General features: G+C 44.3%; 2 protein-coding genes across 4 annotated transcripts; one reads left to right on the top strand and one right to left on the bottom strand.

Annotated features, from left to right (window-relative positions):
- The first annotated feature begins 36,226 nt into the window (after positions 1 to 36,226).
- On the top strand, positions 36,227 to 60,039 carry LOC141166583 (uncharacterized protein HI_0077-like). Of its 3 annotated transcripts, none has more exons than XM_073653412.1 (12): positions 36,227 to 36,483; positions 40,824 to 40,870; positions 42,242 to 42,360; positions 43,430 to 43,532; positions 44,318 to 44,421; positions 44,918 to 45,067; positions 53,446 to 53,613; positions 53,684 to 53,753; positions 54,173 to 54,251; positions 54,766 to 54,919; positions 58,309 to 58,413; positions 59,637 to 60,039. In XM_073653412.1, exons 1-12 carry the CDS (start codon positions 36,377 to 36,379, stop codon positions 59,664 to 59,666), a joined length of 1,236 nt encoding a protein of 411 aa, XP_073509513.1. In that variant the 5' UTR covers positions 36,227 to 36,376; the 3' UTR covers positions 59,667 to 60,039. The 3 variants fall into 3 exon arrangements, with proteins under 3 accessions (XP_073509513.1, XP_073509512.1, XP_073509514.1); XM_073653411.1 differs by having other exon boundaries at positions 40,824 to 40,909; XM_073653413.1 differs by having other exon boundaries at positions 36,244 to 36,400; positions 40,824 to 40,909.
- Positions 60,040 to 61,854: 1,815 nt separating this feature from the next.
- MTFMT (mitochondrial methionyl-tRNA formyltransferase) lies at positions 61,855 to 71,807 on the bottom strand. Its single transcript, XM_073650861.1, has 9 exons — positions 71,256 to 71,807; positions 66,370 to 66,588; positions 66,173 to 66,295; positions 64,924 to 65,026; positions 64,759 to 64,834; positions 64,513 to 64,604; positions 63,796 to 63,877; positions 62,530 to 62,597; positions 61,855 to 62,225 (listed from the first exon to the last, which is right to left on the bottom strand). Exons 1-9 carry the CDS (start codon positions 71,648 to 71,650, stop codon positions 62,028 to 62,030), a joined length of 1,356 nt encoding a protein of 451 aa, XP_073506962.1. The 5' UTR covers positions 71,651 to 71,807; the 3' UTR covers positions 61,855 to 62,027.
- Between the last annotated feature and the right edge of the window lie 282 nt (positions 71,808 to 72,089).

The following is a 72,089-nucleotide window of genomic DNA, read 5'->3' as shown; positions in this document are numbered from 1 at the left end:
GTATGAGACTTATTGTTATGAATTCCTGGATGGCATGACTCTATAATGAGAGCTGATATTATCATAGGCATGAGAGTATTATATCTATACACTATTAAATATATGGGTCATGAATATTGACAGTAACCCTCTCTTTGTCTCTCTCAGTTACAAACAATTTCCTATATATTGCTAATCTGGCTAACTGTGTGTCGCTGCTGTTTCTTATGTTTTTATAGTTGTATTATTGTCTTCAGCATTCTGTTCCCTTGCTGTGGACTGCTTGTGTATGTGTATGAAATTTATATTTATGTATCAATAAAAATATTTTGTACAATTTTCAAATGGACTTTAGTGACCGCCACTTTCATCTGCAATGCAGAGATTTCCCAGTATCATGTATATGATGGTACGTCCGAGTCTTAGGTCACTTTGGCAGTAGTATGGATTTATCTAGACTATATACCGTTACTCTTTGTTTACTGCTTTGTTTTCTCAGTCATTTATTTTTAGCCTAGGAAGGTGCCATTAACATGTTCCCTGGCTATTATTAACCGCTCACTACTGTTTCTTTAGCTGCTACGTCCCCACGAACAGCAACAAGCAGTGTATATTTGCTGCATCCAAAACACGGTGTTCTAATGCCGCACTCTTGTTGTCGGTACATGTGAATCCACAGCATATAATGACACTTCATTCTGTCAAAATCTGCAGCGGAGACTAGCGTGTCCGCTACAGAAATTGACATGCTGCGGGTAAGTTTGGGTACGTGGCCACGGCCAGGAGCCACTGTAGGTTTGACGCTGCGTGCTTATGCAGCATCAAACCCGCAGCGTCCAGATGTTACAGCATAGTGGATGGGATCTCTAGAAATCCCATGTCAACTATGCGTGCATCAGAGGCTGCGAATCACCTGCGGACATGGACATGCGGTGTGTCTTTCAGGACTGCAGGATGTCACATTCTCTTGCGGAGTCGCTAGTCTCCGCAACAGATATTTGACCACTAGAATGTATTGAATGCGGTAAATACGCATGGTTCAGTGAACACATGTGGATTTACCTGTGTTCAATAGAATGCAACGTTTTGGACTCAGTAAACAATATGCGTCTAAAGCGCTGCTACATCTGGATCGTGGGCACAGAGCCTAAAATTTTTTTAAAAAATGGCGTGGGCTCCCGCCATTAGCCAACAATGTTCCATGGCTATCAGCCCACAGCTGTTTGTTTAGCCTTTACTGGCTAGATTACAGGGGACCCCAGAAAAAAATTAGGGTAACCCTATATAATCTAACCAGAAATGGCTAAACAGACAGCTATAGGCTGATATTAATAGCCAGGGAAGGGGCCATGAATACTAGCCCCGTCCGCGGCTATTAATATCACCACTCAGCAGTCCTAGAAATGGTGCATCCATAAGATGCACCAAATATGACGCTTAGCCTCCGCTTTTCCCACTGCCGTGTAGCGGTGGCGAGTACGGTAATGGGGTTGGGGTTCAAGTCAGCCTTGTATTGGCGGCTGATGTGAAGCCCAGGTTAGTAATGGAGGGTCTCTCTAAGACACCCCCATTACTAACTGAGTAGTAAAGTGGTTGCCGCTTTTTCAATAAAAGACACGGCCAGAATAAATTTTATTGCGCTGTCAGTCCCCAAAGCTTTAGATCTTCTGAAAAGAAAAAGTAAAAAAACAAACAACAATATCCCTCACCTGTCCGCCGTCACGACGTAGTCGACGATTACCACCAACGATTGTCCCTCGGCGATCCGGGTCACTTCTACAGCAGTGACATCAGCAATCACTGATGTCACTGCTGTAGAAGACAGCAATGTATACTGACAGGGGTGTAAAATCACTCCTGTCAGTATACATTGCTGCTGCAGGAGTGAGGTCACTGGGGTTCATCAGCTGAAGATCAGCTGATCAGCCCCGGTGAGCTCACCACCATGCGAACATTCTTCAGAATGTTCCCACGGTGAAGTCACGTGAGCGATCAGCTGATCGCTCACCTGACCGCAGGTCCTGGCAGTGCAGTACACTGCTGGGAGCGAGCGTACTCCCCGCAGTGTGCCACCGTACTCCCCGCAGTGTGCCACCGGCCGCCGGGAGCATAGCATCACCGGGGACATCGCGAGGACCAGGAGGACACCGGGGGGCGCTGGACAGGTGAGTATAGTGTTTTTTTTTTTCTTTTTTTTACCGCGGGCACACCAGCTCCGCTGAGGAGACGACTGATCCCCCCAGACGCGCTTCTCTCGCTGTTATCAACAGGAGAAGCAGTCGGATGAGAGGAGTAGTAGTCCCCCTCTGCCAACCGGGGTACAACCCGCAGTGAGTTTCTGCCGCAAATTTGCGCCCATTGGCTTTAATTAAAACGCAGCAAATCCGCAGGTTTATATATTATAACTGCGGATTTGCTGCGGTTCAATTCAAGTCAATGGGCGTGAATTCCCTGCGGAAACGCACAAAGAATGGACATGCTGCGTTTTTTTCCGCAATGGTAATCCTGAGCGAAAATTTCCGTATCATGTGTACAGCACATCAGGATTTCCATTGCAATAGCTGGCAGACCTATTAACAAGTGTTTTCACAGCATTTCTGCGGCTTTTTTTCCACGGCAAAAACGCTTCGTGTGCACATACCCTTAAGAAGAATTCCAACCCCTTCCAATATAATAGGAAGGACTCTACACTCAATGATAACTTGCTAATGAGAAGAGTTTAATGTTGCACAATCCAAAGATATAACATGTGATGTTTTGGTCATCTCATGTGAATTTCATCAAATATTGGATTGCAGATGGATTGATGGTTTGCTGGTCTTAGGGAATGTGTAATGTTGGCAGTGGCAGATTACCAATTAGGCATAGCAGGCACCACTATATGGGCCCTGTGTCTTTTGGGGACCCCATGTAACAGATAAAAAATAATATTGATTTGATATTAAAAGAAATTTACAATCAGTGTGCCGGCCCGGTCAGCTGACATTGAAGGCCAGATGGAGCAACAGAATTCCAATGTGAACATTACAGCAAGCAGCAGTAAAATTATGTTTTGACTGTTGTTGGGTATATTCGAGAATTTCCGAGTAGACGAAGAGGGAAATTTTTGCGAACAGACGTGGTAACTGTGTGATTGGCCAGAACGAAAAGTGGGAGTGGAGGAGAGGTAAGTGTTTGCGAGTTCTTGACAACCCTAGATCATAATAGAACATTTATGAGTAGAAGCTTCGGGAACACAGACGAAAGTGTGCAGGCCGAAACCCACGGGCGATGTTAATTACCTTTTCTGGGTTAGGCCTCTATCACAGTTCCTGATATTTCCGGTACTGGAAAAAACAGTACCAGAGATATCCGTGTCCGTGTGTACCTATGTGGCATACGTATGGCAACCATGTGCTGCATCAGTATCACACGTACCGCCGGCGCCTGGGAATCAGCAGTACAGTTTGTGCTTTTCCTAGGCGCCATGTGCTCAAGGCATATGTGATCATAATACCCTGCTTGCGCTGAGAATCTGTGTGAGCAAGGGACAATGTGGAGAATTGTATTTAGCCCCCGCTGTCTACAACAAGTGTAAAAGTAAGAATAAAAACCACAATATTCCTCACCTGTCCGAAGTTGAAATAATCCAGTGTCCCATGCCGTAATCCATCTGTGCAACATTTCTGCATCAGATCATTTCTCACATCAGTGACATTTCTCACTGAGCTCAGCACAGTTCAGGGGCCCGCTCGTTGCAGTGAGTCATTCTCCTCTGCTCCTCAGCGTGAGCAGTCGCCTCAAGCCACCGTGCACGCTGATGCAGAAATGTCGCACAGATGCATTACGGCGTGGGACACTGGATTATTTCAACTTCAGACAGGTAAAGGGATATTGTTGTTTTTTATTTTTGGTTTGTTTATATGGGACAATGGCTTCAGGGAATTAGGTGTAAAGGTGAGTATAATGTGTTTTTTATTTTATTCTTACTTTTACACTTGTTGTAGACCACGGGGGCGGAATACAACTTTCAATATTGTCCCTTGCTTGTGCTGATCTCAGTGCCAGCAGGGGACAGTGATGAGAGATTCTTTCATTACCCGGCGCTTGGGAACAGCGCTAACTGTACCGCTGATTCCCAGGCGCCGGTACGTGTCACACTTATGATACACGGATGTCATCCATGTGCACATGTATGAGGCGTTTTGCAGAGTACAAAAAACAGACATGTCAGCGTTGCCGTGGAAACACACTGACATGTGCGCAGACCCATTCATTTGAATGGGTCTACCTGTGTCAGTGTCTCCAGTACGTGTGAAAACTGTCACCACTCGTACCGGAGACACTGACGTGTGAAAGAGCCCTTATAATGAGTTTGAATAACTTAGATTTGTTCTGTTTAATAAAATTTAATTGGTGTAATGAAACTGTTGTTAGTAAATTTAAAAACTTATTAGGCAATAATTTGCTTTAAAGGCCCTAAAATTTCATTTGCCTCTAAAAGGGTTCAAACCGGCACTGGATGGTGGGTAATACATAATAGAACTATTACTTCATAGCAACATAGCTATGAAGTCACATGCACTGAGAACGACATACCATTAATCTATCCACAAACTGTGGTTTGACGACGGTTACATGAGATGACCGAAACAACATCACATTATATCCCTTGATTGTTCAGTGATAATTGAGTTCATTGATCTTTACACTGATCCAGTGAACTAGTCTATTTGCAATATTTGGACTTGGGAAGTAATTATTTTTGGACAATAAGATGTGCCTTTTGTGGATTTTACCTTCCTCTGGATCAACACATTAGGTTGATAGGTTGAACTTGATGGACTTGTGCCTTTTATCAACCTTAACAGATATGAAACTATGTGGCCTCTGAGGTGTTTCCTGGAAGTGTTCCAAAAAATATATTTCTCAATCATAAAACAGCTACAAAAGTATTATCAGAGGTTTTAACCTTGGTGATTCCTAGGCATAGTGAGTAGAGATGAGCAGATCGATTCTCAGGACTCCGGTCCAATGCCCAGGTCAATAATACCTGGCAGCTAAATGAGAAGCCCATGAATCTCTTATCTTCTGGTGTCCCCAGTGTGGCTGTTGATTAGTAAGACCTGGCGCGACGTCATCTGTGCATTACACCACACAGATTACATTGCGCCAGCCCTGTCAAATCAAATGCTTTGTCGGGGACACTGGAAAGTTTCATGAGCCTCCCATTTAGCCATCTCATGCCAATGACCTGGCCGCTGGAGCAGAGTCCTGAGAATCAATCTGATGATAATTTAGCAATGAGTGACTTCTACCTTGCCCCCAAGCACAGTAAAAAACAGTTGTTTCGACAGATCAGATAGTCTTGATGACACCAATCCAGGGTGGAACTACTGTGTGATTGAGGTCCCTGTCTGACCCCAGTGAAGTCTGCTAATCCCGGAAATCATTCCATGGATTGCATAACATTTACATCGGAATTTAAATTAATGCGGCTTTCCATTGCACGCCTCCTCCTTCATCGCATGTTGACTTTGGGCACCCATGCTAACACCCTTCAGAGCTAAGGATACTCAGTGCACAGACACTTTAAGGGCAGTGTATTAGAAGTCCTCAAATCATTGAAGGGCTATTAGCATGATTTACGTAAGGATAGAGTCTCATGATGTGGCTGCCGTATGCAGGCGAAAAAAATACCCGTGAGCAGAAGCCTCAGTGTTACTGCAAACTTGTGCACTCATTCGCTTTTGTAGCTGGGTGCAGTTGTTGGCCGCACTATGGTCCATAGACTCAGGCTAGTAATATACTTATTTGAAACCTGTCTAAGGCTAGGGTCACACGACTATTCTTCTCTCATCCAAAAAAAAACTATCTGATTATGCAAGCCATACTCTGATCAGAGATTGAAATCAATACAGCACAGCCTTGTATGGTGTATCTAGGATTTCTGGTTTATTAGCACTTGTAGGCACTTTAAACAGGGTCACATAAAAAGGAAAAGTTCCTTCTGAACTATAAGTAAATATGAACTTTAGGGGCGTGAATCGAAATGTGTAACTTCCTCGCCCATCCATGCTACTTGATCATCATTACACAGAAGTTATAAGACAAAATGGATACCACAGTCACAAAAAAGAATCAGTTCTCTCACAGGATGAAAAACAAATGTCACACGGATGTGAAAAATAGCCATACAGGTCCAATATGGATGCTATTTTAGCACATATATAAAATCCGTTGTTTTTTTCAGGATTCAAAATGGACCCAGATTGGCGCATTATGAGGTAAGTAGACCAATTGAGGCAATCGCACCTTTTTGATTATATTGAAAATGCTAATTACAAGTATAGTTTTTTTGCCAAACCTCCAATTTTAGCAGTGGCAGACACAGATGGAAAATGGACACTGTACAAAAACATTATTTTTGACCTTTAGGCTAAGTTCCCACGATGAGTTTTTGGTGAGTTTTTTACGCTCATATTTTTATAAAAATGCAAATAACATGTTTTACTTAATGGATGCAGAATGGTGCAGAAAATCTGCAACATTAAAAGTTCATAGTGGGAACTATAGCCTTGCAGTCTAATAGTTCTGTCTATGAGAGAAGCAGCTTGATGATTTCTGGGTGGTAGGGGACCCCCTCACCTCTCGGGCCCCTGTGCGGCTGCACAGGCTGCACCATTGATATGGTTAAGGTTAAATTCTGGAAGTAAATGAGCCATATTTATTTTTTCATATTCATCTATTGGAATAAAAATAGACAGATTTGGAGATATAGCAATAATTACCTTATTGTGGCAAAACTACAATTACAGCTTCCCTCCTCTATCAGTAGCTGAGGTAACACAATCTTATCTAGTTGGTTATAAATGTCGGCTGTGGGGCTGTCAGATGCTTTTAATCTAGCTCTGATGCTGTAGGCATACCTCCCAAATCATGAATTTGGGGAGATGTATCACTTTATGGGAAGGTTATATAACTTACGTACTGATTTCGACTCTGCTCTCTGGACCAGTAGTCTGCAGTCTGCTCTTTGGGGAAGATAGTATGCGATGTCTCCATGTTTCCTGGAGTCCAAAATCCACCCCCCCAAGAAAAAAAAAATATATATATTCTGCCGAATAGGCTGGGTCAGGCACACAGGCGTAGTCACAGAAGAGCATTTCTCCCAACTTTTGAACACAGGGAGAGGGACATGTATTATGGCATGTGGTGTTCTCATTCACTACGATACCTCTTTCATAGCTCTGATACAATAGGATGTCCCCAAATATGCCCCCCACGCACTTTATGATACCTCACAGTGAATTCCCCCACACAATTTGCTTCCACATGACAGTTTTTGCAGAATTTAGATATTAGACCTCATTCAACCCACATTAATATATATTTTTTTTAAATAGATAATTTGTAGTGTTGAGCGAGCATGCTCGACACTGCTCGGTACTCGCCCGAGCATCACGCTACTAGGGATGTTCGGCGAGCACCGAGCATTTCCGGGTTACTCGGGCGGGAGCTCGGGTCTCCGCCCTGCATGTTTGGCGCTCTTTACAGAGCCAATGAACATGCAGGGATTGCCAGCCAGTCACTGTAATGCTGCAGCCATGTTGGTTGTGGGCATTACAGTGATTGGCTGGCCGCACAGCGTCACCTCGAGTATTTAAAACCAGGCGCCGCCATCTTGGACACAGTCACTCCGGATTAGACAGTGTAGGGACAGCGCTGCTGATTTAGGGAGAGATATAAACTGCGAAATAGTTAGTGTAGGGTCTGTAAAGGCTGCCAGAACAAACAAACAGTCCTTTTCAGGACTAATATCCATCCCAGATACCAGGCAGGCAGGCTGTATAGGAGACACAGTGGTTATACCAGCAAACGCTACATTACAGTCCTGTGTGCTCCTGTTGCTGAAATTGCTGGACTTAGCACCAGGTGTCAGGGGCCAGGAAAAATCCTTTTTTTTTCATCTAAATCGTCCTTTTTTTTTCCTCCTTCACACTGTACAAATACACATCTTATTAACCTTTTGGTGTGTCCCCCCCCCCTCCAAAAAAAAAGCGTGTCTCTGATTTTTCAGACACAAATATAACGATTGAAAATAGTCTGGTGTAGGCTAGAGAAACAGAAGTGTTGTTTTGCACTTCCACGGTTCAAACCTCTGTATTATCCATTTTGGGCCATTTGTATCTAAAAAAAAAAACAGTTTGAGTGTGTCGCTCACAGTTCAGCCGCAAATCTATATATTTAAAAAAGTGTGGTATACCCCAGTAAACAATAACTGTGGTTTTGCCATCCCACGGTAAAAAATCTCTATTATTCAGCTTTTGGTATATTTTCCGTAAAGAAAAACAGTAGAGTCTCCTGACTGTTGTGACACAAAAATATATCTGTTGAAAATAGTCTTGTGTAGGCCCGACATCCCAGTGTGGTTTCGCAGTTCCACGGGTCAAATCGCTGTACTATCCAGTTTTGGGCATTTGGTATCTAAAAGAAAAGCAGCTTGAGTGTGTCGCTCACTGTTCAGCCGCAAATATCTCTATTTAAAAAAGTGTGGTATACCCCAGTAAACAATAACTGTGGTTTTGACATCCCACGGTAAAAAATCTCTATTATTCAGCTTTTGGTAGTTTTTTCCATAAAGAAAAACAGTAGTGTCTCCTGACTGTTGTGACACAAAAATATATCTGTTGAAAATAGTCTTGTGTAGGCCCGACATCCCAGTGTGGTTTCGCAGTTCCATGGGTCAAATCGCTGTACTATCCAGTTTTGGGCCTTTGGTATCTAAAAAAAAAGCAGTTTGAGTGTGTTGCTCACTGTTCAGCCGCAAATATCTCTATTTAAAAAAGTGTGGTATACCCCAGTAAACAATAACTGTGGTTTTGCCATCCCATGGTAAAAAATCTCTATTATTCAGCTTTTGGTAGTTTTTTCCGTAAAGAAAAACAGTAGTGTCTCCTGACTTGTTGTGACACAAAAATATATCTGTAGAAAATAGTCTTGTGTAGGCCCGACATCCCAGTGTGGTTTCGCAGTTCCACGGGTTAAATCGCTGTACTATCCAGCTTTGGGCCTTTGGTATCTAAAAAAAAAGCAGTTTGAGTGTGTCGTTCACTGTTCAGCCGCAAATATCTCTATTTAAAAAGTGTGGTATACCCCAGTAAACAATAACTGTGGTTTTGCCATCACACGGTAAAAAATCTCTATTATTCAGGTTTTGGTATATTTTCTGTAAAGAAAAACAGTAGTGTCTCCTGACTGTTGCGACACAAAAATATATCTGTTGAAAATAGTCTTGTGTAGGCCCGACATCCCAGTGTGGTTTCGCAGTTCCACGGGTCAAATCGCTGTACTATCCAGTTTTGGGCCTTTGGTATCTAAAAAAAAAGCAGTTTGAGTGTGTCGCTCACTGTTCAGCTGCAAATATCTCTATTTAAAAAAGTGTGGTATGCCCCAGTAAACAATAACTGTGGTTTTGCCATCCCACAGTAAAAAATCTCTATTATTCAGCTTTTGGTAGTTTTTTCTGTAAAGAAAAACAGTAGTGTCTCCTGCATGTTGTGACACAAAAATATATCTGTTGAAAATAGTCTTGTGTAGGCCCGACATCCCAGTGTGGTTTCGCAGTTCCATGGGTCAAATCGCTTTACTATCCAGTTTTGGGCCTTTGGTATCTAAAAAAAAAGCAGTTTGAGTGTGTCGCTCACTGTTCAGCTGCAAATATCTCTATTTAAAAAAGTGTGGTATACCCCAGTAAACAATAACTGTGGTTTTGCCATCCCACAGTAAAAAATCTCTATTATTCAGCTTTTGGTAGTTTTTTCTGTAAAGAAAAACAGTAGTGTCTCCTGCATGTTGTGACACAAAAATATATCTGTTGAAAATAGTCTTGTGTAGGCCCGACATCCCAGTGTGGTTTCGCAGTTCCATGGGTCAAATCGCTGTACTATCCAGTTTTGGGCCTTTGGTATCTAAAAAAAAAGCAGTTTGAGTGTGTCGCTCACTGTTCAGCTGCAAATATCTCTATTTAAAAAAGTGTGGTATACCCCAGTAAACAATAACTGTGGTTTTGCCATCCCACGGTAAAAAATCTCTATTATTCAGCTTTTGGTAGTTTTTTCCGTAAAGAAAAACAGTAGTGTCTCCTGACTGTTGTGACACAAAAATATATCTGTTGAAAATAGTCTTGTGTAGGCCCGACATCCCAGTGTGGTTTCGCAGTTCCACGGGTCAAATCGCTGTACTATCCAGTTTTGGGCCTTTGGTATCTAAAAAAAAAGCAGTTTGAGTGTGTCGCTCACTGTTCAGCCGCAAATATCTCTATTTAAAAAAGTGTGGTATACCCCAGTAAACAATAACTGTGGTTTTGCCATCCCACGGTAAAAAATCTCTATTATTCAGGTTTTGGTATATTTTCCGTAAAGAAAAACAGTAGTGTCTCCTGACTGTTGTGACCCAAAAATATATCTGTTGAAAATAGTCTTGTGTAGTCCCGACATCCCAGTGTGGTTTCGCCGTTCCACGGGTCAAATCGCTGTACTATCCAGTTTTGGGCCTTTGGTATCTAAAAAAAAAGCAGCTTGAGTGTGTCGTTCACTGTTCAGCCGCAAATATCTCTATTTAAAAAAGTGTGGTATGCCCCAGTAAACAATAACTGTGGTTTTGTTATCCCACGGTAAAAAATCTCTATTATTCAGCTTTTGGTAGATTTTTCCGTAAAGAAAAACAGTAGTGTCTCCTGACTGTTGTGACACAAAAATATATCTGTTGAAAATAGTCTTGTGTAGGCCCGACATCCCAGTGTGGTTTCGCAGTTCCATGGGTCAAATCGCTGTACTATCCAGTTTTGGGCCTTTGGTATCTAAAAAAAAAGCAGTTTGAGTGTGTTGCTCACTGTTCAGCCGCAAATATCTCTATTTAAAAAAGTGTGGTATACCCCAGTAAACAATAACTGTGGTTTTGCCATCCCATGGTAAAAAATCTCTATTATTCAGCTTTTGGTATATTTTCCGTAAAGAAAAACAGTAGTGTCTCCTGACTGTTGTGACACAAAAATATATCTGTTGAAAATAGTCTTGTGTAGGCCCGACATCCCAGTGTGGTTTCGCAGTTCCACGGGTCAAATCGCTGTACTATCCAGTTTTGGGCCTTTGGTATCTAAAAAAAAAGCAGTTTGAGTGTGTCGCTCACTGTTCAGCCACAAATATCTCTATTTAAAAAAGTGTGGTATACCCCAGTAAACAATAACTGTGGTTTTGCCATCCTACGGTAAAAATCTCTATTATTCAGGTTTTGGTATATTTTCCGTAAAGAAAAACAGTAGTGTCTCCTGACTGTTGCGACACAAAAATATATCTGTTGAAAATAGTCTTGTGTAGGCCCGACATCCCAGTGTGGTTTCGCAGTTCCATGGGTCAAATCGCTGTACTATCCAGTTTTGGGCCTTTGGTATCTAAAAAAAAAGCAGTTTGAGTGTGTCGCTCACTGTTCAGCTGCAAATATCTCTATTTAAAAAAGTGTGGTATACCCCAGTAAACAATAACTGTGGGTTTGCCATCCCACAGTAAAAAATCTCTATTATTCAGCTTTTGGTAGTTTTTTCCGTAAAGAAAAACAGTAGTGTCTCCTGACTGTTGTGACACAAAAATATATCTGTTGAAAATAGTCTTGTGTAGGCCCGACATCCCAGTGTGGTTTCGCAGTTCCATGGGTCAAATCGCTGTACTATCCAGTTTTGGGCCTTTGGTATCTAAAAAAAAAGCAGTTTGAGTGTGTCGCTCACTGTTCAGCTGCAAATATCTCTATTTAAAAAAGTGTGGTATACCCCAGTAAACAATAACTGTGGTTTTGCCATCCCACGGTAAAAAATCTCTATTATTCAGCTTTTGGTAGTTTTTTCCGTAAAGAAAAACAGTAGTGTCTCCTGACTGTTGTGACACAAAAATATATCTGTTGAAAATAGTCTTGTGTAGACCCGACATCCCAGTGTGGTTCCGCAGTTCCACGGGTCAAATCGCTGTACTATCCAGTTTTGGGCCTTTGGTATCTAAAAAAAAAGCAGTTTGAGTGTGACGCTCACTGTTCAGCCGCAAATATCTCTATTTAAAAAAGTGTGGTATACCCCAGTAAACAATAACTGTGGTTTTGCCATCCCACGGTAAAAAATCTCTATTATTCAGGTTTTGGTATATTTTCCGTAAAGAAAAACAGTAGTGTCTCCTGACTGTTGTGACACAAAAATATATCTGTTGAAAATAGTCTTGTGTAGGCCCGACATCCCAGTGTGGTTTCGCCGTTCCACGGGTCAAATCGCTGTACTATCCAGTTTTGGGCCTTTGGTATCTAAAAAAAAAGCAGCTTGAGTGTGTCGTTCACTGTTCAGCCGCAAATATCTCTATTTAAAAAAGTGTGGTATAACCCAGTAAACAATAACTGTGGTTTTGCCATCCCACGGTAAAAAATCTCTATTGTTCAGCTTTTGGTACTTTTTTCCGTAAAGAAAAACAGTAGTGTCTCCTGACTGTTGTGGCACAAAAATATATCTGTTGAAAATAGTCTTGTGTAGGCCCGACATCCCAGTGTGGTTTCGCAGTTCCACGGGTCAAATCGCTGTACTGTCCAGTTTTGGGCCTTTGGTATCTAAAAAAAAAGCAGTTTGAGTGTGTCGCTCACTGTTCAGCTGCAAATATCTCTATTTAAAAAAGTGTGGTATACCCCAGTAAACAATAACTGTGGTTTTGCCATCCCACAGTAAAAAATCTCTATTGTTCAGCTTTTGGTAGTTTTTTCCGTAAAGAAAAACAGTAGTGTCTCCTGCATGTTGTGACACAAAAATATATCTGTTGAAAATAGTCATGTGTAGGCCCGACATCCCAGTGTGGTTTCGCAGTTCCATGAGTCAAATCGCTGTACTATCCAGTTTTGGGCCTTTGGTATCTAAAAAAAAAGCAGTTTGAGTGTGTCGCTCACTGTTCAGCTGCAAATATCTCTATTTAAAAAAGTGTGGTATACCCCAGTAAACAATAACTGTGGTTTTGCCATCCCACGGTAAAAAATCTCTATTATTCAGCTTTTGGTAGTTTTTTCCGTAAAGAAAAACAGTAGTGTCTCCTGACTGTTGTGACACAAAAATATATCTGTTGAAAATAGTCTTGTGTAGGCCCGACATCCCAGTGTGGTTTCGCAGTTCCATGCGTCAAATCGCTGTACTATCCAGTTTTGGGCCTTTGGTATCTAAAAAAAAAGCAGATTGAGTGTGTCGCTCACTGTTCAGCCGCAAATATCTCTATTTAAAAAAGTGTGGTATACCCCAGTAAACAATAACTGTGGTTTTGCCATCCCACGGTAAAAAATCTCTATTATTCAGGTTTTGGTATATTTTCCGTAAAGAAAAACAGTAGTGTCTCCTGACTGTTGTGACACAAAAATATATCTGTTGAAAATAGTCTTGTGTAGGCCCGACATCCCAGTGTAGTTTCGCCGTTCCACGGGTCAAATCGCTGTACTATCCAGTTTTGGGCCTTTGGTATCTAAAAAAAAAGCAGCTTGAGTGTGTCGTTCACTGATCAGCCGCAAATATCTCTATTTAAAAAAGTGGTATGCCCCAGTAAACAATAACTGTGGTTTTGTTATCCCACGGTAAAAAATCTCTATTATTCAGCTTTTGGTAGTTTTTTCCGTAAAGAAAAACAGTAGTGTCTCCTGACTGTTGTGACACAAAAATATATCTGTTGAAAATAGTCTTGTGTAGGCCCGACATCCCAGTGTGGTTTCGCAGTTCCATGGGTCAAATCGCTGTACTATCCAGTTTTGGGCCTTTGGTATCTAAAAAAAAAGCAGTTTGAGTGTGTTGCTCACTGTTCAGCCGCAAATATCTCTATTTAAAAAAGTGTGGTATACCCCAGTAAACAATAATTGTGGTTTTGCCATCCCATGGTAAAAAATCTCTATTATTCAGCTTTTGGTATATTTTCCGTAAAGAAAAACAGAAGTGTCTCCTGACTGTTGTGACACAAAAATATATCTGTTGAAAATAGTCTTGTGTAGGCCCGACATCCCAGTGTGGTTTCGCAGTTCCATGGGTCAAATCGCTGTACTATCCAGTTTTGGGCCTTTGGTATCTAAAAAAAAAGCAGTTTGAGTGTGTCGCTCACTGTTCAGCCACAAATATCTCTATTTAAAAAAGTGTGGTATACCCCAGTAAACAATAACTGTGGTTTTGCCATCCTACGGTAAAAATCTCTATTATTCAGGTTTTGGTATATTTTCCGTAAAGAAAAACAGTAGTGTCTCCTAACTGTTGCGACACGAAAATATATCTGTTGAAAATAGTCTTGTGTAGGCCCGACATCCCAGTGTGGTTTCGCAGTTCCACGGGTCAAATCGCTGTACTATCCAGTTTTGGGCCTTTGGTATCTAAAAAAAAAGCAGTTTGAGTGTGTCGCTCACTGTTCAGCTGCAAATATCTCTATTTAAAAAAGTGTGGTATACCCCAGTAAACAATAACTGTGGTTTTGCCATCCCACAGTAAAAAATCTCTATTATTCAGGTTTTGGTAGTTTTTTCCGTAAAGAAAAACAGTAGTGTCTCCTGACTGTTGTGACACAAAAATATATCTGTTGAAAATAGTCTTGTGTAGGCCCGACATCCCAGTGTGGTTTCGCAGTTCCATGGGTCAAATCGCTGTACTATCCAGTTTTGGGCCTTTGGTATCTAAAAAAAAAGCAGTTTGAGTGTGTCGCTCACTGTTCAGCTGCAAATATCTCTATTTAAAAAAGTGTGGTATACCCCAGTAAACAATAACTGTGGTTTTGCCATCCCACGGTAAAAAATCTCTATTATTCAGCTTTTGGTAGTTTTTTCCGTAAAGAAAAACAGTAGTGTCTCCTGACTGTTGTGACACAAAAATATATCTGTTGAAAATAGTCTTGTGTAGGCCCGACATCCCAGTGTGGTTTCGCAGTTCCACGGGTCAAATCGCTGTACTATCCAGTTTTGGGCCTTTGGTATCTAAAAAAAAAGCAGTTTGAGTGTGTCGCTCACTGTTCAGCCGCAAATATCTCTATTTAAAAAAGTGTGGTATACCCCAGTAAACAATAACTGTGGTTTTGCCATCCCACGGTAAAAAATCTCTATTATTCAGGTTTTGGTATATTTTCCGTAAAGAAAAACAGTAGTGTCTCCTGACTGTTGTGACACAAAAATATATCTGTTGAAAATAGTCTTGTGTAGGCCCGACATCCCAGCGTGGTTTCGCCGTTCCATGGGTCAAATCGCTGTACTATCCAGTTTTGGGCCTTTGGTATCTAAAAAAAAAGCAGCTTGAGTGTGTCGTTCACTGTTCAGCCGCAAATATTTCTATTTAAAAAAGTGTGGTATAACCCAGTAAACAATAACTGTGGTTTTGCCATCCCACGGTAAAAAATCTCTATTATTCAGCTTTTGGTACTTTTTTCCGTAAAGAAAAACAGTAGTGTCTCCTGACTGTTGTGGCACAAAAATATATCTGTTGAAAACAGTCTTGTGTAGGCCCGACATCCCAGTGTGGTTTCGCAGTTCCACGGGTCAAATCGCTGTACTATCCAGTTTTGGGCCTTTGGTATCTAAAAAAAAAGCAGTTTGAGTGTGTTGCTCACTGTTCAGCCGCAAATATCTCCATTTAAAAAAGTGTGGTATACCCCAGTAAACAATAACTGTGGTTTTGCCATCCCACGGTAAAAAATCTCTATTATTCAGCTTTTGGTAGTTTTTTCTGTAAAGAAAAACAGTAGTGTCTCCTGACTGTTGTGACACAAAAATATATCTGTTGAAAATAGTCTTGTGTAGGCCTGACATCCCAGTGTGGTTTCGCAGTTCCACGGGTCAAATCGCTGTACTATCCAGTTTTGGGCCTTTGGTATCTAAAAAAAAAGCAGTTTGAGTGTGTCGCTCACTGTTCAGCCGCAAATATCTCTATTTAAAAAAGTGTGGTATGCCCCAGTAAACAATAACTGTGGTTTTGCTATCCCACGGTAAAAAATCTCTATTATTCAGCTTTTGGTAGTTTTTTCCGTAAAGAAAAACAGTAGTGTCTCCTGACTGTTGTGACACAAAAATATATCTGTTGAAAATAGTCTTGTGTAGGCCCGACATCCCAGTGTGGTTTCGCAGTTCCACGGGTCAAATCGCTGTACTATCCAGTTTTGGGCCTTTGGTATCTAAAAAAAAAGCTGTTTGAGTGTGTCGCTCGATGTTCAGCCGCAAATATCTCTATTTAAAAAAGTGTGGTATGCCCCAGTAAACAATAACTGTGGTTTTGCTATCCCACGGTAAAAAATCTCTATTATTCAGCTTTTGGTAGTTTTTTCCGTAAAGAAAACCGGAGTGTCTCCTGACTGTTGTGACGCAAAAATATATCTGTTGAAAATAGTCTTGTGTAGGCCCGACATCCCAGTGTGGTTTCGCAGTTCCACGGGTCAAATCGCTGTACTATCCAGTTTTGGGCCTTTGGTATCTAAAAAAAAAGCAGTTTGAGTGTGTCGCTCACTGTTCAGCCGCAAATATCTCTATTTAAAAAAGTGTGGTATACCCCAGTAAACAATAACTGTGGTTTTCCTCTTCCATGGTTCTAATCTACTCTTTATTACCCTTTTTCCATTGATAGTGCAAGTGTAAGCTATTTTACTTCATTTACAATGGGCAAGGCGCGTGGCAAGGGACGTGGAAGTGGACGTTCTGGTGATGGTTCGTGCAGAGGACGGGGCCGTGGCCAAGGTGAAAATGTGCCACAACCAACAGCCACATCTTATCGCTCCCACTTCTTGACCGAATTACTAGGTAAGCACAGAACAACACCAGTATAGAGAACTGATCAGTGTGAACAGGTTATTAATTGGATAGCAGATAATACTTCCAGTTACCTGGGCACCACCACCTCCGGTCTGTCTTCCACACGGTCAACTCTTAGTAGCCGTGAGTCTCGACCGCATACTCCTCCTCACCCTGATGCTCCTTCCTCCCACCATGCCGAGTGTCGTCAGACAGCAAGTGATCCCACACTTGGACACTCTGAAGAGCTGTTCACTGGTCCATTTCCATATTTGGGCCCCTCGCCTGATACGCTTGAAGTGGTGGAAGAGGAGATCCCATGTTGCGATGCCCAAATATTTGAACAGCCACGGCCACAGGACGTCGACTTTGGCAATCTGTCACAAGAGGTGGACGATGACGAGACACAATTGCCAGGAAGTGAGGAGGAGGATCGTGGTGCGCAAGTGGAAGAGGAGGAGGTGGTGGATGATCTAGTAACTGACCCAACGTGGAAGGAGGACATGCAGAGTGAGGCCAGCAGCACACAGGGGGAGGGAGGCAGAGTACCCCAATAGGCAGGAAGAAGCAGTGTGGTGGCCGCAGACAGAAGGCAGGCAACCGTTCCCCGTAACACCAACACGAGGGACGTTGCCAGTACAAGCGGTAGGTCTTCCAGAGTCTGGAATTTTTTTAAAGACTCTGCTGATAACCCCAAAAAGGCCATATGTTCCACCTGCCATGCCAGCATCAGCAGGGGTGACAAAACTACCAGCCTGACCACCACCAGCATGATCAGGCACATGGCAGCAAAGCACCCGACTTTGTGGGGCGAAACCCAGGGTCCACGACCTGTGTCAGCGAGTGTCACCACTGCTTCTTCCACTGTTGTGCATGCAATAGAACCCCCTCTTGTGTGTGCAAGGCAATCCCCTGTCCATACTGCATGTAAAGATGCCCCCTCCTCTCAGTCTTCACTTGTTATGGCAGTTTCTCAAGAAACAGCATCAACGTCCACGTCCACGTCCCACCACAGCGTTCAGTTGTCCATATACCAGACCTTTGAACGAAAGCAGAAATTCGCAGCTAACGCCCCACAGGCCACAGTCCTAAATTCGAACATTTCACGACTGCTTGCGTTGGAAATGCTGCCTTTTAGGCTGGTGGAGACTGAATCCTTCCGCAATCTTATGGCGGTGGCCGTCCCTCGGTACTCGGTCCCCAGCCGACACTATTTTGCCTAGTGTGCCATCCCCGCACTACACAAGCACGTGTCCCAAAGCATCTGCCGTGCCCTCAACAACGCAGTTACTGGGAGAGTCCACCTGACAACGGACACGTGGACAAGTGCTTGTGGCCAGGGACGGTACATCTCTCTGACGGCACACTGGGTAAACATAGTGGAAGCCGGGACCCAGTTGGACCTTGGGACGGAACACATCCTCCCCACACCGAGGATTGCGGGCCCTATGTCAGTCAGAGTTGCCCCCACAGTGAACAGCTCCTGCGCATCCTCCTCCTCCTCCTCATGTTCAGCCTCCATCTCAGATATCACCACATCAGTTACAAGCTGGAAGCATTGCAGTACTGCCTTCTCCAAGCGGCAACAGGCTGTGCTGAAACTCATAAGCTTAGGTGATAAACCTCACACTGCTTGTGAGTTGTGGACAGCTGTGAAAGAGCAGGCAGATCTGTGGCTGAGACCGCTGAACCTACATCCCGGCATGGTCATGTGCGACAATGGCTGTAACCTGGTGGCGGCTCTGAGGCGAGGTGAGATCACACACGTACCATGCCTGGCTCATGTGCTTAACCTCGTGGTTCAGCGGTTTCTTAAATCGTACCCCGAGTGGCCAGATCTGCTCGTGAAAGTACGCCGCCTGTCAGCTCATTTTCGCAAGTCGGCTACAGCTTCCGCCGCCCTTGCTGTGTTGCAGCAGCGTTTGCAGCTTCCGGCACACCGACTGGTGTGTGATGTCCCCACACGTTGGAACTCTACCCTCCACATGTTGCAAAGGATTTGTGAGCAGAAGAGAGCAGTTGTGGAGTACCAGCTGCAACAAGGCCATCGATATTCAGGTCAGACTCCACACATAAGACCTCAGGAGTGGACCTGGATGTCTGACATATGTACCATCCTGACAAACTTTGAGGAGGCCACCAAGATGGTGAGTGGCGATGACGCCATCATTAGTGTCAGCATCCCACTTGTCTGTCTTTTGCAACGCTCTCTGCAGAGAATTAAAGAGGAGGCATTGCAGCCAGAGTATGATGAGATGGATCAAGAAGCCGTAGCGGGTGATTACACACAGCCCAGCCTCATCTCATCCCAATGTGCATTGGGGGACAATGAGGGAGAGGAGGAGGAGGAGGAGGAGGAAGAACAGGAGCTGCTATCATGCGTTGTAGACGGTAGTACCTGTACAAGTGTCATACCGTTGGTTCAGCGTGGGTGGCCTGAGGACAGGGAGGAGGGGGAAGAGGAGGAGGAGGAGAGCATGGTCAGTCGTCATCTTGGTGAGGACACGGAAATCTTGCCCGTTACCAGTCTGGCACGCATGGCTGACTTTATGTTACGCTGCCTTAACCGTGACCCTCGCGTTGTCAAAATGTTGGGTGACAGTCATTACTGGTTGGTGACACTTGTAGACCCCTGCTACAAGGAGAACTTTCACTCTCTTATTCCTGAGGTGGAGAGGTCTACAAAAATGGGGCAGTACCAGAAGACCCTTGCTGCAGAACTCTTAAAAAAATTCCCATCTGAACACGCTAGCGGCAGAGGTCACAGTTCGTTGCCCAACCAATGCGTACAGGCGAGAGAGATGCAACTCCAATCCAGCAGAGGTAGGGGAACACTGTCAACGTTCTGGGACAGTTTTCTGACACCCGCCCAGCTTACAGGCCCTGAGGCGCGGGGTACTCTCACAAGGAGTGGAGAGTTTCAAAAGATGGTGAGGGAGTACCTTGCCGACCGTACCAGCGTCCTCCGTGATTCCTCTGTGCCTTTTAATTATTGGGTATCCAAGCTGGACACTTGGAATGAACTCGCTCTGTACGCCTTGGAGGTCCTGGCCTGCCCTGCCGCTAGCGTGTTATCGGAGCGTGTTTTTAGTGCCGCTGGGGGAATTATAACTGATAAGCGCACTCGCATGTCAACTGACAATGCTGACAAGCTGACCCTTATCAAAATGAACAAGGGCTGGATTGGACCAGACTTCTCATCACCACCAAATGACAGCAGAGTAACATAAAGTCAAATCCACTGTGTTATTTCGGGAGGTGTATTCACATGCACCGCTTCACACCCACACATGGGTATACGCTTCCTCGTTTCGGCAGTTTTATCTTCTTCTCCTTCTCCTCAGCCTCCACCACCACTATACCACCAGGGTGCCAGCATTGCAAAATCCTCTGTCCTTATTTTTGGCAGGTTTTGCTTGCAAGGCATAAGCAAATACTATGGGACACCCACTCCCCAATAATGGGACTTATGTTTGTAATATGCTGTACTGCATGGCTCTTGTAAGGGGCATTGCAAGTTGCTCCGTCCTAATTTTTGGCAGCTTTTGCTTGGAAAGCATAAGTAAATACTATGGGAGACCCACTCCCCAATAATGGGACTTATGTTTGTAATATGCTGTACTGCATGTCTCTTGTAAGGGGCATTGCAAGTTGCTCCGTCCTAATTTTTGGCAGCTTTTGCTTGCAAGGCATAAGCAAATACTATGGGAGACCCACTCCCCAATAATGGGACTTATGTTTGTAATATGCTGTACTGCATGTGACGCGCCCCCTGGGCCGTGTGTACACGTGTGTGGGATACCCGGTGCCGGGTCTCTGGGGTCTGTAGTCTCCGTGGAGGTGAACCGGTCCCGTGGCTCAGGCTGGTCAAACCAGTGGCAGTCTTTCTTAGGTTTTGAGGTTAATTGTCCGACTGCGCCACCCGTGGATTGCGGTCAGGGAGTACCACCTCTGCGAGGCAGACCGCTGAGGCTGGTGTTGTGTGCGCAGCAGAGAATGGGATAACTCCCCACGGGAGGAGTATAGCCTCAGGGCAGTGAGTGTGGATGATGGGGGTGATGGTGCACGAGCGCAGCAGGAACAACTCAGAGTCTTTGCAGTCCAGTTCAGGGTCTTTACTGATGATTATAAGGTAGACCCTCCCGGGAGTACTGGCTAGCATAAGAGGCCTGGTCAGTCTGTGAGCAAGCAGGAGTTTCCCTGGCCAGGTGGAGTTGTAGGCCTCCCCGTCAGTCTGCACTCTTTCTGGCTACCTTGCTGTAAGCGGGTAGAAGTAGCCCACGTCCCTGAGTGTACAGTGTAGTGCTCACCCGTATGGCTGGTGACTTGGGGCCTTCTGTTAGCCTCCGCTCCAAGACGGGGGTGCTGGTCCCTTGCTTGTGACTGAGCCTCCGGGCTTCTATGGCCAGAGGACCTGAAATCCCCTGCCGGCTGGTTTCTGCTGCTGGATATATAAGTCCTCACAGCCTCGGACTCCTGTGTCCGGTTCCTATTGTCTTCTGCCAGGGCGAGCTCTGCTCAGCTTCCAGCCCCTGGTCTTTAGCTCCTAGCTCCTACAGAGCTCCTTGCTGTTATTTTCCCTTGCTCTCACTCTGACTCTGACTGTTCTGTGTTCTCTGACTCACTCAACCCCGCCCCATATCCAGTTTATAAGGGCAGAATTCTCCCCTCCCAGGACTGGGGCAGGAGGATGTTGCATGTTTAAGGGATCCTGACCAGGAAACCTCCCACTTGCTCTCCGACGTAATATCTCTATTACTGTGGTGACCAGACCCCTGGGGTGCCACACATGGCTCTTGTAAGGGGCATTGCAGTTCCTCATAATTTTTGGAAAGCCTTCCATTCACTGCTTAGGCCAACAGTGCACAGGAGACCCAGTTGCTATAAATGGAAAAAAAGGTTTAATTAACGCCCTCTGACCTCCATGTCATTTCCAAGGGGCATTGGAGAACCTCGAAATTTTTGGTAGGCATTGCACTCACTGTATGCCCTATAACTGTGTAGCCGAACCGCTCCTTTTGTTACAGAAACATATCCTACAAGACATATCTGGTTGACTGGCCTGATATTGATGTGAATGGTCCCTGTTCCTCCTGCTCTTTCTCCTTTGCCACTACCTCATCCATCATTTATCACCTGAAGCTTTGTTTTAACGGGAGTCATAGAACTTGGATAGTAGCAGGAAAACATCCAGCAATCCTCGGAGGAGGTAGGATATGCGCCAAAACGCTGACCACCTCAGGCCTAGCCGCTACTACATACATGCGCTTGCATTACAACAAAACAAAGCAGATGCTAACTTCTATCATCCTCATCATGCTCCTCACCTTGGCACTCTCAACTCCCCTGATGGAGAAGCCAGGGCCCACCTGAGGAGTCTGATAGTCCAGTGGGCTCGGCCAATGCTTCCCTAAAGCAGGCCAGGCTAAGAAAAGTGTGGGAAAGGTTACCGGGACAAATAGGGGTGGCTGGGGACCGAGTATGGACACCCGGCCACCCCCTGGAGGCTGTGGAGCAAGCGGGGACACCCGGCCACCAGGCGGCTGGGGACTGAGTATGGATACCAGGCCGCCGACACAGCCATGGCGTGGTGGCCAGATTCCGCCTCCACATGCCTAAAAGGCCCAATTTAAAGTGCAAGCAAGCAAGCAGTATGGTATTGCAGCCTGGGGGTGGGTGGGTGGCAGGCTGCATACTTGCGCTTGCATTGCAAGGAATGGGAGAGGTACAATTGAACACTGCCCTGGGACAAGGACTTGAATGGGGATAGTTGCAAGTCTGCAACGACAGGTGCAAGGTGGGAGGCATCTTCGCATGTACCATGAACAGGGGTTTGGCATGCACACACTACAGCGGAATAGGCTCTCCTTCCCACTAAATGCACTGGGGAGGGCACAGGTAATGTTTTGGTATACACGCTTAATCTTATGTATAAGGCACACCAGGACAAATAGGGGTGGCTGGGGACTGAGTATGGATACCTCGCTGCCGAAGCAGCCTTGAGGTAGTGGCCAGCTTCGGCCTCCTCCAAACTAAAATGCCCCATTTCAAGTGCAAGCTAGCAGTATGAAATTGCAGTCTGGGGGTGGGTGGGTGGCAGGCTGCACACTTACACTTGCATTAAAAGAAAACATAGCAGATGCTAACTTCTGTCATCATCATCATGCTCCTCACCTTGGCACTCTCAACTCCACCGATGGAGAATTCAGGGCCCACCGGAGGAGTCTGGTTCTCTGGTGGGCTCGTCCAATGCTGCCTAAAGCAGGCCAGGCTAAGAAAAGTGTGTGGGGGGATGTTCCAAGGAGAAATAGGGGTGGCTGGGGACCGTTTATGGACACCCGGCTGCCCTCAGGCGGCTGGGGACCGTGTGTGGACACCCGGCTGCGGGGCGGCTGGGGACCGAGTATGGACACCCGGCCGCCGGGCGGCTGGGGACTGAGTATGGATTCCAGGCCGCCAACACAGCCATGACGTGGTGGCCAGATTCCGCCTCCACATGCCTAAAAGGCCCAATTTCAAGTTCAAGCAAGCAGTATGGTATTGCATCCTGGGGGTGGGTGGGTGGCAGGCTGCATACTTGCGCTTGTATTGCAAGGAATGGGGGAGGTACAATTGAACACTGCCCTGGGACTAGAACTTGCATGGGGATAGTTGCAAGTCTGCATCTTCTGATGCGGCAAGGATCACTTATGATGGGCACACTTTTAGACAGCGACCTGGGAGTCAGAGATGCTTCCAGGGGTCTTCCCCATGCTGTTCCCATGTCTTTTCAGCACTTTATGCATGTGTCACACAGCACATGGCCAGATAAGGTTGTAAAATGTTAAAATGACATTTCCCGGTGAATGCATTTGTCATAGTTGAAAGCAATACAAAAGTGCAAAAATGCATAAAAAATGCTACTTGTGAACATAGCCGAAGGTGTGGAGGAGTATTTTTGTTTTTGGTCATTTATTTTAACTTATACACAAGTCTTTTCCCTGGAAAGGATGTTCCTTAACATATTTCACAGGAAAAAAGTTTCACTTTCATTTTTGAACGTTTTATTGTGAGCCCGTAAAAGTGGCTTAATACCTCTGACCACGTTGTTGACAGCAGTGACCTGGGGGTCAGAAATGCTTCCTGGGGCGATCCCCATGCTGTCCCCATGTCATTTGAGCACTGTCACTATCGTTTTGGGCACTTGTTAGGCTTTTAAAAGACTGCCGGGGGTGCCACCGCAAAAATGCTCGAGTCTCCCATAGACTAACATTGGGCTCGTTGCTCGGGTCGAGCACCCGAGTATCACGGCGAGCTCGGCCCGAGCTTCGAGCACCCGAGCATTTTAGTGCTCGCTCAACACTAATAATTTGTACATTGCCTAAGTAAAGCACCATAAGTACAATTTTAAGGAAAAGTAGGAAATAACTCCAGTAAAGGGGTTTTCCAGCCAATAAAATGTATTCACAAAAGGGCGTAGAGTGGTTAAAAATAATAAAAGATGATACCCTGAGCAGCCACCTGCAGGCTCGGCTCTTGCACTCAGTGCTTCCCAGTCTCATCCTTGAGAAAACAGAAATTCAACCTTCTCTTCTGAAATATATTTGGGCCAACAACTGCAACTGAATTGCAAAATCGGTCTCACTAGCACTTGGGTTCCCGTATAGCTACTACATTGCAGTTTAACTTTGGAGAATTATTTTGTGCATTATTATAAGCTGACAACAGATGGACTGAGCTCTAAAAGCTGTAAATAGCCCCTCAGTGCAATGCTTTGATCCTTTACTGCGTCTGCCCCCTAATATCTTTACTAAACCCCATGTCCGTCACTAGAGACATATGGCAAACCAGTACCAAGGCATACCCCCTTATATTCCTAAAGTCAACAATGACTTATTTCCTACTCACGCTTCTTCCGGACATATTAAAGAGGCGGTCCACTACAATGTATAATGCACCCATCGATTTACACCTTGTAAATAAGTATTTTTGTAAATACCTTCTGCTTCCATATGTGCCTGTGAGCGGCGCTATTGCTGACCACTCAGTCGGCATCACGTGACCCCAGCTGCAACCGTCGCTGACATCCGCTGATGTTGCGTCAACCTCCAGATTTCCCCAGACGTGACCCAGTCGCACGCACCCCCCCGATTGACTAGACTGTGGGCGGCGTTTCACCACACGTCACAGCCCAGTATCCTGCAGCTGGGGTCACGGGATGCAGACTAAGCAAGCAGCAATAGCGCCGCTCACAGGCACATATGGCAGCAGTATGTATTTACAAAAATGCTTATTTAAAAGGTGTAAATCAATGGGCACGTTATACAATGTAGTGGATCACTTCTTTAACCCCTTAAGCCCCGCGGGTGGTTTGCACGTTAATGACCGGGCCAATTTTTACAATTCTGACCACTGTCACTTTATGAGGTAATTACTCTGGAACGCTTCAACGGATCCCCCTGATTCTGAGATTGTTTTTTCGTGACATATTGTACTTCATGATTGTGGAAAAATTTCTTCGATATCACTTGCGTTTATTTGTAAAAAAAACGGAAATTTGGCGAAAATTTTGAAAATTTTGCAGGGCTTAAAATTTGAATTTTTAAGCCCTGAAATCAGAGCGATATGTCACACAAAAGAATTAATAAATAACATTTCCCACATGTCTACTTTACATCAGCACAATTTTGGAACCAAAATTTTTTTTTGTTAGGGAGCTATAAGGGTTAAAAGTTGACCAGCGATTTCTCATTTTTCCAACAAAATTTACAAAACCATTTTTTTAGGGACCACATCACATTTGAAGTCACTTTGAGAGGTCTTTATGACAGAAAATACCCAAAAGTGACACCATTCTAAAAACTGCACCCCTCAAGGTGCTCAAAACCACATTCAAGAACTTTATTAACCCTTCAGGTGCTTCATAGGAATTTTTTGAATGTGGAAGAAAAAAATGAACATTTAACTTTTTTCACAAAAATGTTACTTTAGACCCATTTTTTTTTATTTTCACAGGGGTAACAAGAAAAAATGGACCGCAAAATTTGTTGTGCAATTTCCCCTGGGCACGCAGATACCCAATATTTGGGAAAAAACACTGTTTGGGCGCACTGTAGGGCTCGGAAGGGAAGGAGCGCCATTTGACTTTTTGATTGTAAAATTTGCTTGAATAATTACCGGACACCATGTTGCATTTAGAGAGCCCCTGTGTGCCCAAACATTGAAGCTCCCCCACAAGTGACCCCATTTTGGAAACTAGACCCCCCAAGGCACCTATCTAGATGCATAGTGAGCAGTTGCAACCCCCAGGTGCTTCACAAATTGATTCGTAAAAATGAAAAAGTGAAAAAAAAAACACTTTTTCATTGTTACGAATCAATTTGTGAAGCACCTGGGGGTTCCAACTGCTCACTATGCATCTAGATAGGTGCCTTGGGGGGTCTAGTTTCCAAAATGGGGTCACTTGTGGGGGAGCTCCAATGTTTGGGCACACAGGGACTCTCTAAATGCAACATGGTATCCGCTAACAAATTGAATGGAAAATCGGCTCAAATTGTTAGCGGACACCACATTGCGTTTGGAGAGCCCCTCTGTGCCCAAACTTTGGCGCTCCCCCACAAGTGACCCCATTTTGGAAACTAGACCCCCCAAGGCACCTTTCTAGATGCATAGTGAGCACTTGGAACCCCCAGGTGCTTCACAAATTGATTCGTAATAATGAAAAAGTGAAAAAAAAAACACTTTTTCATTTTCATGAATCAATTTGTAAAGCACCTGGGGTTCCAAGTGCTCACTATGCATCTAGATAGGTGCCTTGGGGGGTCTAGTTTCCAAAATGGGGTCACTTGTGGGGGAGCTCCAATGTTTGGGCACACAGGGACTCTCCAAATGCAACATGATATCCGCTAACAATTTGAGCCGACAATTTGTTAGCGGATATCATGTTGCATTTGGAGAGTCCCTGTGTGCCCAAACATTGGAGCTCCCCCACAAGTGACCCCATTTTGGAAACTAGACCCCCCAAGGCACCTATCTAGATTCATAGTGAGCACTTGGAACCCCAGGTGCTTCACAAATTGATTCATAAAATTGAAAAAGTGTTTTTTTTTTCACTTTTTCATTATTACGAATCAATTTGTGAAGCACCTGGGGGTTCCAAGTGCTCACTATGCATCTAGAAAGGTGCCTTGGGGGGTCTAGTTTCCAAAATGGGGTCACTTGTGGGGGAGCTCCAAAGTTTGGGCACAGAGGGGCTCTCCAAACGCAATGTGGTGTCCGCTAACAATTTGAGCCGATTTTCCATTCAATTTGTTAGCGGATACCATGTTGCATTTAGAGAGTCCCTGCGTGCCCAAACATTGGAGCTCCCCCACAAGTGACCCCATTTTGGAAACTAGACCCCCCAAGGCACCTATCTAGATTCATAGTGAGCACTTGGAACCCCAGGTGCTTCACAAATTGATTCATAAAAATAAAAAGTGTTTTTTTTTTCACTTTTTCATTTTTACGAATCAATTTGTGAAGCACCTGGGGATTCCAAGTGCTCACTATGCACCTAGATAGGTGCCTTGGGGGGTCTAGTTTCCAAAATGGGGTCACTTGTGGGGGAGTTCCAATGTTTGGGCACACAGGGGCTCTCCAAACGCAACATGGCGTCCGCTAACAATTTGAGCCGATTTTCCATTCAATTTGTTAGCGGACACCATGTCGCGTTTGGAGAGCCCGTGATGTGCCTAAACAGTGGAGCTCCCCCACAAGTGTCCCCATTTTGGAAACTATACCCCTCAAGGATTTTATTAAGGTGTATAGTGAACATTTTGAACCCAGAGGTACGGCACATTATTTGTTTACATTAGGTCATCATATTGAATAAGTTGTCATTATTCTTGAGCGCAAGTGCTCGCTACTTGAGTTTGCATCGGGTACTCAGGTATGCACCATGTACAGCGTGTGCTCGAGTGACATGCTCGAGTCCCTGCTCCGCATGTTTCACGGTTATTAGACACCCAAAAAAAAACATGCGGGGATCGCTCGTGCATGGCAGGCAATCCCCGTAAAGTTTTTTGGCCGCGAAGCATATGGGGCAGAGACTCGAGCATGTCACTCAAATACCCACGATACTCAATGCATACCAGAGCACCCGATGCAAACTCAAGTAGCGAGCACTTGCTCTCAACACTAGTCGCCATATCGTCATCTTTTTTTCTTACTTTTGAAAAAAATCCCAACCCCAGCCCTAACCCTAGCACAACCCTAGCCCCAGCACAACCCTAGCCCCAGCACAACCCTAGCCCCAGCACAACCATAGCCCCAGCACAACCCTAGCCCAATCCTAACCCAAGAGTTTATTTTTGACGCCGTTCCTTGTGCGGTATAAGTGATTAGACGACTTTATTCTTCGGGTCGGTGTGATTACAGCAATGCCAGAATCATATGGGGTTTTTATGACTGACAGCTGTCACACACTAAAAGACGCATTTTTTGTAAAATCTAGTTTTTGCATCGCCATATTTTGAGAGCTATAACTTTTCCAGATTTTGGCAGACAGTCATGTGACGGCTCGTTTTTGCGGGATGACTTGACGTTGTTATTGGTGCCATTTTCAGGCACGTGACATTTTTTGATCGCTTTCTATTCCGATTTTTGGGAGGCAGAATAAACAAAAACCAACAATTCAGGAATTGTTTTTTTTTTTTTTTTTATTCTGTTCCGCGTGTGGTAAAATTGATGAGGTAGCTTTATTCTTCGGGTCAGTACGTTTACAGCGGTACCACATTTGTATCATTTTTCTATGTTTTGGCGCTTATGCACAATAAAAGCTATTTTATAGAAAAAAATATTTTTTAGTATCGCTTTATTCTGAGAGCTATAACTTTTTTATTTTTCGGCTGATGGAGCTGTATGGCGGCTTGTTTTTTGCGGGACGAGATGACGTTTTCAGCGGTATCATTTTTATTTATATGCGTCTTTTTGATCGCGTGTTATTCCACTTTTTGTTTGGCGGTATGGTGATAAAGCATTGTTTTTTGCTTCGTTTTTTTTTTATTTTTTTTACCGTGTTCACTGAAGGGGTTAACTAGTGGGACAGTTTTATAGGTCAGGTTGTTCCGTACGCGGCGATACCAAATATGTGTACTTTTATTGTTTTTTTTTTTATTTTTTTTATAATAATATTTATTGATGGGTACATTATATTTTTATTTTTGGTGTATTATTTTTTTTATTTTTTATAATATTTTTGCACATTTTTTTTTTTTTTTTCCACTTTCACACAGTTTATACACTTTATTACTTTTTCCCACTCTGGGACTTTCACTTTTTTTTTCTGATCGCCTGCATGGCACAGGAATGGAGCACCATCCCTATGCCATGAAGGCTGTCAGAAGTGCACAGTGTGAAGATTGCTTGGAGATGCACTGCGCATGTCCAAGCAATCTTCCTGCTCTCTGGTGACCCGGATGTTGTCATGACGACATCGGGTCGTCATGGCAACACCCGGGAAGCCTTTGCAGACTGCGCTGGAAGCCGGAAGAGGAGGTGAGTATCGCCGATCACCTCCCCTTGCCCCCGCAATGCCGCGATCGACTTCGATCGCAGCATCGCGGGGGTTAATGTGCTGGGAGCGGTGCAGGACCGCTCCCTGCACATAGTACCGGGTGTCAGCTGTGACAATCAGCTGACACCCGGCGGCGATCGTGCCCGCACAGCCTGTGTGCGCGCGCGATCGCGATGACGTACTAATACGGGTCTGGCTCTTAAGTCCCAGGGCACAGACGCGTATTAGTACGTCAGATGTTATTAAGGGGTTAACTACACCAAAATGTCTAATTTCCTCTAAGTAGAAAAGACCAATCCCCTACCCCCCATTTAAATAGGATTTTTCACAAATTTTCACAATACAAACTGCATACACTATTAAATTGATCTGTTAGACGTGATGAAGCTCATTCCAGAGTGTCAGTAAGATCCTTTTCAAAAGTTTAATCTCAATCTTTGCCCACCTTGCCTGATTGATAGATCCTCACTCTTCCTCCTCCCTGCTGCGATCACACACTGCTCAGTAGAAGCTGTAGCAATTATCCAGGCTCCGTGGGTGGAGGCTGAGTGGATTTGAACTCATGAGCTATTTCATTCTATAGCAGATCATTTTAAAGGCAGAAAATAGGAAGAAATCTCCAGTGATCAAAAAATAAAATGTCCAACAACTAGTGATGAGTGAGTATGTTCTGTTAACCCTTCAGCGAGCATGCTCGGGTGTTTTCCTAGTATCTTCAGCTGTGCTCGGGTGTTATGTTTGAGTCACGCCGTGCTCATGATTTGAGACTGTTTGACAGCTTTAATACATGTAAGTAATGCCTAAGAAACAGGCATTCTTCACATGGATTAAAGCTGTCAAACAGTTGAAAATCATGTGCACAGAGTGACTCAAACATATAACCCGAGCACAGCTGAAGCTACTCGGAAAACACCCGAGCATGCTCATAAATCTTGAGTAACGAGCATGCTCGCTCATCACTGCCAACAGCCCCTTTAAAATGATGTAACATAGGGAGAGGGGGAAAGGAAAAGTCAGCTCACCAATTGGTATATACACCTTGCTTCTAAGGAGCCATCGCACGGAGCTGCCCTGATCCAGGTGGGAAACAATGCAGAAAATAGGAAGAAATCTCCAGTGATCAAAAAATAAAATGTCTAAAAACTTTATTTATGAAAATCCAATAAAACCATAAATATGGAAATCAGCAACCACCAAGTGTCCAATATTAAGATCGATGCGTCATAGATCATGACTAAGACTGGTGCAGTCGAAACGCGTCGATCTTAATATTGGACACTTGGTGGTTGCTGATTTCCATATTTATGGTTTTATTGGATTTTCATAAATAAAGTTTTTAGACATTTTATTTTTTGATCACTGGAGATTTCTTCCTATTTTCTGCATTGTTTCCCACCTGGATCAGGGCAGCTCCGTGCGATGGCTCCTTAGAAGCAAGGTGTATATACCAATTGGTGAGCTGACTTTTCCTTTCCCCTTCTCCCTATGTTACATCATTTTAAAGGGGCTGTCCACTACTCAGACAACCCCTTCTCATTCTGTATGTTTGCCCCAGCAAAATAACAACACTTGTACTCACCTCCGACACTATTCCATCGGTGTCGGCACTATCTATCCCGGGGCCATTGTTACATTGTGACAGCCCTTTGGACACATCACATATATCTGTTCAAAGGTGGGGAGAGTCAAGAGGGGCTCATGTGACATAAGAATGTGATACGAACCCTGGGAGAGACAGTACCACATAGCCGTGGAAGAGGTACTCGTCTCTTAAGCTCCAGCATGTTATATAAAGGTGGGGGTTCTGGCTGGGTGTGTGGAGTTTGTCAACAGGGGTGCTACGCCCTTGCAGGCCGCATGATGCTGGTGATGTCGGATGGCGAGGACCGGATGTTGAACAGTTCAATGAGGGAGACCACCACTCAAAAATAAACAATCTTTTTCTGAATATCAACTTGGTGGAGATTATGTACAATAGAAAGCGGGTGCATAACTTCGCGGTCACTTCCTCCACAATACGAAGCTTCCTCACACACAGTCTCTCGACCTTTTCATGTTTACTTGTTCCAGCCTCACATTTCTCTGTCTTCACCACCACCCAGCACACGACAACAGTGACTCGCCCAGGGGGATATGGGGGAAACTCGGTGCACACGCCTTTACCTTCTGTGGGATGTCACGGCAGTCAGCTCCCGGGCCCGTACCTCTGGGGCCACTCTTTAAAAGGGGGTCTGTTACTCGAAGGGATGAATAACAGTTTTGTCTCGTGACGCCACCTGTGGTTCCCGGTAATGGGTACCAGCGCTGCTGCAGACCTCTGGAGCAGGTGTTAGGGCAGCTTGGTTGGTGCGGCTCTCCACAGGCAGAGCACAGCTCCAGGGCAGTGTAAGTGCAGATGGTGATGCTGGGCGTTGTAGTGCAGGAGTGATAACGTGGTAGAAATAACTGACAGAAACAGTGGGGTGCAGTCATCCGAGTTTACTCACAGTTATTTAGGTTCTTCAGGTGGCACTGTACAGGTGTCAGCCTCCCACGTCGCGCTGCGTTTACCAGGCAGGGGTTCAGCACTCCCTCAAGTATCTCAAGAGCACTTAACGGGACCCCTCTCTTTATGTTCCTTTCTTAGCCGACTTCCCGCGCTGGGTCTCTCCCTCCTGCCCTGCGCCTCGCCACACAAAGTCCCGATCGGGTACCTTGAGATCCCTCTGGGCAATTTGAAGTTCCCGGACCTGACTTGGTGCCCTTTTCGGCGGCTTAGGTGCGAAAGTGGCAACCGCACCCTGAAAGTGCAGAAGCCTCCGGTTTTCCAGCCGAGACTTGAAGTAACTCGGCTAGTCCAGGGACCGGTGCCCTTCTTGCGGCCTGATCCCTCTGACACCTGACAGATTCGGGTGTACGGGTGCCGTCCTGCACTCACCATACCCCCTGGGATCCCTTCTATTCCTGGAGCCTTCCTTCCTGACTCCCACTCCTCTCTCAGCCTTGGGCATGACAGGCCGAGCCTGCCACCCGAGCAGAGCTCCTGAAGAGCCTCTGCTCCCTTCACTTCTCCTCCTCTGACTTTCTGACTGAACAACCTCTCTCTCTAAGATGGCCCCCCTTTATATACAACTCCTCTTCAAGTGCTCCCCTGGTCTGCGTCCTCCACCCACACCCATTACTGGTTCCCCCTTACTTTTGGTTCCCCCCATTCCAGCCAGGGACGGGGCAGCAAAAGAAGTGCATAATGCCCTTCCAGCCGGCCTGGAGTAGTGTAGTGTTGAGTGCAGGTGTTGGGGTCCCAGGCAGTACTCCATCCTTACCTGAGAGAAGGAGATGCCACCCTCAGGGGCACCACAACAGTCCCATTACTGAGAGTTCTATTCTCAACCTGCGGTTCCGAGTCCTATTCCCTCTTAAGGGAACTAGTTTGCCAATATGGCCGATACTTAGCTTCTCTGCTTGCTGACGCCTTGGAACTCCCACTCGAGGCACTCTCTTCATCTCACGGTCTCTGTCCTGGCCTGTTACCTCTCTGAGTTATAAACTCCGGGGCCATACTGCAAGGTGTCCTATCCCAGGACCCGTCTCCAATGCATCACTCTATCCTTTGATCACTTTTCCTTCCTTTACTCTAGATCTCGCTATCCACTGCCTCTCCACTGACATCAGGGACACCCACGTCATGCGGCTCTTCTCACTATGCAGACTATAGGTCTGCTGCTGGCACACACTGGGCCCTATCTGATGTCCTGACAGGAAACTGTCTCTGTCCCTTCAGTTTAACCCCTCTCACTCTGGGCTAGTCCCAAACATTAACTCTAACTTTCCCTACTGTTGGGCAAAATACAACATTGTCACTAATAACACATGTCACAATACACATTACACATCACAATAATACACATGTCTTCAAGGGGGAATGTGCGCAGTAAGTCCATTACATGTTAAGCGTGGGTAATTTTCAAATTTATAACGTTTATATTTCACTTCTTGAGGCACAGAGCATATTGTAATTCAGCCCTGCACTCCGTGCACTGTTTATATCCAGCTGTCGCCGGAGGTGATAACAAGCAATCATTGGGGGTGCCGGGTGTCGGACCCCCACTCATCTGATATTAAATGGTGACCTAAACTGAGTATAGGTCATGAATTTCATTATAGTGGAAAACCACGTTAACCATTCCTATCCCAGTGCAAGGAAATGTAATGAACCTCCCACCTATGAAACTGATTGTTGACTGAGCGCACAGTCTGCAGAAATAAATTATAACACGCACAGTACCAACAAAAATTTGTTTTAATAAACTGTGCCCCAGATATGTATTATAATAAAAACTTTTCCCCTATAACTGAACTATGATATACACTGTGCCTCCAGAAATAAATTATATTAACCAGTTCAAGACCAGGCCATTTTCCCCCATTCCTGACCAGGCACCTTTTTGATTTTATTGTGTGGAAAGCTGTGTTGGGGCAATCATACTGTGTGGAGGATGGTGTGGGGGCCATTATACAGTGTGTGGGGCCATCATACTGTGTGGAGGATGGTGTAGGGGCCATCATACAGTGTGTGAGGCCATCATGCTGTGTGGAGGATGGCGTGGGGGCCATCATACAGTGTGGGGGGCCATCATACTGTGTGGAGGATGGTGTGGGGGCCATCATACTGTGTGTGGGGCCATCATACTGTGTTGGTGTCACTGTTGGGGTATCATACTTGCGGGGGGGTACTGTAGGGTCATCATAGTGTGCATGTGGAGGCTGCTGTTGAGGAATTAACTGTTAATGTAGCATACTGTGTTTGAGGGGCACTTTTGTTGGCATCATACTTTATGGGGGCCATGAAAGGGGTATCTCAGTGCGTGGAAACACTAATGAGCTAGCAATACGGATGACATACACTATCTAGGGAAGAAGGGAGGGGTTACTGACATCAGAGCTGGGGGACAGACAGGGAGCGAGACAGGACTAACTTATAAAAGGGGCAAACCTGATTGCATAGCAGTGTAACAAAAACAATACAATGATAATACAATACTGTATGTGACGCGCCCCCTGGGCCGTGGGGTACCCGGTGCCGGGCCGGTAGATGCTGGGGGTTGTAGTCACAGTGGCTGTGACCCGGTCCGTGACCCAGGGCGGTCAATCCAAGGGAAATTATATGTATAGGTTTTATTAAAGAGTCCGACTACGCCACCTGTGGAATGCGGCTAAAGGGGGCCGCCGCTGTGGAACAGTCCTCTGAAGCTGGTGGTTTTGCAGCAAGGATGGTACGACTCCCCACAGGAAGAGTTAGCTTCAGAGCAGTGTGTGGATGTTGGTGGTTGTGCAGGGTGTCGTAGTGCAGTAATAACCACAGAGTCAGTATAGTGCAGTCCCAGGGTCTTTACTTATGATAATTAGGCAAGCCTGGATTGGGGTACTGGCTAGAGGTAAGAGTCCGGTCAGCCTGGAAGCAAACATAGAGTCCTCCTTATCAGGTGAAGTTGTAGGCCTCCACTTCTCACTATACTCTTTGGCTTTGCTGCTTGTAGCTGTGCTATAGCCCACGTCCCTGAGTGTAACGTTGTGTGCTCACCCGTATGGCAGGCAGCTCGGGCCTTGCTGGTGCATCGCTCCCTTGTGGCGGTGCTGGACCCTGCGGTGCTGCTGAGCCTCCGGGCATCTGATGGGGCCAGGAGACCTGCAGTCTCCTGCCCTACGGTTTCTACTGCTGGGCCTTCGGTGCCCCACAGTCTCGGACTCCGGTGTCCGGTTCTTCTGTGTTTCTTAGCTAGGACGAGCTTCCTCAGCTCCAGTCCCTAGCTCGTCTCCTCGACGTCCTAAACTCAACTCCTGACACTAAGACTAACTAACTCCGCCCCTAGATCCCAGTTGTCAAAGGGAGTGGCTCCCCTTGCTGGTCTGGAGACAGGAAAGTGTTGCATGTTTAGTATCCCTGACTAGGGGATCCCTGCTTGCTTCCATGCATGGCATTACCTCGTTTGAGGGAGGCAATGCCACTGTGGCAACCGGACCCCTGGTGTGCCACATATGATTCCCAAGTCATAGGATATGACACTGGCTGAGCTGTGATCATAGTCATCTGTCATCGGACCTCAGAGGCAGAAATTCAGCCAAAACACAGAATGTGAAAGTATCCCAAGGCCACATTCAGTATTTGGTCAGTATTTTACCTTTGTATTTGTAAGCCAAAACCAGGTGAGGAACAATCAGAAGAAAAGTATAATAGAAACACGTCACCACTTCTGTATTTTTCACCCACTCTTGGTTTTGGCTTACAAATACTAAGGTAAAATACTGACCAAATACTCAATGTGTGAACATGGGCTAAGGGCTCATTCAGACGTGCAGCTCGGGCGTATAATCCCCACGGGGAGCACACGGCCCATTATAACCCGTGGCCAGTGCACATGGCCGATCTTCCACACTGATAGATGCGAGGAAGAAATCGCAGCGCTCTCTACTTAGGTTTGTTTGCGGAGCAGAATAGTGCATTCAGTGTGCAGGGATCCGGGCACCGGCCCACAGTGCGGGCGAGCACATGGAGCGCCCATGGAGCCAGTCACATCCACAATTGGCGACTAACTAACCAGATTTTCATTCTGACTGTCTGAACGCGGCCTTACACTCTGGCCTCTGTGATATGATGCGATGGGTCTCTACTCTCTGCCTCCATAATGGGGGGACAATGTGGTGTTTCAGGTGCATGCAGCCAGGAGCCCAGTGCCTGGTGATGGTATAGGCTGCTGGCGTCCTGAGGCCATGGAGCTCTGTCCTCTAGTTGGATAATTTTAGGCAATTTACAATTTTCTGAGAACTTTCATACAAACTCCAGGAAAGGAGCAGTACATGCTGTCTGTCGCTGTGGTAACGACCATGACGCTTAGGAAAAGTGTCCTCGCAACTAAACCAAAGTAGCGAAGTGACTGTTGCCATATCAACAGGAGCCTGGCTGCGTCATCGCTTCGCCCCGCCCCTCAGGAGGTTCCCTAATCTCTGTGGTAGCCGGGCCCGGTCCCCGGCTTGTAGCTCTACCTCCTGCCGGCCGGGTCCTGCTGCCGGCGGCTGTGCACAGCCTTGTGCCGCCCGGCAATGGAGGGCTTCTCGGAGGAGCTGGTGAGCGCCCTGAAGGAGGTGGTCAGCCACAGTAACTGGCAGTGTGTCGGGGACAAGGAGAGGTTTAAATCCCCCTGTACTAAGTAAGCGCTGCTAATGTGGAGTGTAGAGATGTGTGACTGCTGCACTACAGGGGGCGCCACTGTACCTTCATAGCCTGCTGCAGATCAGTGTGTGCCCTGGGCTGGGGGCAGTATCTGTGCCCAGTGTAGATGGGGCTGGGAGTAGTATCTGTGCCCAGTGTAGATGGGGCCAGGTGCAGGATCTGTGCCCACTGTACATGGGGTTGGGGGAAGGATCTGTGCCCAGTGTAGATGGGGCCGGGGGCAGGATCTGTGTCCAGTGCAGATGGGGTCAGGGGCTGGATCTGTGCCCAGTGTAGATGGGGCCGGGGACAGGATCTGTGCCCAGTGTAGATGGGGCCGGGGACAGGATCTGTGCCCAGTGTAGATGGGGCCGGGGGCAGCATCTGTGCCCAGTGTAGGTGGGGGTTGGGGGCAGGATCTGTGCCCAGTGTAGATGGGGCCGGGGGCAGCATCTGTGCCCAGTGTAGGTGGGGCCTGGGGCAGCATCTGTGCCCAGTGTAGGTGGGGCCGGGGGCAGCATCTGTGCCCAGTGTAGGTGGGGCCGGGGGCAGCATCTGTGCCCAGTGTAGCTGGGGATGAGGTAGTATCTGTGCCCACTGTAGATGGGATCAGGCCGGATTGCCCTTGAGTGTGACTCGTATTGTGCATTACATAACCGCTGTTGCGTGCCTCTGTGGGCTGTAAAAGAAACAGAATCCCCAAATTCCTGATTAGGGTATGCCGTTGATTAGCGACGAGGCTGCCATTCATTTTAGAATCTCAGATTGGAGTTCGGGTCGGGACTGTGGCTACACGATGACATTGGTCACACGCCCTGAAGGTCACGGTGTTACATTGCATCTATTGATGGACAGTGACGTCCTGCAGTCACCTCGTTACTGATCTGATCGCATTGCTGAATCTGTGACCACAGGTCGCGCTCAGCTTTCCCTGCATAGAGTTGGATGTGACTTGTGAATCGCCTGCAGCCTGTAATTCGGCTGTTCTTATAGCCAAATCTCATCTCTACAAATGTTTTTGGACGCTGTGTAGCCTCGGACTAAAGTAGTTTGAACATCTAATAAACTACATTGTGTTGATCGCTTATTGTCACTGGGGCCACATTCCCATGTACGAAAACCTGTTTTTCAGTTGTGGTTTTTCAGCAGGGGCAGTTTTGGTACAGTGTCACCAAATGCACCTAAATAAATATTATCTCTGATTGTTGCTTTTTAATGTATTTTCCCTTTTTTAATGCATTTTTGGTGCAAATTTGAAGGGACATTATTTTTTTGTGCAGAAACACTGGGATTCAACTCATACACTTTTTTCATGCTCTCCATGGAAGCCTATAACAATAAATGCTCCAAAAAATGTGCGTCTTTAGAGGAACTTTTGCTGCAGTTTTTTTATTTAAAGTGCCGCTAATGTAAGTATTATGCTTTCAAGCAAATTTCCCCTTTAACCAACTGGGCATATACTGTACCACAGAACTTCTGTCATAGAGGTTATTATTCTTTATGGAGGACTATGTGGGGCCATAATACTGTATGGAGGACTATGTGGGGCCATAATACTGTATGGAGGACTATGTGGGGCCATAATACTGTATGGAGGACTATGTGAGGCCCATTATTCTGTATGGAGGACTATGTGGGGCCATAATACTGTATGGAGGACTATGTGGGGCCATAATACTGTATGGAGGACTATGTGGGGCCATAATACTGTATGGAGGACTATGTGGGGCCATAATACTGTATGGAGGACTATGTGGGGCCATAATACTGTATGGAGGACTATGTGGGGCCATAATACTCATAATACTATATGTAGGACTATGTGGGGCCATTATACCGTATGGAGGACTATGTGGGGCCATTATACAGTATGGAGGACTATGTGGGGCCATTATACCGTATGGAGGACTATGTGGGGCCATTATACTGTATGGAGGGCTATGTGGGGCCCATTATTCTGTATGGAGGGCTATGTGGGGCCCATTATACTGTGTGGAGGGCTGTTAATAGATATCAAGGTTGAACCGCGATTTGACAGATTATTAAAATCACTTGCTCTACATTATTTTTTTATTATTATTATTATTATTATTATTAAACACAAATTAAAAGGACAGTTACACTTTAATGAATTTGTTGCATCTTCTCAGTGGTGTGCGCCTCTTCAGAAATGCTACTCCAGTCAAGGATTGGAGTAGCATTTCTGGCATATCAAACACCGGCAGTATTAATTGATTTGGCGGACCCCATCCTGCTCCAGCTCCTACCCAACAGCATCAAACTGGCGTAAAACACTTTGAAAAGCTGCAACATTTTTGGACAACTTGATGTTGCTCAAACAATTTGAGAATTTTCAAAGGTATTTTACGCCAATTTGATGTCAAACACTTTGATTCGCCCCCTTACAGTATAACTTGTATATGGCTCCAAAGCTTGATGAGAGATTGACGGCACGTCAGATTATTGTAAGGCAAACATCGGTTTTAATTCAGGGCTGTGGAGTCGGAATCGGTATAAAATGGACCCACTCCAACTCCTAAAATATATAATAAATTGGGTACAGTAGTTCAATGCAGTTTGTGGGGAATATTTTTTTTATAAGAATTTGGGAAAGTTATGATATGTCCTATAAATGTCTGTCCTATTCCTGATCTAAGGGTCTAGACTTTTAGCTGAGATGAATCTGTGCTACAGTAAATTTATCACTTAAACATGAGCCATGTATGAGGGAGTCGGAGTCGTGGAAATTGAAGCCCAGTTTCCAAAGAATTTCCTTTTTCTTACTGTGAACCCTGAATGACAAGACGGACTGAAGTTCTGTTTGGAAAAGGGGCAGCTTGTGCTCAATAGCCAAAATCTGCCCTCTGTGGCAGGAATAATACACCAGTTCACAAAAAATCTAGCTCAAAAATGAATAAATCAATATACCGTACATCTTTATTGAAAATATAACAAGAAATTTTAAATAAAAAAGGCACAGTGAGCAAACACTAAGGCTATGTTCCCACACGTGTTTTTCAGCATTTTTTGCTGCAGATTTTTCTGCAAATTTTCAGCTGCGTTTTGCAGTACCAGCAAAGTCTATGAGAAACCAGAATTCTCTGTTCACACATGTTTTTTTGGGGGTTTTTTTTTGCTGCGTATTTTGTGCATTGGTTGTGTTTTTGGAAAATATTACATGTCACTTCTTTCAGCATTTTTGCAGCAGAAAACGCACCTGCATTTTTTTGCAGCGTTTTTTCATCCATAGGAAGTAATGGATGGCGAAAAAAAACGTATAAAAAAACGCAGCAAAACCTGCTTTTTTAACGCAGCTGTTTTCCTGCCAGAGAAAAGTTAGCAGCAGATTTGCAGCAGAAAAAAACACAACCTGTGTGAACATAGCCTAAGGCGACAAAACAGCAGGAGGAGATGAAATGTATCACATATATCTATTATTGTGATATTGAAACATTTGTGGCAACCTAAATACATGGATTATTATCCATATAGATGCAGGTAAATCAAATATAATCTATACCATATGGGAATTAATAAGTTACCATAAATGCATTACCGTAAGTAGAAGTGCCAGAAAAAGTGTGACTGATAAGTTTAAATCATCTAAATACCTGTAGTCATCTCCTCCTGCTGGAAAGGTGAATATCCTTGTATTTAAGATGCCACGAACAAATGTTTCTATATCACACCAATAGATATATGTGATACATTTCATCTGCTGTTTTGTCGCCTTAGTGTTTGCTCACTGTGCCTTTTTTATTTAAAATTTCTTGTTCTATTTTCAATAAAGGTTTATATTGATTTATTCATTTTTGAGCTAGTTTTTTTATGAAATAGGTGTATTATTATCTTTTCTTATAGCTATGTCTAAACATATTGCTAGGTAAGTGCTTTGGATTTTTAGCAATAACTTTGGCACAATTTTGTTGGTTGATAATGGCTTATACCTCTATGGCGGGAGCACAAGTGTCCTTTAAAACCCTGAGATCAAAGTAGTAGAAAAAAAACATACAGTATGTAATATATCTGTGATATGAGATAATATAATGATAAGAGGCAAGGAAAAGATAGTGCTCAGCCAAAACTGAAAAACAGGCCCCTCTTTTCCAGATTTATCTGAAAAGAAAGTTGTACTTATGCACCTTATTAAAGGGATTGTCCGGTCCAAACCGATAAGTCTTCAGTCACTCTGTGTGACTGCAGACATGGATTTGGACCGGACAACCCCTTTAACAGTGACAGCCTGTAATATATGCCTTGTTATGAGTGTGAGTGCTGCGTACATCATTACTTGTAGATTTAAATTTCAATATTTGTTTTCCTGTTTTGTTTTTCAAGATTATATTCAGAAGATGGAGAGCATTTGGTCTTAATTCACACCAATGGTAAATTTTACGCCATGGATTCGTCATGTCCCCATGAAGGTATCCTGTGAGATTATTATATAACTGTTTCTAGGTGCCCACCGCTATAGGAGGGCCACAAAAACAGCCAAATACATGCACTATGCTGTTTAGTTACATAGGTTGAAAAAACTCAGATCCATCAAGTTGTTTTTATAATCTGTTATAGTGTCGGCCATTACTACCTCTTGTGGTCGGCATTCCACATTCTGACTGCTCTGACTGTAAAGAACCCTTTCCTGTTTAGTGCCGTAATCTCCTTTCTTCCACCCGTAATGAGCCCCCTGGTCCTTAGTATGGTCTTTGGAAGAAATAAGTCATGTACTACTCCTTTGTACTGACCACACATGTATTTATAAATGTAAATGAGATCCCCTCTGAGGCGTCTTTTTTTTCTAAGCTTTTCCAACCTCTCATCATATGAGAGCGCTTCCATCCCTTGTAATAATCTAGTTGCCGCCTTTGAACCAACACCAATTTCTGAATATCCGCTTTAAAATGTGGAGCGCAAAACTGGATGCCATATTCTAGATGTGGCCTCACCAGTGTTTGGTAACAATACATTGGGATCGCAGGATTTTATTTCTCTTTTTATACACCCTAAAATCTTGTTTACTTTTGCGACTGCTGCTTGACATTGAGTGCTGCTGCTCAGCTTACTTGTAACCAGAATACCCAAGTCCTTCTGTTCTGTAGTCTCCAGTATACTACCATTTAATGTGTATACAGCAATAGGATTACTCCGTCCTAGGTGCATTACTCTACATTTATCTACATTAAACCTCATCTACCAAGTGTTTGCCCATTCAGTCATCTTATCCAGATCATTCTGCAATATCATAATGTCAAGATCAGATTTTAATATCCTACATAGTTGATGTCGTCAGCAAAGACTAACTTGCATAGAAAGAAATGGGAGTTACAAAAACAGCGAGCCCTCTTCATAGTCAATAGGTGCCGACTGTGCTACACAGATGACACTTATCCAGGATCAAAGAAAAGCCTGATCCTGGCATCTCAAGGACATGTATGCAGAGGACATTCTTCTCTTGCTGTGAAAGCTGCAGTCGTTCTCACCTCTGCAGATATCATTGGAAATATTGTGTAGTAAAGCTGCACGTTTCACCTTCCACCCTACAAACCGATATCAGAAAGATAACGTGACCTGATATCCGCAGCATCAATCAGTTGACGCTGCAGATGTTTTATGCAGCATCTGAATGAGGTTTAGTAAAATCTTCTCTTCTATGCAGGAGCTGTAATTGTCAGTGTATTATCCGGCTGTATATTAGCACCTGCATGTACGGTGACAGAGGCGGACATCATGTTTTGGTATTTGTTCTCATCTATCAGGTGGGCCGCTAGAGCAAGGAGACATCGAGGAGCTGTGTGATGGCCGACTGGCATTAACATGTCCCTGGCATTACTTTGACTTCTGCTTGGAGGATGGATCTTCTTCCACAGGTTTACAGGTCCAATAACTGCTAATATGCTATTGAGAAAGTAATACAACCTCTGATGTTGCCATTGTCTATACATAACAACTAATGTAATAGAAATTACACATTCTGTCACTATGAAAAACCTAAATTTAAAGGGAACCTGATCGGAGATTATTGCTGCCTGAATCAGGAGCAGGATGGATCAGTGTTTAAAAGTTAACCTACTTTGAAAAGACAGCTGGAGGCTATGTGTTTCCTATGACTAGTCCAAGAGGTCTCTGGGACTTAAGAGGTTAAGCTGTGTGGCGAATGGAGTTAGCTTGGATCACAAGTTACTCTTAGGCTAGGGTCACACCACCGTATTTCCTCTCATCCGCGAAAATCGGTCCGATTATGTTCGTGAGAGTGTGGTCCAAAATTCTCCATCTTCTCCATTCTGTCAGTCTGTGAAGGTCAGACCACATCATCAGATGCCACCCAATTTTTTTTTCTGAACCCATTGACTTGCATAGCCAAGTGCAATCTGATTTACAGATGCAACTCGTGCATGCTGTGATTTTTTTTTTTCCCTCCTACAGACTTGGTCCGAACAAAAAATGTGACATGTGCACTGCCACATACAGTAGAATAACATTGGTCCAAGTGTGATCCAATGTTTTGTCGGATCACAATCAGACCGAAAATAAGATCATCTGGTCAAGCCATTGGATGTCAGCCGTATAACACAGTCTGCACACACTCTGCATAGGGTGGGCTTCGCTCCTGAGCCCACTCCGTATAGTGATGGTGCACTTCTGCCGTACATGTACCAAGTAGTTTTCACACAGCGATGTTTATGAACTGCTTACAAAATAGGTGATAAATGTCTGATCATTGAGGGCCCCACCGCTGGGACCCCTTGGGTTTAAAAAGACTTGTGCATACATGCTGTTCCATAAAATCTCAACCGCAGTGGAAGAAACGGGATTAGGACCCTCCTTGTAATAATTGGTGGGCCGGTGCTATTTTTGTTTTCAGGAAATAACCCTTTTAATTTTTCCAGTTGAGGATAGTCGATGGCCTTCCCTGCTTTTTACTTTTGACTAATTTGTGTTTCTAGAACCAAGTATATGAAGTGAAGGTTTGTGAAGGGAAAGTTTATGTCCAGACTCAGAATGCCCTATCCCGAACCCCTTGGAAGAAAACTCCTTGTGAGCAGCCAGGTACGACCTCTTATGTGTTATTTATGGATCTGTCAGCATCATTCCGCGCCCTCTGATACGGGAGCATAGGAGATCTGAGCTTTGGATATGGACAATAGTTTTTTATGATTTGAATCAGTATTTTTATATAAAATCTGATGGACTAATTGACAGCTTTCCCTGCATACATAATTATATAATAAATCTATCAATCACTCTGTGTAGGGGCAGGAGAAGCAGGACTTTGGTTTTCTCACACCACATTGCAACCTTTTATCAATATGAATGCTCGTCAAAGGGAATCCGTCGCAGGTTTTTGCCATGTAATCTGAGGACAGCATAAGGTAGGGGCTGAGACACAGATTTCAGGGATGTGTCACTTATTAGGCTGGGTGCTATTGTTTCCATATAATGAACGTTTTATCTCCCAGAGATAATCACTGCCCGGACTGATGCTCTTGTGAGCTCTGGTCTGACCACACCTCCTACTCTGATAAGCAGCTCACTGTTAATAGATAATGTACATAGAAAGCTGTGGTGTGGGCGTGGTTTGCTTTCTCAGCTCTGCTGCATTTAAAAACTGATTGTGTCACAGCTGCTACACCCAGTAAACTAAGTGATATATCATTCGATTCAGGGTCTCTTTTCCTACATTATGCTGATCTCAGATGAGGTAGTAAACTCGGGTGACAGATTCCATCATAACCATTGGATAGCTGTCAGTTTAATGATTTGGTTGACAGCTCTCTTCAGACTCTCCGATACACAGATTCTTAGCCCTAACATACAGGAATTATGTTTTGCAGGGAACATTGGAGCATCTGAGATCAAACAAGTGAAAGACAATGATGAATGCTCCTTGACTTACTGGGCCAGCAAAATCCTCTGCACTCCAGATCCAGAAGAGAAGGTGAGAGGGTATGTGGGGCAAACATGTGCTAATTGCCTGCAGGAGGCAGTCTGTTACTATTCCTTTTTTTTTCTTGTTTTGTCTCCGCTATGTCCCCAATTAATTAAGAATGGCACTTTCTACACTAGTCTTGGAAGTGCACTGCTATAAGGTGCGCCAAATTCACTAAGAGGCATGCACATGGTAATGAATTTACCGCATGCCGCGTGCCATTACAATAAAGGTACTCCAATTTACACCAGTTTATTAGCCTAAATTATGATGAATTTGTCGGCCATGCCCCCTCTGGGTTGAGCTCCACGCACTTTTAAAAATGTTGGCCGGCCTGATCAGGACTGGTGTAAAATCACCAAATGTTGCTGACTTTTTCACAATTACGAGTTGCCCAAAAAGTTTGACATTTCAAACAATTTTACACTAGAAAACTATCAAAAATTGCTTGATGATTTGGGGGTTTTAATGTAGAGGCTTTACCTGAATGTGATGTTCTCCCCAGGCTAAACTGACCCATCAGGTACAAGAGATGTGGAACTCAGGGAACATTACAGAAATCGGACACATTGAACCCCCTATCCAACCAAGCCGCAAAGAGGACCTCACCATAGTACAGCCGGGCCAGATCAAGAGAGGCAAGGGAGGAACATTGGTGAGACAGTTAACTTGGGTCTTTTTCGCCTCTCAGAACGAAGCCATATCTGTAATACCCTGTGTGATAGATGGCACATCACCCCCTATGTGTGCAAGGTCAGAACAACTCATGAAAGCTGTGCCGATTTCATTAATGTTGTTCTAGTTTTGTGAATATAAAATAGTTGCTATATTACTGCAGCACCCAGGTTTATTAACCCTTTCTCACCAGAGCCTGTTTTCGCCTTCCTGACCAGGCCAATTTTTTTGATTCTGACCAGTGTCACTTTATGTGGTAATAACTCTGGAACGTATCCCAGTGATTCAGTGTTTTTTTTCGTGACACATTGTACTTCATGTTAGTGGTAAATTTAGGTCAATATTTTTTGCATTTTATTATGGAAATATCGGAATTTTTGTGAAAATTTATCAATTTTCAAACTTTTAATTCTTATGCCCTTAAACCTGATATTTATATCACACAAAATAGTTAACCCCTTTAAAGCCCATGACGTACTAATATGCGTCTGTGCCCTGGGACTTAAGAGCCAGACCCGTATTAGTACGTCATCGCGATCACGTGCGCACACAGGCTGTGCGGGCGCGATCGCCGCCGGGTGTCAGCTGATTGTCACAGCTGACACCCGATACTATGTGCAGGGAGCGGTCCCGCACCGCTCCTGGCACATTAACCCCCGCAATGCTGCGATCGAAGTTGATCGCAGCATTGCGGTGGCTAAGGGGAGGTGATCGCAATACTCACCTCCTCTTCCGGCCTCCAGTGCTGTCTGCCGCGGCTTCCCGGGTGTTGCCATGACGACCCGATGTCGTCATGACAACATCCGGGTCACCAGACAGCAGGAAGATTTTTTGGTCATGCGCAGTGCATGACCAAACAATCTTCTCACTGTGCAGCGCTGACTGCCTGCATGGCACAGGGATGGTGCTCCATTCCTGTGCTATGCAGGCGATCAGAATAAAAAAGTGAAAGTCCTATAGTGGGACAAAGTAAAAAAAACTCTCAGAAAGTGAAAAAAAAAAAAAAAATTGTAAAAATATAAAAAAATAAAAATAAAAAAATAATCCACCAAAAATAAAAATATAATGTACCCATCAATAAATATTATTATGAAAAAAAAAAAAAAAAACAATAAAAGTACACATATTTGGTATCGCCGCGTCCGTAACGACCTGACCTATAAAACTGTCCCACTAGTTAACCCCTTCAGTGAACACGGTAAAAAAAAGAAAAAAAAAAAAACGAAGCAAAAAACAATGCTTTATCATCATACCGCCAAACAAAAAATGGAATAACACGCGATCAAAAAGACGAATATAAATAAAAATGGTACCGCTGAAAACGTCATCTTGTCCCGCAAAAAACAAGCCGCCATACAGCTCCATCATCCGAAAAATCAAAAAGTTATAGCTCTCAGAATAAAGCGATGCAAAAAAAATAATTTTTTTCTATAAAATAGCTTTTATTGTGTAAAAGCGCCAAAACATAGAAAAACGATATAAATGTGGTACCGCTGTAAACGTACTGACCCGAAGAATAAAGCTGCCTTATCAATTTTACCACACGCGGAGTAGAATAAAAAAATTAAAAAAAAAAAACAATTCCTGAATTGTTGGTTTTTGTTTATTCTGCCTCCCAAAAGCTGGAATAGAAAGCGATCAAAAAATGTCACATGCCTGAAAATGGCACCAATAAAAACGTCAACTCATCCCGCAAACAACAAGCCATCACATGACTCTGTCTGCCAAAATATGGAAAAATTATAGCTCTCAAAATATGGCAATGCAAAAACTAGATTTTACAAAATATGTGTCTTTTAGTGTGTGACAGCTGTCAATCATAAAAACCCCATATGATTCTGGTATCTCTGTAATCGCACCGACCCGAAGAATAAGGTCGTCTAATCACTTATACAGGAACAGGGATTGCCTTAAAAAATCACACATCTAGATAAGTTCCCTGAGGGGTCTAGTTTCCAAAATGGTGTCACTTGTGGGGGGTTTCCACTGTTTAGGCACATCAGAGGCACATCCGCTAATTATTCAAGCAAATTTTACAATCAAAAAGTCAAATGGCGCTCCTTCCCTTCCGAACCCTGCCGCGCGCCCAAACAGTGGTTTTCCCCCACATATGGGGTATCTGCTTTCTCAGGAGAAATTGCACAACAAGCTGCATAGTGCAATTTCTTTTGTTACCCTTATGAAAATGCAAAAGTGGGGGCTGAAAAACATTTTTGTGGGAAAAATGTGAAAATTTTATTTTTACGGCTCAATGTTATAAACTTCTGTGAAGCACCATGTTCATTAACCCTTATGCATACATATATACATGCGGATATATACACGCTCAAGTGAATATGTCCGCTGCTCATGCCATCCATGTCAGTGTTGCATTTGTGCGCTGTCCTATTTTCAGTAACTGGTTACTTGGAGAAGCTTAGAAACCTCCATCAGTTTTTTGTTGTTGTTTTTTCTTTTAATTCTCTTATTACATATAAGTTAAACGGATGATCCAGATGGTAAAAAACGGACACACAGACCAAAAATGAGTGAATACTGATCCACCACACTGATTGACAAATGGTTCATTTTTTTTTAACGTGAAACACCATTGATGTGTGAATAAGGCCTAAAACTGACAAGCAGTTATTATCTAAGTGATCAAAGGATCGCAAGTTCAAGACTCCTTGTGGGACTTACAAATATTGTAAAAAAAAAACTAACTTAAATACAAACAAAAATATAAATATGAATCGCCCCCCCCCAAAAAAAAAAACTAATTTTGAATCGTAATCTTATAATAAGAATAAAGAAAACATTCATGCCAATTATACGGTATAGAAAACGGTGTTCCAAAAATATGTTTATATCTGTATATACAATCCAGAATTGCAGTTTTTGTTCATTCCACCTCCCAAAAAGTGTATGGGAAAAAAAATAGTCAGTATCTCACATTAACACCACGAAAGCTACAGCTTGTCAAGCAAAAAAACCAAGCCCTCACACAGTTCCTTTACCGAAGAACAGTATTTTTTTTTGTACAAAATGTTATTTGTTGTGCTAAAGTAAAAAAAAATACAATTAAAAGTGTATAATTTTGGTATCGCTGTAATTGTGCTGAGCCACAGAATACAGTTAACACTTTGATTTGTGCTAATGTGTACAACAGCAATGTCAGAATTGCCGCTTTTGTTCTTTTATTCCTTACTTTTAAGGAGCTAATAAAAGTTAGCAAGTTATGTGAACCCAAAAATGTTGTCATTGACAAATATGACTCCTTTCACAGAAAACAACCCTCAAATGGGGACATGGAAGAAAAATTAAAAAAAGCTTTGTTTCTTCGAATGCAACCATGAAAAAAACAAATGTTTCGTCCAAAATAGGTCGGTCGTGAAGGGATTAATGTCTCAGGGCAATGCACTTGGTCACAGAGCCGGATGCAGAGTGAATTTGCAGAACTGAGAATTTTATTTGCAAATATATTAACATTAGTTACTATTAGGGTTCACTCATACTGGCGTAGAAATCGGACGAGCGCAATTGGATACAAAAATCATATTGCGCTCGGACCATTGTTATTCAATGAAGCAGTTCAGATCTGCGTATTTATTCTCAGCTGTAATTGGCGTAAAGAAGAATTACATGTCATATGGATCATGTAAATGATTAATGCCTACTGCGTAAAAAAATGGAAAGTGAGAAAAAAATCATCCCACTCCGACCTCCATCCGGTTGCTGTAAAGAAAGTCTCTGAGCTGTCGTTTGCAGAGCAGCCGCCCAGGCAAGAGGGGTCACCACAATACTCCTGTAAAGAAATCAGAATACAAAGTATAAAGTCCGAAAGTAAAAACAGATTAGAAGAAAAAATTCAGTATTTTAATTTAATAATCTAGGGTAGTTTTGCATCGTTGCAGAAAGCACTGCTGATCCTGGTGGACACACAGCTGCAATCAAAATTATACAACTATCATTGCAATGAAGGTTTCTTAGCAAAATATATAATCTTTCTGCAATTAAAACAATCACACGAGAACAATTTAAATGGCTCAACACAAATAATATAACAATTGGTTTCATCAAATTCTACACAAAAGACCACTTTTAAATTTAATGACTGCTGCAGTCTCCAAATTATTCAACCCCCTGAATAGCAAATGTCATAACAGCACAAAGTTTAAAAATTTAAGTGCTCCATTAGTACTCTGTGCAGAATTATTAGGCAGCTTGTTTTCCTCAGGCAAAATGGTCCAAAAAAGAGATTTAACTGACTAAAAAGTCAGAAATGGCTTACAAGTCTTACAGAGGGAAGCAGTGCTCTTGAAATTGATAAGATATTGGGGCGCAATCACACAACCATCAAAAGTTTTGATCTAAATATTCAAAAGGGTAGCAAAAAATGTGTCGAGAAGAAAAGACGCAGATTAACTGCCAAAGATTGGAGAAGAGTCAAACGTGAAGCGACCAGGAAGCCATTATCCTCCAGTGCTGTCATATTCCAGAGCTGCAGCCTCCCTGAAGGCCCAAAAGTACAAGGTGTTCAGTTTTCAAAGACATGGCCAAGGTAAGAGAGGCTGAAACCCGACCACTACTGAACAAGACACAGAAGGGAAAATGTCAAGACTGGGCCAAGACATATCTGAGCACAGGTTTTAAGGAATGATGAGATGAGATGCGCGTGACTCTTGATGGACCAGATGGATGGGGCCGAGGCTGGATCAGTAATGTGCACAGACCTCCACTGAATCACACATCAGCATGGTGGAGGTAAGGTACTGCTAAGGGGTGGTATTATTGAAGATGAGCTAGTTGGACCTTTTGGGGTTGAACACGGACTCAAAATCAACTCCCAAACCTGCTGCCAGTCTTTAGAAGACACTTTCTTCAAGCAATGGTACAGGGAAAGTCTGCAGCTTTCAAGAAAACCATGATTTTTATGCAGGACAATGCTCCATCGCAGCATTGATGTCTCCACTGCTCGTCTGCCAGTAAAGACCTTAAAGATGAAAGAAAAATGACACGGCCCATTCCTCATCTGACGTAAACCCTCGCGAGAACTTGTGGGCCCTTCCGAAACAGAACATTTATGGTGAAGGAAAACAGTCACCTCTCTGATCAGTGTCTGGGAGACTGTGGTTGTTGTTGCCTAAAAATTTGATCGTCAATGGAGTAAGAAACAGACAGACTCCATGAATGGAAGAAGGGCAGCTATATTGGTCATTGATTTTTTTTTTTTTTTTTTTAAATGTCAGAAATGTATTTTTGTACATTTTTAAGTTGTTTGGTTATTACTCTCACTGTAACAGATGAAAATAAACAATTGAGATGGGAAAACTTATGTTTTTCATTTATTTGCTCAATAATTCTGCACACAGAGATGGATATTCTGAGAAAGACAAAACCTCAGTTTTACTTTCTATAATATTCAGGTTTATTAACTGTTGCATTGACTGACATCACTGTAGTTGTTCAATTAAAAAAAAAAAAATCAAGAAACATTTATTTAACCATTCATCAAGAGTAAAAACAAACATTTGGAGAAAATACGATCATCATACATCTCATACATATTTATTGCACACAAGCATTTGCATTTTCCCCAAAACAAGTTTCACCCACTTGCCCACCTCCCTGCACCCCTCCCACAATCCCAACAAACTCCCCCTCCCTCCCTGGTGCACATCAAAACACATATTCAAGTTAATAATAAAACACAAAGAGATCACAGCAGCACTCAGTAAGGGCCAAGATACATAATAGCAATGCAGATTTTGAGTCTAAACTGTATTATTTCTCAGCAAAATGTACTTACAAAAAATGAAGGTTCTTGGCGCATAAATTGGCCAATTCATGTGTGCCCATCAACCGCAGCAAGGTGACCTCCCGTCTGATGGGTACTGCTCTACTCTACATGCCCATTTAAATTGTAGGTGTTTTAGCCCAGTAGAGACATGTTTGTCCATTTAATTGTAGGCTTATAGCCCAAAAGTGGCGTGTAGGGTTGTCCCAAATAGAGGTATATTTAGAGCAGGTCTTCATTCCTAGCAGATTCTTACAAGTCCCCCAAATTTTATGTATAAGAAATAAAGCAGGGAGCCGTCTTGAGTAACCCTTAAATTTATGAGATTCCAGAAGCTCTAGCAAATTTTATCTTCCCCCATGTGTTTTAGCACTGATGTCCCGGCTTCATGCGTCCCCTCCAGAGCCCAACACCTAAAGTGTTGAAATTGGGAAGTTAGGAAATATATTTGGCAACACTAAACCCCCCTGATCTTTAGGTAATTGCAGCTTTTCCAATTTAATTCTAGGAATGCCCCTCTCCAAAACCAAGTCTTTGAAAATATTGTGCATTCTTCGAAATCAGTACTTAGGAATCCATATGGGCGAGTGATGGAGAACGTATAAAACACTGGGCATAAGGCACATTTTGATAGTGGTTCTGCCCAGAGCTGACAGCAGATGTTTTCCCCAGGCGCTAACTTTATTCTTCATCTTAGTCACTAAAGGACTGAGATTCAGGGGTACAGTCATGGCTGAAAGTGTTGTCACCCTTGAAATCGTTCCAGAAAATGATGTATTTCTCACAGAAAATTATTGCAGTTACACATGATTTGTTATACAAATGTTTATTTCTTTGTGTGTATTGGAACAACACAAAAAAGAGAAAAAATGGCAAATTGGACATAATTTCACACAAAACACCCAAAATGGGACGGACAAAATTTTTGGCACGCTCAACATAATATTTGGTTGCACGCCCTTTGGAATAAATAATGGCAATCAATCGCTTCCTATAACCAACAGCATGCTTCTTACACCTCTCACCTGGAATTTTGGACCACTCTTCTTTTGCAAACTGCTCCAGGTCTCATATTTGAAGGCGCCTTCTCCCAACAGAAATTTTAAGATCTCTCCACAGGTGTTCAATGGGATTTACATCTGGACTCATTGCTGGCCACTTCAGAACTCTCCAGTCATGGTCCCTTCACAGCCCAAGCCTTAAGCTCCCAGCACCAGGAGATCTAGATATCCTCCTGTGCTCGTTACCTTCACCCAATTCCACAGGCGCCGACCGCAGGAACAGCCAGCGGCACTAGGACCCATGGAGACTGCACGATGCTCCTGGTCTCAGCCAAGAGGAGCGGAGATCTGCTGCTGCCGGGTGGCAGACCCGGATCAGCAGTAGGCTTGGTGGTGCTCTAGTTGAGTATTCTACCTCTGTTGCTGGCAGCTTCTCTTTCCTCCTCAGCACAGTAGGGCGCCCAAAAACCAAGATGGCCGCCGCGGTTTTTCTCACGCCGAGCATCTTCAGTTAATAAAAGCTCTCCAGGACAAATCTCAGGCACCCACAATGCCTACTCACAGCCTCATTGCTTCCTCTCTCCCTCCAGCCCCTTAGGGTGTATTTTATTCGTATAGTATAGTGAGCAGGATAATAGACAGGATTGTAAGATCTCCGTTCGAGCTTGTCTGATCAGCTCCAGAGCATAACCACGGGCGGCACGGTGGCTCAGTGGTTAGCACTGCAGCATGGCAGTGCTGGGATCCTGGGTTCAAATCCCACCAACGACAACATCTGCAAGGAGTTTATATGTTCTCCCCGTGTTTGTGTGAGTTTCCTCCGGGTTCTCCGATTGTGATCTCCAATGGGGACAGTGCCAATAATGTCTGTAAATTGTCTGAATTGTAAAGCGCTGCGGAATATGTTGGCGCTATATAAATAAAAATATTATTAATATTATTATAACCACAGAGCGTTCAATAATAAAATTAATTATCAAAAATACTAATTGCCTAATAATCATGCACACAGTGTAGACTATAATTGGTGTGTTTTCTATCCGTGGAAAATGGGATACTTAAGCAGACACACAATGGGAGTTCGTCTTTAACAGAGTATATTGAGGAGCTGTTTTAATAAGATTTCCTTCGCATATTGGTACAGTAAAAAAAAATTTATCAGCCCCAATGGGACATCATAGATGCCAGATTATTGAAAAGGTTGTACCAGATTATCAGATTTGCTGGGATGCAATTATGGGATTATAAATTTTAATTTTTTTTTTTAAATCAAATGTTTTTTATTAATTTTTATAAATCTTTTCATAAAGGTAAAAATATGGGATGATAGAGTAAGTGAATTTAATCATTATTATAGTTCGGTTGAAAAAAAAGACACATATACATCAAGTTCAACTGAGGGATGGGAGAGGATCTCAGTCCTATTATCCAGATTGATGGATCTCTCTCCCTAAACTCTACATAATTTGAGGTAAAATGAGTTATTTGTACATGTCGTACTGAAAACCAATCACATAACTTCTTCTGAAGCCTATAATTTTGGCCTTGTTATAACCATTTCTCTGCATGTGTTGTCCCCAGGCCAGCAGGATCGCACTGCTGCACTCTCTGGCTAATATCGAGCAGTGGGCAATAGACCTGTCCTGGGACATCATCGCTCGCTTCGCTGCCTTTCAGCTGCAGACCGGGGAGAAGCTCCCGAAAGATTTCTTCTCGGATTTTGTAAAAGTTGCTGGAGATGAAGCAAAGGTTTGTAAGTCTCATTTTATGGCTTCATTTACATTCATGTGGCACAAATAACCTATGATGTCTTTATCAGCATTACTGTTTGCTGGAGAAGCGGCTTGTTGAGCTGGACAGTCGTTTTGGAGACCTTCCTGTGCACAATGGTAGGTTTGCTACTAACAAAAAAAGTTTTTTTTTATGCACAGTGTGACCATTCCCACCTCCAAGATGAAATCCCAATATGTAGTAGGTGTAACAATAATAATAATAATAGCAGATACCTCCAATTAGAAATGTGGTATAGTCTTTCTTATAACTGTCTCTTACCCCATGTGCAGGGCATTGCAGTAGCTTAGATATCCATGGTTACGACCACTAACAACTAACTGTCACTATATCAGTTATCGTAATCATGGATACCTAAGCTACTGCAATGCCCTGCACATGGGGTACGCGACATAGCTTATCAATAGAACTATGCTACATTTATAATTGGAGATATTTGCTAATATTATTATTACACCTACTACATATTGCAATCTTGGAGATGGAAATACCCCTTTAATATCTTTACTTTTTGTAGGTTTGTGGCAGTCTGCTTCAGATACAGCACATGACCTACTAGGACGGTTGGCTATCGTACATATGGTCCATGAAGCCAGGTAATAAACTCCAAAAGTGAAATGATTTGTTTTTTTTTTCTAGAAAATAAACCACGCACACTTACCAATACCAAGTCACAATACTAATGCACTGGAGGATGCAGCGAGCCCCAATGACCACAAGGCAGCGGTACACTACACATGTGTGACTGCCTTATCCGTGCACATTTATAATATTAGACAACCAGTCCCTCCATGATTAGTAGGTGTGTGAGCGCTTGTGTTATCAGTATTTTGTACCTGCGACTTGCGCTACCGCTGCCTTTCTCTCATCGCGGCTTGCTGCATCTTGCAGTGCATTATTGTGACCAGGTATTGGTAAGTATGCCTGCGTTTTTTGGTTATGTCATCATAACACAGAGAATTGGAATCACCTATAGTTGGATGCACCATAAACTGCTGGATTTGCCCACAGTCACGCTTACCATGCGCACGTGGCCTCTGCACTTGTGGTACAGTATATGTATGTTAGCATGTGTTTTATACTGTTTTTTTTTTTCTTTTTTGTTATAAGGGGTCTAGATGTCCACCCTCAGACGCTGCAAAGATTTCTGGCACAGGGAGATAAAAGCTCAGCTCAGGTATTAGAAGTTCTTTACACTGACGAGATCACCCATGTGGCGGCCGGCCTGAAGTGGTTCACCTACATCTGTGACATGGAGCAGCGGGTAAGGGGCATAGGGCTCTTCTCAATGCTTCTTCTCTATACATGAAGAATTGATCTATGTGTGAAATGTTGCTGCTGTAGAGAATCCCTGCATCTGTTATTGCCAGATACACAATGCATTGACCTCCATGGTAGCTGTAGGATGTTTGCTTCTTCTTTTGTCTAGCATAAAGCTGCTCATACAACTTAGGCCATGTGCCCACGTAGCGTTTTTGCGGCGTATTTACGGCCGCGAAAACGCTTGTAAAATAGTCTGCCATGCAAAGCAATGTAAATTCGGATGTGCTGTGCACATGATGCACTAATTTGCGCACCGAATTCGCATTGGTTTGCAAAACGCAGCATGACCTGATGGTCACGCGACTGCTGACGTCGGCGGTCAGGTGATGGTCGCGTGACCATCAGCTGACTGACGTCACCGCAGGTCCTGACAGTACACTGCGGAGAAGACGCGGCCAGGAGCAGACCGGAGAGCAGACCGGGGGCCACTGGAGAGGTGAATATACAGTTTTTTTTTTATTTTTAACGTTTTAATTCTTTTTTTTTTTTTTTTTTACTATAGATGCTGCATTTAAAGCATCTAAGTTGTTCACACATTATAAATCCATGTCGGTTGCATGAATTTATATTGTGTGATCAACTTGTCAAGCACTTTCCAAGTGATGCTCAAAATCGCTTGGAAAAGTGCTTGAAAAAACGCATGTAAAAACGTTTCTCTCTGGCAGAAAAAACGCATGTAAATCTGCATGTAAATCTGCATGCGTTTTTTCTGCCAGAGAGAGGCAAAAACGCTCTGCATCAAATCTGCTACGTGGGCGCATAGCCTAAAGGGGCATTTACACTGCAAGATAATCATGACTGAGCATTAATAAAAGCTATCGTTTCACAATTATCTTGTGGTGTAAACAGGCTGCCTCACCTGATGAACAAAACGCTCGTTCATCAGGTAAAATGATCTTTTATGCCGAGAACAATGGAAGCCTGTGTGCACTGAACAATCTAGTATAGATGGCATCGTATACTGTTGTCTGCCTGTGTAATCAGGCATTCAAACAACCGGCAATCAGGAAAACTTTACCAACCGGTGGTCACACCAGCCGGTCCATGTAAACTGACCCTTAACCCTGAATCATACGTCCGTTTTTCACGTATGCATGTTTATCGAGGATAGGATATGTCCCCATTGTCATTCTAAGGGCATGTACAGTTGTATATGTTTTTTGCAAACCAATTGGCCGCCAATAAAAAAAAATTTGAGACATCAAGTTTTGGATCAGAATCACCCTTTTAAATGGGTCCTTCAAAACAGCAGACCGCACTCTCCTGTCGTCCGTGTGCTTTCCATTTTACTCTGCCTATTGGGTATGAGAAATGTAGTTATCTTTTGTATATATCAGATTCCACAGTGATGATAAAAATGGATGAAAATCAGATCCAGCACACTGATGTAAAATGTGAATGAGAGAGCCGTTAGCTGAACACCTCTTCAGCCGACAAGTATTCATCCTGACCCCTGCATACTGTATATCTGCATGCACATTTCAGCCGAGCGTGCATGGGTTTTAAATAGGAAAAGCAGAATAATCCACTGTTAGACATCCCTGGCAGTGGGAACAAAAGTATTGTGCTATGACTGGGGGAGGAGGAGGCTGTAGTTGTTAAAGACTTACTACTTGTGAAAACCACAGACCTTTTGTTTTCATCAGAGCAGTTGTAGGCAAATTTTCAGTTTGTAAAGGAGGTATGTCCAACTTACACCTGTGTACTAAAAATGTGTGATACATGCCCAAATTCCAGCTGTAGATTTGCCATAAATAAATGGAAATACCCCTTTAAAAAGATTGTCCGGGACTTCAATATGAATGACCTCTCCTTAAAACACAAATGAGCTGCTGCACCTGAGAGCGGCCACTACGGCGTGCAAGGAGCGGTGCTGTTCCTGCTCTGCACACAGTGTACTGTACATCCGGCCACAGGAGTGGCAAACAGCTGATCAGTAGTGATGCCGCGTGTCATACCCGCATCAGTCTAATCCTGGACAAACCCTTTAAGTAATTCACAGCTGCCCATGTAGTGGATCAATAGTGCTTCCATTCTGCTGCCTGACTGTGGTAGTCATAATCCACTAGATTGTAAGCTCTATGCAGAGTATTATGGTGCATACATAAAATATGCTTTGAAAACACTAGAAAGCATGCTCCCTGACATGGCCCTGCATTGTACAGATTTGCAATACACTGCAGTGTGCCTCGGATTTTATACAAGTTTTTTTGTATGAATCTATTTCATAGATTCATAGAATGTTAGGGCTGGAGGGGACCTCAGGGGTCATCTGGTCCAACCCCCAGCTCAATGCAGGATTCACTAAACCATCTCATACAGATATCTGTCCAGCCTCTCTTTGAAGCCTTCCATTGAAGGAGAACTCACCACCTCTCATGGCCGCCTGTTCCACTCATTGATCACCGTCAAAAAAAAATTTCTAATATCTAATCTGTTTCTTCTCCCTTTCAGTTTTATCCCATTGCTTCTTGGGTTTCCATGTGCAAATGAGAATAAGGATGATCCCTCCACACTGTGACCTTCCTTCAGATATTTGTAGACCGCTGTTAAGTCTCATCTTAGCCTTTTTTTTTGCAAGCTAAACAAACCCATATCCTTTGACCGTTCCTCGTAGGACATAGTTTTCAGTCCGCTCACCATCCTGGTAACTCTTCTCTGAACTTGCTCCAGTTTTTCGGTCTTTTTTTAAAATGTGGTGGCCAGAACTGGACACAGTATTCCAGATGAGGTCTGACCGAGGAGGAGTAGAGGGGGATAATTACTTCACGTGATCTAGACTGTATGCTTCTGTTAATACATCCCAGAATTGTATTTGCCTTTTTTTGCTGCTGCATCCCACTGTTGACTCACGTGCAGTCTGTGATCTATTAGTATACCTAAGTCTTTTTCACACATGCTGTTGCTTAGTTCTGTTCCTCCCATTATGTAGATGTAATTTTCATTTTTCTTGCCCAGATGTAGAATCTTCCATTTCTCCCTGTTAAATAAGATTGTTAGTTGCTGCCCATTGTTCAAGCTTCAGATCCTTCTGAATCCTTAAAAAAAAAAATCTCGTATTACACAGTGATATTGATTCTAATGGCAAATATAATATAGGGTGTACAAAAAGGGCCTATAGTGCAGACAGACATAGATAGATACCATATATAACACTATAAGGCCCATGTCCGCTACTTTATCTTACCAGTGACATTAGTTATGACAACTGCATGGTTAAACTATAGGAATCGCTGTCAATTTGGGCGATTCCTAAGAAAGGTATTGAATATATTTTCTGTAATGGCTTTGTACACCATACTTGAATGCATTTCTCATCTTTCTCCCTAGGACTGCTTATCTACCTTTCATGAGCTGGTGCCACTGTATTTTAGAGGATACCTAAAGCCTCCTTTCAACGCGGAGGGGAGGAAATCGGCAGGGATGTCTGAAGAGGTAACGTGAGCCTATGTGATGTAGCCCTAGATCTCGGGCTGTCAGTGCATGGTCCACCATGCGGCCAGTACAGTGATAGTCTACGGTAGACTATTGGATGTGTCTCATATCATTATTCATCTAACTACTACCTGTAATCTGACCTGCAGTTGTAGACAAAGTTACCAACTACCACTATTGCTTTGTTTTTTTTTGAGGGGGTGGTGCTACTTGTCAAATAAAAAAGTATTTGTGTAGAAGTATGAGCAATGTAACCCATCTTTGATGTGTTTTAGGCACTATGCCTTAAGTGGAATCTGTCAGCAGGTTATTTTGCTGTGTAATCTGAGAGCAGCATGATGTAGGGACAGAGGCCCTGATACCAGTGATGTTACTTGCTGGGCTGTGTGTTGCTGTTTCAATAAAATCAGTGTTTTATCTGCAGGAGATTATCACTACAGAACTAGATGTCTTGTGCCTGCCTCCTATAGGTGTCTTGTGCCTTTTAGTCAACTGCTCTGTGTATCCCAGCCCCCGCCAGCATCTTTCTGCCTATGCACTTTGTACACAGCTGCCAATCAGTGGTGTGGGTGGGGTTATACAGGGCTCAGCATTCAGCCCCACAGTGCCCTCATTCTGCTTCAGCTCTGCCCATTTTAATGAATCGGGACCTGTATATTGATGAGCTAATACAATTCTATTCAAAATAATCACCTTCCAACTCCAGACATTTAATGCATCACTCAAAAGAATCATTCTAATCCTTTATAAAAAAAAAAAAAATAGGATTGTCACCCTGTTCTGCAAATCACAACTCTACAGCATCAACTACCATCACATTTGTCGTAAATTTTCATCTTTTCAATCATTTTTTTGCGTTTCGGAAAGAGATGAATCAGATGAGGCCAAATCGGGAATCGACAACTTCAAAGCCGATCTCATTGCGTATTTGCAGGGCAATATGACATTTTTTGGCAGGTGCATTATCAATAAACAAGACGCCTTGGAAAAGTTTTTGCTGAAGCTCCAATCTTCACCTGAAAGGGTTAACTTTTCTCAAACAATTTCAAAATGACATAACCTTTTCTGCTAAAACTTTAGTGAACTTGTCAAAGCTAATACTTGTTTCCATAGCAACAAGATTTATTTTTTGTCTGCTAAAAATATTTATCTGTACCTCCTCGTACAACGATGAGCACCCATTACAGTCTGCATGTACTTAGCTGTAATTTCCTCTCTTGCAGTGGTATCTTCCTTTGGTAAAACCATCCTGAAAGAAATCCTATGGTGGCCACACAACTTGGATAATGGCGCCTCCTGCTGCTTCATCAGAACGACTGTCCCTCCTGCTGCTTCATCATAACGACTGTCCCTCCACGCCTATACCCAAGTTAGAAGCATTCATTGCTGGGCAGTGTGTAGAGAACGAAGGATGGCTGCTAACCTTGTTCTTCTAATCATCAGACCAGAAATATTGGCTGTTCTACTAAATAGTTTTTTCAGGGTTGTCTTAGGTCGGACTGTGCCAGAGAACTAGATATTTATCAGTAAAACGACATATTCCACATTACAACCCGTAATTATTCTTTTAAAAGAAACATTTTATTAAAATTCTAAAGAAAATAAAGTTGCTTCTTACAGTTCTGATCCTTTTGAGTGATTGGACACATTTTTTACTAAGAACAGTAGTACGGAAATCACGTTAAACATGGGAAAGACTCCACTGGGAACGTGCTGGTCACATTTTACAAGCAGTACAGACCCGGACTAGTATCCATAATGTCTTTTCATAGAAGTCTGCAGTCACTATGTACCTTAATTTTGCCCACTAGATGTCATCGTCCTCTTTCAATAGAAGTGCACAGAAAGAAAGCACAACTAGTCTGAATGTGGCCAGAAGTAAACAAGTGGCTAACTCTCAGCCTCAACACCAGAGAATCCTGACAGTGCGCAGTGTTCACCCTGTAAGGATTCAGAGGTCTGCAGTCACATAGGACCAGATTCATCAAAGCTTTTATGCCATAATTCTGGCATAAAAAGCTTTAAAAAGTCTCAACATTTTGGCACAATGCAAGACTGAGCCCAAATTTAGCAACTTTTGGTGGTCTTGCGCCATTTTCGCCCATTAACGACAAAATGGAACTTGGCAACTCCCGCTTGTCAAATTCATGATGAGCAGCAGCGTTTCTCACACTGCAGTAAGACTTTGGCACACGCCATTTTTAAGACATGTCGGGTTCATTAAAAGACTTAATCCTCTTAAAGGGGATTTCCCATGAACAAAGTAAATTTTAAAGTAGATTTTAATCAATGCATCTAGGAATGATGAAAATTTCCACAATTGGATGTATTTAAATAAAATGTTCCTGTGCTGAGATAATGTTATAAATGTGCCCCTGCTCTGTACTGTGTAATGGCTGTGTCTGTGCAGGAACATGGTCTGATCATCCCACAGCTGCTGGGCAGGAGAGGAAGCAAAAGGGTATACAGATAGGACAGCAGGGGATCACAAATGATTCTTTTTGTGAGATAAAACATTTCTCTGCCTGTTTTTAAAAATGTTTTATCTCACAAAAAGAATCCACTATGACCCCTTGCTGCCCTGTCTGTATACTTTCTTGCTTCTTCCCCTGCCCAGGAGATGTGGTATGATCAGACCATGTTCCTGCACGGTCAGACACAGCCATTACACAGTACACAGCAGGGGCACATTTATAACATTATCTCAGTACAGGGACATTTTATTTAAATACATTAAATTGTGGAACTTATTATTCCAACATCTATTGATTAAAATTAACTCTTGTTCGTGGGAAAACCCCTTTAATGAATCAAGAGCGTCTGACTGCAGCATCAAGACTGGTGTGAACATCGCCTGTCTTGATGAATCGAGGCCATAGCAGACTTTTAGCAAATGACCGGATAACCCCCTTTAAAATATTCTAAGGCCAGGGAATGGCTTCACATAACTTTTTACCATTTTCAACTGTAACAAAAAATACCTTACACTTTTAATGCCTAGTCAGTCTGTGCTTTACATTGGCTAAAGCTGTTGTTCATGCCCACTGCAGCCAATCACTGTTAGCAGTGGCTACTGCTTGGCTGGACTTCTGCCAACAAGGCAGCTTTATCTGAGTGAAGTTTAGCAGACAGACAGCACTGGGCAATTAAAAGTTGAGAATGGAATCGGCTGGGGGTACAAAGCATCTTTGGATTGTAGTATGGTAGTGCTTCATCACATAATGAAAGACAATGTGATTGCATCCCAACCATCAAAGCACAAGAAATGTAGCAGAGTTGGATGTTTTGCAACTTCTGGGCCCCAATGTGGCTATATTCTCATTATGGTCCAATGAAGCATCGGGATACTGCAATCTGTGCTCGGGCTGTGTGTCACTACCACAGTCGGCAAGTGGTCCCCGTCCGCACAGATCCTGCTCAAATATATTTCAAGCAATAGACTTTATAATCATTGAATTGTTCAAATTTTTATTTTCAGATATTTTTACATAATTACAAAGTTTTTTGTTTTAGGCCAAAGTTGTCCAGGCTTTGAAGTTATTATATTGGCTATTCCTCTGATGAACTGGAAAAGATGAGTCCTTGTAGTTTCACTCGTCATCGCTGTGGCTGTGCTAGCAGCCCATGTTTCTAGCAGATAGAGATCTCTTTGGAGTCTTCGTCTTTGGTGGAAGATGAAGCGTGTAGAAGCGACACTCCTCCAATGGAATATCCGATGTCTTCACAAACCAGCGGTGCAGGTAACCATTATAAAAATCCTTCGCCGACAGCTTCTTTCTGAGTTTTACAGTCCTGACACCCACCCAGCCATCCTGCCACACACACAAAAAATATACCAGATTAGAAATTTTTTCCTGTAGATTTTTCTAAGAAAATACTTCTCTATATGGACTACAGTGTTTAGATGTAGCAGAGCTGAGTTTAGCATAGGGGACATCTTATGTGTTACATAGGACTGCAGACTGATGGGTGGAAATCTTTCATTTAGTAAGCAACAATGAGGGTCCATAGCGTCACACAACAGAATCAGCTCTGCCGCATCTGTATCTACATGTAGGAAATTCAAAGCTAAACAAAAGATGAATGCAATCAAACCAAATATTTTATGATGCCCACCTTACAACGTACAACCATCATCTGTGGTGCAGCAAGATATTGAATTGAGCCTGGGATTCTGGAAAAATCTACAAAAAAAAAAAGAAAAGACTGGAAAATTATGATATACCAGTAGATTGATCATCCCAGGACGTGGACTGCAATATATATATTATATATTAGTTGTAATGAAAAGGCATCAGTTATTTTAAATACAAAAAATACCCTGGAATGGGCCCAATTTGTGCTTACTAGCGCCCACATCGCACTGTACCGTCCCTGTACAATGTGCACCAAGAATAGGTGTGCCCAGAAGATGGTGACCACCACCCTCCTAGCTTGGTACTGCCCACATCACGCTGTACATTTCTGTAGAGCGCTGCAATGTGGGTTGTGAATGCAGCCAGAGCCGCCGGCCATACGTGCAGTTTAGTGTAGCGGAAGCCACTTGCTGCCACAGTGCTGCGTGCAGGGCACAGTAGAGTGAGTTTGGATGAGATACCCTCCTTCTGCCTGCCTGGTGCTGCCCGCTCTGAGTATAGAGAGTGGCTGCTGTAACTGCGCCTCCAGCCCTGACACTCCCTCGGCATTGGGGCCGGCTGTCAGTCAGGGGGCACAGTAACAGCCGTCGCTCTCTATACTTAGAGATCGGTCACTGAACTGGCACCGCCCCCGCCATATGACAAACTGAATGCTGGCGAGAAGAATAAAGTTAATTTTCTCCCTGCTGCATTCGGCTGCGTGCAGGCGCCGGGCAGCATAAGAACGCTGTTAACCTTCAGATTAACCGCATATCTGCAGGTTGATAACGTTATTTCTGGTGACAGGTTCCCTTTAAGTGTCGGCTACTGCATCCTCTACAGTATAAACAATTAGGTGCCCAGTCCACTGGCTGGCAGACAGAATAGGGCCCCTGTGCAAAAACAATATATGGGCCCTTTGCAGCCCAAGAGCTCCTAAAAAAGCAGAATTTCACCAGCTTTGGAGGTAGAAATTGGCCCCCTCATGTCTTGGGCCCATGTGCGGCCGCACAGGTTGCAGCAATGATATGTCCACCCCTGGTCCAGTTTCTTTTTACTGGCCCAGATATATAAATGCCTTAGTGTGTGATGCAGTCATCCAACCACATGGTGGCAGTATTTTGGCCACTGTATTACACCAGAAACAAACAATTGTTATTTTTTAATCTGCATTTAGTGCAAATGATCATCCTCATTGATCCAAACGGCAATATCTTCATGCACAAGGGGTAACACTGCTTGTATATTTCATGCAGTAGAGACGGACCTGAAGCGATTATGGCATCTGGAACTTTTACAAAGTCAAGCAGTTTAATAGGTGCTCCCATCCATACAGTCTGTAGTGGCATCTGGAAGAAATCAGAGGCTTCGGTCGGATTAATGAGAACTCTATTTTATGTTCAGGCTCTGATCACACTAGCATAATGTCTTCAGTTCTCAGTAGAGCAGCGACAGCTGATTATATCCCTTTGATTTGGCCATGTTCACACTTACACTAGGGTTTTCCATCAGGAGTCAATCAACATGACAGAATCTCATCATGACCTAATGGAGCCAGTTAAACACTGCTTGGATCTATAGTTATAAACAGCAGCCACAATGTCAGTGTGAACAGAGCATAATATCAGGGTATGTCTGGTCTTTTTAACAGCAAGAATGTCAATGTAATGTACAATATTATTACCATCAAAAATACTGAAATATATTAGAAAAGGGAAAAAACACCAAAGTAATCAAAAAGCAAACGGCTACTCTCCATTAGCCTAAAGTAAAAGTCTAAACACCTAAATATTCTTGATGTCAAAATGAAGGAACCCCACTACCAAGTCCTAGGACAGATTTGTCACTTCTCTAATGTTCTAGCAGAAAAGAATATTGGAAACATCCAGCAAAAATCTGCAGCTTTATGACTTTTCTTATGGACAGGTTATAAAACATGGTGTGCAATCCCAGCCCCAATAAAATAATACTATCAACTGTTTACCGCAAATCCAATGGCGCGTTCTAGACGGATGATCTGTTCTGGAGTTTGTTCTGCCCACTTGATACAGCTCATGGCCACATTTACCTTGGGAGCTAAACAAAAAGTCAGAGCAATCACATCTTCCAGCATTGTCATAGGCCTTTATCCAGTCTGTAAGGCTCCTTACTAGACAAATTATATGTATATGTGCAGAATGTCATCTTCATAAGCACAAAGGATAGTAACAGACTTCTGACAAGAACTCACCAAACGTTGCTCCGTCTTTTGGTTGCTCGGTGGCGGTTCTTAGACGTTCAGGTAAGTCTTTCAAAACTGATATAAGCTGGGAGAGAAGAAAACAATGAAAATGACACCCAGGTGTGTGGATTGGACTCTAGAACGCAGCTTGGCAAGATGTCATTTACCCTTTACCATTTCAGCCCCCTGCTTGGACAGCACAGCTTCCAGCTCCTTAGAGGTGCACTTGGGAGGAACAGGAAAGGTCTCCTGCATCACTATAGGGCCCACATCAAACCTAAAGGAGAAAAGGAATCAGTTACCAATAGAAAGTCCCAAGCTGAAAGCGTAAACTGTGCTTCTAATCCCATTATTGTGGAGAAGTTCTAGTACCTGCAGGATGATACATTTACAAAAGGCAAGAGCATGGCAGCCAAGGAGCGTCTGCCCCAGAATGATTTGGGTGCTGGACAGTCCCTCTGCAGCCCGCACCAGCGTCTCCCCATGAAAGATCAGATGGTGGTGTTTTACCACTTGACATTTATGCTAAACCCATAATATAATCCATAAATGTTGGTTGTGGTATTAGCTGTTCATATATGTATGGGGGTCTTCCAACCGTCCCCCCCTCCAAAAAAATATGGTAAGGGAATCTGTTAACCTTTCATCCCACAAGGCTTATGTCCACTTTCCTATTGTAATAAAGATGTGCATGCTTATGGAGTGAGGAACAAAAGTTGTTGGCTGATCTGACCCATTCAGATGACAGGTCATCATCTCATGGGAAAGGCACAAATGGAAAAACTCAGAGGGAGTTTCCTAAATTTCTCCATAATATTGTCCATCCTGACGCCCAGTAAGTTAACACAACACTATACATTCATCTGTGCTTTATAGTGCTGCTCAAGTCAATAAGAGTGAGCTATGATCTTAAGGTAGGTTCACACGTGTATAAAAAAGTAGGTCTGTTTCATCCAGAAAAGTAGGATGATTTTTTTCCGTGTGCAGTCCATTTTTCTGTTGTTTTTTTTTTTTTTTACAGCAGCGACTTAATCATTTATAAGACCATTAACAGTTTCCTATGTCACAGAATTGTAATGTATCTGTACACATCGGATGCTGCACTGTAGCTCCATACTGCATCCGATTTTTGTGCTCCCATAGACTTGAATGGGAGAGTCTCATCCAATTTACAAAAGAAACTAGTGCATGCTGTGATTAAAGATAACTTTATAGTTTGTTTTTCATGTTAACTTTATAGTTTATGAAGGCATGGCCTGTAGAATAATTTTTTCATCTGCCCGGAGTACCCCTTAAAGTATTGCTTATTCTCCTCTGTGTATAACAGAACAGGAGTAGACATTATATAGCAGGAAAGAAGCTTCCGCCACCATTGGCTTCTCCCTCATACACACATCTGTAGTGCGGTGCTTCTGTTCTATACCTCTTTGGTCTGATCTGCATGATGGTGACTCCCGTCTTCTCATCTCCATTGAGTACTGTATGGATTAAGGGAGCTGGCCCTCGCCACCGGGGAAGGAGGCTGGGGTGTACATTCAGGATCCCACTACAATAAAATGGAAGCGTGAGGAAACGTTCCCGCCGATTCATCCGCTTCATACACCACTGGAATTTACCTACTATGGAAATTTTAAAATGAGATCTTCACTGAGGAGTCGCCCAAATGATGCCACCACGCCGACATCGAACTGGTCACAGACGCCAATGTCTGGCCATTCATGGAACGGAATCCCCTCGTCTGAGGCGTAATTCGTCACCGGAAGACCTTTTGGCAATAAGGAGGGCAGAGAGACCACCTCTAGTCTCCCCACTACTTGCTCTTCTGCCTTGCTGCTTTGCCTATACAAGACATGGACATGAGAGAGTAGCAGATTAGTGACACCACATATACTCTATTCACTTAATACAGATATACATTATTTTGATAGTTGCAGATTTTACCTTTTAATGTCACAGGGGTGAAATCTGCTGCAATTCCCAAGTTACAGATGCAGATTTTGCAGTTCTATTAAGGCTGCGTGCCCACGTAGCGTTTTTGATGCGGAATTTCCGCAGCGAAAACGCTTGTTAATCCGCACCCCATGGTCCCCAATGGGATTCCGCAAGTTCTATGCACATGCTGCGGATTTTTCCGCAGCGTTTATGCTGCGTTCAAAAATCCGCAGCATGTCATTTAATTTTGCGTTTCCGCAAGCAGAATTGCCTTTGTCCAATGCATAAAAAACGCAAGGCAATTCCGCATGTGGAAAACGCGTGATAAACGCGCGAAAAATGCGCGATAAACGCGTGCGGAATTCCGCATGCGTTTTTCCGGGAGAGGACTCGCAGAAATGAAGCAGAAATTTTCTGCTTCATAAATGCAACGTGGGCACATAGCCTAACACCTAGATTTTCTTGATTGAAAATTCCACATCTTGAAACATTTTTTATTATTTTATTTTTTTTGTAACCAGGGAATTTTTTGATACAGTGGTCAAACTTAAAGAGGTTGTCCAGTCTCATAAGAAAACTCTGCAGTCGACATGATTCCACTATATTCCCCTGTGCGAGAGGTCGGTCACAATATACATACCTGTGGTCAAGTAGCAACTAGACCCCTGCACATCTCTCAATCATCTTCTATTGAAAGAAGCCGGGTGAAAATAGTAAATCGCATATATACGGTCATATGGCCGTTCACCCACAAGTGGTACATGGGAATCACTGTGACTGCAGGCTTTTCTTGTGAGTCCAGATAACCCCTTTAAATTTGACTACTGTATCAATAGATACAAAAACTGCATAAAAATTGGGATTTTCTGGCCTTGTGATATGGACGACTGATCATTAAAATAGATTATCAATATCACAACAGTGAGGGTCCGACACCCGGGACCCCCAACCTGACGTAAACAAAGTCTAACAGAACAGCGCTGTTCACTTTACTTTGTGACGATCGTTCTTAGGTGCTGCAGCTCATATAGGAATGAATAATCCGACATGTAAAAATGACTCTTTCTCACCAAGTATCAAAAACATAATTTCTGATGGCACCAACTATATAATCAACCCTCACTCCTATAATGGGATGACTTCCTTATCAGGGAATATCTGTTACTCTCTTGGGACAGTATTTATAGTTTTTTCTAACGTCACCATATATTTCACCACTATCTTTTTATCATGCAAAAAACTTTCTATCCTGACTTTGTACCTGCACTATGCCAGGAACCCCACTAGGGGGAGTTGTATTTGATATTGATTCCCATTGTCATAGATGTGAAGTATTATCGGGATCCCATAGACCAGGGGTCTCAAACTCGGCTGGGTATATGGGCTGCACACGGAAAAAAAAATAATTTGGGGGGCCGAATTCTTTGCAGGACAAAGTGACATTTTTAGTGATACCATTTTTTTTTCTATACACCTTTTGAACATTTTTGCTGTTTTATTTTTTATCGCTTGGGTCGTTATGGATGTGGCGATAATAAAACATGCACTTTTTTTGTTTACTTTAGTTTAGATATAAAGCAGCATTTTTAGTGGCAAAATATTTTTTCATGCTTTATTTAGAAGTTTTTCTGCCAAAATCTTGTAGTAATGTGCCCCACCCTGGTCTGCATCTTATAATGTCCCCTATCTTTGTCCCCATCTTGTCGTAATATTCCATACTGGGCCCCATATTGTAGATATGTCCTCATCTTGCAGTAATGCCCCATCCTGGTCCCCATCTTCTAGGACTGTCCCCAGCCTGGTCCCCATGTTTCAGGACTGTCCCCAGCCTGGTCCCCATGTTTGAGGGCTGTCCCCAGCCTGGTCCCCATGTTTGAGGGCTGTCCCCAGCCTGGTCCCCATGTTTGAGGGCTGTCCCCAGCCTGGTCCCCATGTTTGAGGACTGTCCCCAGCCTGGTCCCCATGTCTGAGGACTGTCCCCAGCCTGGTCCCCATGTCTGAAGACTGTCCCCAGCCTGGTCCCCATGTTTGAGGACTGTCCCCAGCCTGGTCCCCATGTTTGAGGACTGTCCCCAGCCTGGTCCCCATGTTTGAGGACTGTCCCCAGCCTGGTCCCCATGTTTGAGGACTGTCCCCAGCCTGGTCCCCATGTTTGAGGACTGTCCCCAGCCTGGTCCCCATGTTTGAGGACTGTCCCCAGCCTGGTCCCCATGTTTGAGGACTGTCCCCAGCCTGGTCTCCATGTTTGAGGATTGTCCCCATGTTTGAGGACTGTCCCCAGCCTGGTCCCCATGTTTGAGGACTGTCCCTTGTGCCATTCTACACATACAAGAGAAAAAAAAAAAAGATTCTTCTCACCTGTTCCCTCAGCGTCCTTTCTGCACCTGTGGCCCGCAGGCACCATAGACCCTCGATCGCGGCCCGGTCCAGGAGCTGCCGGCAGCTGCGCTTCAGTTCAATGTATTGCCGCGCAGAGACCGGCTCTCTGCACAGCAATACCAGTGGCAGCAGCCGGCCTATCAGAGGCCAGCAGCTGACATCTGTGCGTGTCAGTGACATCATACGCTGCTGCGCTGGGACGCAGACATCAGCTGCTGGACTCTGATAGGCCGGAGGCTGACACTGGTATTGCTGTGCAGAGAGCCGGTCTCTGCGCGGCAATACACTGAACTGAAGCGCAGCTGCCGGCAGCTCCTGGACCGGGCTGCGATCGGGGTCGATGGTGCCTGCGGGCCGCATGAAGCAGCCTGAAGGGCCGCATGCGGCCCACGGGCCGCGTGTTTGAGACCCCTGCCATAGACAATGGCTGCACTGTCTGTAATAGAGTTATATTGGTAGTGAAATATTCTCCCATGGCTGTTACTATGTTACTGAGTTATTATTGCTTGTATGCCACACATGAATTATGGCAAAATCTAGAGAGTATAATGGATTTCTCTATTAAATATATTATTGATCACCAGAATTTATTCTGTAAACTCTCTCCCAATTTTATTGTATTGATCTTTTAATGTTTTGTGTATAATTAATATAGAAAGATGTTTTCTGATACTTGATAAGAAAGATTTATTTCTACATATCGGATTATTCATGATTTATATTGATTACTGGTTACATGTAAGGCCAAATAGGTTAAATCATATAGAAATGAATAGGAGCAAAGTTGCAGTTCTCAGCCCCAGACATTACAGTCGTTCTGCTCTGCTGACTGTTTATTACATCAGGTGCAGAGCGGTGGAGGGGGATGTCATCAATATCACAAGGAAGGGCCCTCCTTGCATTCTTGCTGGGGTGTATGTACATAAAGAGGTTTCACATTATTAGCGCTACACCGACCCCGGTCTAGCCGCCCCTGTACCCGCGCCGACCCCGGCCTACCCGCCTCTGTACCCGCCCTGACCCCGGTCTAGCCGCCTCTGTACCCGCCCTGACCCCGGCCTAGCCGCCTCTGTACCCGCCCTGACCCCGGCCTAGCCGCCTCTGTACCCGCCCTGACCCCGGCCTAGCCGCCTCTGTACCCGCCCTGACCCCGGTCTAGCCGCCTCTGTACCCGCCCTGACCCCGGTATAGCCGCCTCTGTACCCGCCCTGACCCCGGTATAGCCGCCTCTGTACCCGCCCTGACCCCGGTCTAGCCGCCTCTGTACCCGCCCTGACCCCGGTCTAGCCGTCTCTGTACCCGCCCTGACCCCGGTCTAGCCGTCTCTGTACCCGCCCTGACCCCGGTCTAGCCGCCTCTGTACCCGCGCCGACCCCGGTATAGCCGTCTCTGTACCCGCCCTGACCCCGGTCTAGCCGCCCCTGTACCCGCCCTGACCCCGGTCTAGCCGCCCCTGTACCCGTGCCGACCCCGGCCTAGCCGCCCCTGTACCCGCCCTGACCCCGGTCTAGCCGCCCCTGTACCCGCCCTGACCCCGGTCTAGCCGCCTCTGTACTCGCGCCGACCCCGGTATAGCCGTCTCTGTACCAGCGCCGACCCCGGTCTAGCCGCCCCTGTACCCGCCCTGACCCCGGTCTAGCCGCCTCTGTACCCGCCCTGACCCCGGTCTAGCCGCCCCTGTACCCGCCCTGACCCCGGTCTAGCCGCCTCTGTACCCGCGCCGACCCCGGTCTAGCCGCCTCTGTACCCGCGCCGACCCCGGTCTAGCCGTCTCTGTACCCGCCCTGACCCCGGTCTAGCCGTCTCTGTACCCGCCCTGACCCCGGTCTAGCCGCCTCTGTACCCGCCCTGACCCCGGTCTAGCCGCCTCTGTACCCGCCCTGACCCCGGTCTAGCCGCCTCTGTACCCGCCCTGACCCCGGTCTAGCCGCCTCTGTACCGGCCCTGACCCCGGTCTAGCCGCCTCTGTACCCGCCCTGACCCCGGTCTAGCCGCCTCTGTACCCGCCCTGACCCCGGTCTAGCCGCCTCTGTACCCGCCCTGACCCCGGTCTAGCCGCCCCTGTACCCGCCCTGACCCCGGTCTAGCCGCCTCTGTACCCGCCCTGACCCCGGTCTAGCCGTCTCTGTACCCGCCCTGACCCCGGTCTAGCCGCCTCTGTACCTGCCCTGACCCTGGTATTGCCGTCTCTGTACCTGCACTTGTTCAGGATCTTCAGACTTTCCAAAGCAAATTCATCAGTTCCAAAGAACATGACGTTCCACGGGGGGCGTGTCCGACCACAGGAGACGTCACTGATTGACGGCCCGCGGCCATAGCTGTACAGCCTCACGTGACCGGGGCCAGTGCCCTGCAGGAGCCGTCCATAGTGTGTACATGGGCTCAGTGCTCGGGGCTGCTCACCGGCCAATGCTGAGAACTTCTGCCGGTCACATCTCCACGACGCTCCATCTCCCAGTACCACAGGCGGACCCTCCGTGTCCCCTCCGCTTATCACACAACCATTCACTTGTCCCCATATGTGAGTCCTGGAGGTCCGGACGTGCTGCAGCCGGGACAGCGCTCTCCAGGGCGGGAGGTAGAAGCCCATAATCCCGTGTTTTCTCCCTACATTCACATAGAAAGTCCCTTCAACCTTCCGTGTCGCCGCATCCCCTGGGCGCAGCCATGTTTACTGTGCCGTGCGCGGGCGAAACGTTTCCGGCAGGAACTGCAGCGGCAGTAAGGTTCCTAGCAGTGACGGCTACTGAATAGGAGAAGCTGAGAGGCGCTCCCCAGTGGTCATGTTCGGGAATTGCTAGTGAATGATTGAGCTTTTGTTTTATGATCAGCCATTTTTATTTCAGTCCTTTAAAAGCCGCACTTATTTATCATTAAAGGTGTTATACACTACTTGGACAGACACTTTCCAATCCCCTTTTTTTCCCTCAGTAAAGTAATAGCACCAATACTACCCTCTGGCGCCATTCCAGCGGTGTCAGCACTGGCTCTCCCAGGGCTCGCGTGACATTATGTCATGCGATCCCTGC

Source organism: Phyllobates terribilis, unplaced genomic scaffold (genome assembly GCF_046119375.1).
Source record: "Phyllobates terribilis strain yellow unplaced genomic scaffold, ASM4611937v1 Scaffold_11__3_contigs__length_659146591, whole genome shotgun sequence".
Classification (NCBI taxonomy): Eukaryota; Metazoa; Chordata; class Amphibia; order Anura; family Dendrobatidae; genus Phyllobates; species Phyllobates terribilis.
The sequence above is the reverse complement of the archived record's forward strand: the minus strand, read 5'-3'. Positions and strand labels throughout refer to the sequence as shown.

Coding starts and splice junctions, on each gene's coding strand:
- MTFMT (XM_073650861.1), bottom strand. CDS start 71,650: ATGGGCTTCTACCTCCCGCCCTGGAGAGCGCTGTCCCGGCTGCAGCAC. Junction 66,296..66,369: donor CTCATTTTAAAATTTCCATA/GTAGGTAAATTC, acceptor ATTTTATTGTAG/TGGGATCCTGAATGTACACC. Junction 65,027..66,172: donor ATGCAGATCAGACCAAAGAG/GTATAGAACAGA, acceptor TTTCTCCTTTAG/GTTTGATGTGGGCCCTATAG.
- LOC141166583 (XM_073653411.1), top strand. CDS start 36,377: ATGGAGGGCTTCTCGGAGGAGCTGGTGAGCGCCCTGAAGGAGGTGGTC. Junction 42,361..43,429: donor CTTCTTCCACAGGTTTACAG/GTCCAATAACTG, acceptor TTGTGTTTCTAG/AACCAAGTATATGAAGTGAA. Junction 44,422..44,917: donor CTCCAGATCCAGAAGAGAAG/GTGAGAGGGTAT, acceptor TGTTCTCCCCAG/GCTAAACTGACCCATCAGGT.